Source organism: Papio anubis, chromosome 13 (genome assembly GCF_008728515.1).
Source record: "Papio anubis isolate 15944 chromosome 13, Panubis1.0, whole genome shotgun sequence".
Classification (NCBI taxonomy): domain Eukaryota; kingdom Metazoa; phylum Chordata; class Mammalia; order Primates; family Cercopithecidae; genus Papio; species Papio anubis.
The window spans coordinates 3,946,596-4,017,229 of record NC_044988.1 but is presented as its reverse complement, the minus strand read 5'-3'; the positions used below and the strand labels follow the sequence as shown (position 1 = coordinate 4,017,229).

Below are 70,634 nucleotides of genomic sequence, written 5' to 3'. Positions count from 1 at the left end.
GTCCATCTCCTGCCCAGAGAACATTTGTATTTTTAATAGGGACCTCCAAGGAAGAAACCAAAGGCATGACAGATGGTGACATTTCAGGCCCTACATGAAATGAGGTGAGGTGGGAGAGGCACGTTAAACCACTAGAGACAAAAGTAGCTTTGGAACACACAGATAAGGACAAGCCTTGGCTAGTGTCAAGATTCAAGAAAAAACTGCCCCAGAGCCCCAGCTCCCAGCATAATGAGGTTCACATCCATGGCATGGCAAGAGCTCCTGTGAAATCAGCTAAGAGTCTTAGTTGACCGCAAGCTGAAATGAGGACTTCACAGCTAAACAGAGATACAGTCTCAGGCTGCATAAAGAAAACTAGGTGTTCTCAGAAGCTGAGAGGGGTGGCACTTACACTGTAGCTGGAGAGAACTGCTATCCTCCTCCATCTCAAGAAATGTCCTGTTTCTTGCTCTACATTTTGTAAAGGACATTAACAAACCATCACTGGGCATTGGCAGTATTCAGTAAACAGCTCTTATGCCAGGGAGGGAGGGAGGTGGTTCAGAGATGGGACCAGAACCAGCAGGAAACAGAGTCATCTCAAGAGGTCAGAGCCGGGGTCACCCACCTGCGGACGAGCTGCTACAGGGCCCCTCTGGTCTGTAGTCCAGATCTGTGCTCCTTCAGCCTGGAGACTCCAAGGATGGGCCAAGGTCCACAGCGTCGTCGAGCTCTACTTTAAGGTATCAGGAGCCCAGGTTACAGAGAGGATACTGAGGCCAAGAGGATGTGGGAGCCATAGAATTGGGTGCACAGTGATGGTATCTTAGTGACAAGTGACAGAAACCAAATGCAAACCAAAAATAAAGAGAAGCGCATTCGCTCAATTAAGTGGCGAGGCAGCAAGGGACGTGGCAGCAGAAAGCCCTGCCCACAGCTCGCAGCGTGAGAGGTGCAGCCAGGGCACAGGCTGCCGGCTCCAGGCCGGAGGGTCCACCAGCAGGCGGCTCTCATTCCAGGAAGAGACTGGCAAGAAGGAGGCGCCAGAGCTCCTGGGGAAGCTGCAGCTGGGTCTCCCTCTCCTGGGCCAGTTCTGCCTCTGGTCCTGGCCCATGGAGGATGTTTGCATGAAAGAAGGCAGGCGAAAAGGGAGGAAGGGAGGAAGGGAGGAGGGAAGGGAGGGAGGGAGGGAGGGGAGAGGGAAGGGAGGAGGAGGGAAGGAAGCTGGGAAGGAAGGAGGGAGGAAGAAGGAAGGAAGAAGGAAGGAAGGAAGGAAGGAAGGAAGGAAGGAAGGAAGGAAGGAAGGAACCCACCCCCTGCACCCAGGCCCGGATCCGATCCCCCACAACAAGATCTCCCCAACCCCACCGTGCCTCACCACAGGCCCTACCACGCTACAAGATGCCCTCCCACACCCTACCCCAGCCCTGCCATAGGCCCCACCTCATTCCAGGCCCCTCCAGGGCCCCACCCCATCAGAAGCCCCACCCCAGGCTGTCCTGCCTCACTCAGCACTCAACACTCAGCTTTGTATCTCCTGCTGTGACCTCCTCCATCCCCAACAGGGCCCTTGGCATTCCTGTGCCCTAGGTCCCACCATGACCCCCACCACTCTCACTTCCCAGCTGAGTGAACTTGGACGAGGCCTCAGTTTCCTCCTCTGCAGGATGCGGTGCCTGCCTGCACTTGGAGATCAGCCTTCCCAGCTGCTTTGTGGAGTGCCTGCCACGCGGGGTGGGACCACAGACCAGAGACACAGGGGTGCACCCAGGGGACTATTCCTGGCCACCACCCTACAACACAACCCCAGAGACCAGCACTTCGCATTTTGTAGGGGATTTTCCTACTGACTCCCCACTGGGTGTCCCCATGGCATGGCTTTTGGTGTTTTTCCTCCTGTTCCAGGACTAGCCCCCTAATTTCACACAGGCACCTGCCCACCTTCTGCGTCTGTATGGTTCCGATGGATCAGACCCCATCCTAGCGCAGCGGTCCTGATGCATTGGTCTGCCTAGCACCACAATAGGCCACGAATGCACAAGACCAAGTTCACCCAGTCAGAGTTCACTCAGAGCCTTAGCTGGGGTCAGTGGGGAAGAGGTCACGTCCCTAACCACTGAAAGGACACAGGCTTCCCTGGGTGCCCATGCCAGCTCTGACTTTGCAAGGGGAGAGACCATCTGAGAATGAAGCTGGCAGAGAGGCGCACACTGGAGCCACTGGATCCAGCTGTGCCTGAAGGCAGACCTACCCTGGACTTGTCAGCTACATACTTCATCCTTGGACTTGGATTTCTGATGCCTGCAGTGAGATGAGAAAATCGAGTCTCAAAGGGCTTGGGATCTATACTGGGACAAAGGTGAGCAGACATTGGCCTCAGGTCACATGACACCAATGTCAGGTCCAATCATTACATGACGGTGGCCCACACCCAAAGGTGCTGCAGGATGTGTATTTGTGTGTGCAGGTGTGTGAGTGCTTGCGCATGTGCATGTGAGAACATATGTGTGTGGACTAGTGTGTGTGCGTGTGTGTGCATGTGAGTGTGGCACACGCGGATGGGATGTAGTGTGGGTGTGTGCATGTGTGTGTGAGTGTGTGAGCAAGTGTGGGCATGTGAGTGTGTATACATGTGATGATGTAGTGTGGGTGTGTGCATGTGTGTGTGAGTGTGTGAGCAAGTGTGGGCATGTGAGTGTGTGTACATATGAGAATGTACTGTGGGTGCATGCATGTGTGTGAGAGAGTGTGTATGTGCGTATGTATGTGCTGTGATTGCCCTGAGCCCCCAGCAAACAGACAAAAGCTCACTGAAGGCAGAGGGTAGAAGCCAGAGGGCTGGCACACCCGCAAGGCTTCCTGCTGAGTTCCCCGGGAGCTGGGGACATGTTGTATCTGGTGGCAGTTCTGGGAGAAGTTCTGGGATGTGCTACTAAGCACCAGAAGCCTCTGCTCCCTGGACCATCCACCTGAGGCCCAGTCCTATCCTGGTGCATTGCCCAGCTCCGTGGAAAGGACAGTGGAGGGAGGCACTGGCCTGGAGTCAGTACACCATCTACTCCCTAACCTGTCCCATCACCCCCACTCCCGCCTCTGACTTGCCAAAGGAGCCAACAGCTTTAACCAGGCGTGAAAATCAAAACCTGTGAGGGTTGGATTCCCAGGAAGAGGCTTCAACTAGCAGCAACCTGAGCCCTGGGAAGCCTGAGCCTGGGTCTCTTGCAGGGGGAGTTCCATGGCTGAGAGCCGACCACGACTCCTCTGCCACCCTCCTCCCCTCAGTGACAGTTGGTGGTGAGACAGGTGACACCTTGTGCTCCAGGGCCTGGGCTTCCGGCCACCACCTCACCTTCACTTCCAGAAGCCTCTCTGTGGACTCCACCCCGCATCCCCATGCAGTCTGTACCCCAGGCCCTCCTCACGGAGATCAAGTCCTCTCCTCTCAGCACGTCCTCACCACCTTTCTCATGCCCCAATCAGACCTGTGCTCCCTCATCGCCTAGGGTGCTCAACTCCAAATTCTTTTTGCCGAAACCACTCCAGGACAGGACTTTGGGGACCCCCACCCAATAGGTAGGTTTACTTATCTGGAAAAGATCTGCCCGTCCTGCTCCCACTCGATAATATCTGGAGGTGCAGCAAAAGTTTAGGCAGCCTCGTGCTCGGTGTGAAGCCCTATCTGATGGAGGACTCGGTGAGCTCGGGGCTCTGATGCAGACGCCCTCACAGCCGGGGTGGCCTCTAGGATCACCACTCTGTGCTTCAGTTTCACCACCTGGAAAAGGGATGCTAACAATCATTCTTACCACCCAGGGCTGCTCTGTGGACACTGAGCTAACTTGCATGGACCCCAAAGGGGCCTGGCTCCCACCGAAACGTTACTGTCTGCAGGGCTTGTGTCATGGATGCTGTCTCAGTAGGCCCTGGCCTGACTTTAGGCAGCTGTCCATCTTGGGTCATGTTGGTTCTGTTAAAACTGGATAATGCAACCCACAAAGTCCCTTATGAGGACCTGCGTGAAGGTGCCAGAGAGGGGCCGCAAGTCGCATTTCAGAGTTTAAGAGCAGCCATGCCTGGTTTCTTTCCCATGCCTCCAGATTTTAAAATGCGATATTTGTTATTGCCACCGTCCCAACCTGACCCCTGGGCTGTACACACCCCACCATGGAGACCCTGGTCCACAGACATCACCTTACCGCCTAGATTTGGGTGTGGCCTTCCCACCTGTGCCTCATGTGCCCCTTCTGTCCCCTCCCCAGCTCTCTGCCCAGCAAGGGCTGCCTCTACCTCCCAACTTGGCCAGTGGCCTTTGTGATGTCTCTGCTGCCCTCTCCCATCTGGCCAGTTGCTTTTTTTTGTTTTGTTTTGTTTTGTTTTGTTTTGTTTGAGACGGAGTTTTGCTCTTCTTGCCCAGGCTGGAGTGCAATGGCACAATCTTGGCTCACTGCGACCTCCGCCTCCCGGGTTCAAGTGATTCTCCTGCCTCAGCCTCCCAAGGAGCTGGGATTATAGGCATGCCCCACCACACCTGGCTAATTTTGTATTATTAGTAGAGACAGGGTTTCTCTATGTTGGTCAGGCTGGTCTCTAACTCCTGACCTCAAGTGATCCACCCGCCTCAGCCTCCCAAAGTGCTGGGATTATAGGTGTGAGCCACTGCGCCCGGCCAAGCTGTCTAATTTCAAGTCAGCCTTCAAATAGCACTTCCCCAACCCAAGTGGAAATTTCCCTTCCTACGGTGGGCACCCCTCCATCCCTTGGCACTCACCAGTCTCCCTTGAGTCTGTGCAGTGTCTGTGTCCCCCAAACCCCTCCAAGCAGAGCTGGGGTGTCTCTTACCAGCAGTTCTCAAACGGGGGCGAGTTTGGGTCCCCTTTACAACATCTGGAGACATTTTGGGTTGTTATGACTTAGGGGGTGCTACTGGCATCTGGGGAGTGGAGGCCAGGGATGCTGCTCAGCACCCTGCAGTGCACAGGACCACCCCCACCCGGGAGAACGATCCAGCCCCGACATCCATCTTGCCGAGGCCAAGACCCAGTCTGGGCCCAGCGTCCAGCCAAGGCTGGCACCCAGAAGTGCTGGTGGGGTTTGCTGAACGGAGCAACAGGCAGGGCCCCCCTGGGCTGCAGCACTCCCACCCCAATTACTTTTCGCTTCCCCTAATCCTGTTGTCAGAAGACAGCCAAGGAAAACACGCGCAAGTCCCCACTGACCGATGCACGCAGCCTTGAAGAATTAGGTTTCGCAGTAATTAAGCTCATCCGGTACATGTGCAGCAAGGCCTGGCCATGCCGCCTCTTGCCAGCCCCTGCCGCAGGACATGACAGGAACAGGGTGATGGGTGATGGGATGAGGGGATGCTGGGGGAACATATTCTGGGGTTCAGGAGCGAGGAAGGTGGCAGGTGATGGGATGCTGAGGGTGTCAGGATGGAAGTCTGAGGCTGACAAGGTGACAGCAGTACTGGAGACAGGGCAGCGCCTCCCACGTCCTTGTCTGGGGAGGGTCTTGGTGGATATCAGGTTGCCTGGGCCAGTCACGGCCCCCAGGCCCACAAGGAGGAGGAGGGCGGCTCAGGAGAGCAGAGGCCCAGCTGGGCTCATGGCTGCTGCTTGGCTGCTGCTCCCGCACCCCCAGCTGTCCTCTTCTAAGCCCCCTCCAGGCCAGACACTCCCCCTGCATGCAGGCCCCTCGTCTTCAGGAGCCTTGCCTTTCTGTCTCTTTTTGTCCTTTTCTCTTTCTCTTTCTTTTAGCCTCTCTCCCCTAGGCCCCTTTTTCTCTCTCTGCCTCCATCTCTCCTTCCCTGTCTCTCTCTATCTTCTCAGTCTCTGCTTCTCTGTCGTTGCATATCCGGGTCTCGCCCTCTTTCTGATCCCCAGCTCTGCTTCTCTGGACCTGTGTCCCCACCTCAGACTCCTTCAGCCCCCACTTTTCCCGGAACCACACCTTTCTCCACCTCTCCTTCCCAGCCACTGGAGTCTGAGGGTCTGGTAGACACCTCCGTGGCCTGGAGGCACATGGGTGGACAGGAGCTGTCCATGTGCAAGGACTCTGGGGAGCAGCGGACAGTGCTGGAGGAACTTCAGGTCTGGGTTCTGGCTGTGTCTGACTCTCCCCTCTCTGTGCCTCAGTTTCCTGCTGGGGAACTGGAGAGCTGGGGGCCTCTGTCCCCACACCCCTGCTGCTCTGCTCCACACGCAGAGGCCGGTGCTGTTTCTGCCAAGGCGCTCGGCTATCCTGGGCTCATAGTCCTCTGCGTTCCCAAATTGCATCAGCACCACCAGGACTCTGCCAGCAGGAAGGGGGTGGACCAGAGAGACTTGGCCAGGCCAAGCCATGACCGCATCATTTTGTCTTAACACATAGCCACACCCAGTGCATGGACCCTGCATCTGTCCCCTGGGAGAAGAGACTTCAGTAGAGAGATAGCAGTTCTCCACAGGCCTTAGGATGGCACTTGATTAATCTCTGTGTTTGAGAGACTTGAACTAGACTGGGACAACCACGATGGCCCCTATGTATTGCCCTGGCCTGTGCGGGAGCCTGGGGTAGAGATCGATGGTGCCTTATGCCTCCAGGTCCCCATCCTTGAGCCCCAAGCCGTGTGCCATACACCTGGTGGGTGCCAACAAGAGGCCTTTAGGAGCTTCTAATTCCCCCCTCCCAGTGCAGGGATTTCCCCCACATGCCACCCAGATGTGCCCACTCAGTCCCAGCAGCCTCTCAAGGAGCCCAACAAGGGCAGAGCCCAGGAGGGAGGATGGAGGGGCATGACCTGACTACTCCTGTCAGCTCAGGGACACACAGCAACCCCACCAGCCCTTCCTCTTCCCCCTCTAAGCCACCTTTTCGTCACCAGCACTGTGTCCCGCTGAGGTCTGGGGAGTGGAGGCCAGGGATGCTGCTCAGCACCCTGCAGTGCACAGGACCACCCCCACCCGGGAGAACTTCAGGTCTGGGTTCCGGCTGTGTCTGACTCTCAGTACAAGCTCTCACATCACTTTCCTCTGCCCTCACCACCTCCAGTGGCTCTCCACAGCAGTGGTCCTCCTGGATAGGACTCTGACCATATCCCCACTGAAGGGCAACATGGAGACCCCTGGGCACCCAAGCCCAGCATTGAGGTCGATGGTCAATCTCCAGTCCCACACTCTGACTGCTGTTGCTGCAACCTTAGAAATGCAGCAAACCAAGAGCCTGTACCTGATGTCTGGCCCGTGATCGCTGAGATGGGAAGCTGTGGTGGGCAGCGATGGGCTTGGGCATACTGACAGTGTCAGACCCACACACCAACCCCTGTGACCCAGAGCAATCTGAGCCCCAGCTTCCCCCTCTGCCCCTGGTGACCAAGTGACAGAGGGCCCCCGTGCACAGCAAGTGGCAGGGGGTGACAGGCAGAGGCCAGCCAACGGAACGCCACCTGTGCACCCGGGTTGTATCAGAGATCTGTAAATGAGCAGTAAGAAAGAACTACAAAGGTCAGTGTTAAAATTTCACTCGCCGTTGACCCGGATGGCATCTTTGCCAAATCAAATGCTGGAAGGACGTTGCCTCTGTTCCTGTGCTAGTCACAATGCAATGGCTTCAGATCCAGGGCACTTTTAACCTGAATCAGCATTATCAACATCTTCTCCATCATTTTCTTCCATTCAGACCATAGGTTTGTCAACGAAGGCTCTCAGGCCGAATCTAGTCTATGGCCTGCGAGGTAAGAATGGTGTTAACATTTGCAAAGAGCCTTAGCAGAAGAAGAAAGAAGATGGAGAAGGAGGAAGAGGGAGGCAAGGGGGTGAGAGCAGGTGCAACAGTCACCGTAAGCAGCCAGCAAAGCCTAAAATATGACCTCTTGTGGCAAAGTTTGCAGACCCTTCATCTAGACAACCTATCAAACAATAAATTGATCTTTGATTTGTAGCATTTACAGCTCTCCACGACATTTGTGGCCGGTTTCAAACTATTAACTTGCAGTCACTGAGCACAGTATTGGGAAGAGAGGCCGGGAGCCGCCGTCACGCCATACCTCCCCTGCAGGTACACACGCAGCAGGACTTGCAGAGCACGGATAACAGCAGCACAGCCACCCTTTGTTCTAAAACAGCTTCTAATTCATTTAATTGTACATTTATATAATTGACTTTTCATAACGACTGTGTTAACACCTGGCTCACACATCCCTGCAGCGCCACAGCCAGCCGGCAGCAGACTCCTCCGCTGATATGGACAGCTCTGGGTACAGGTGAGAGTCACAGGAGGCAGCTCTGTGGCACCAGCCACATTTCATCACTGGCTAGTGCTGCTCCAGCCTTTCTTAAGGCCTTGTTTAAATGTTCTGTCCTTTTCTAAACTGGGCCACACCTTGACAGAGAAGCTTGTATGTCTGCACTTGGAACATTAATAGGGGAGAGGCCTGGAGGGCCAGGAGGGTGGTGGCAGTAAGAACTGGTATGAGACCCCAGCATGGGAAAGGGCACTCAGCACAGGGCAGGCTTACAAACCAGGTGCTTCCGCTGCATGAGAATGTCCCTGAATGGCAAGCGCCGCAGCATCCAGGTATAACTGTTTAGCCCCTGTCACAGTGCTCAATAAAGATGCATTAAACAGACCGGGCGCAGTGGCTCACACCTGGAATCCCAGCACTTTGAGAGGCCAAGGTGGGCGAATCACTTGAGGTCAGGAGTTCAAGACGAGCCTGGCCACCATGATGCAACCCCAGCTCTACTAAAAATACAAAAATTTGCAGGATGTGGTGGCGCACACCTGCAATCCCAGCTACTCGGGAGGCTGAGGCACAAGAATCGCTTGAACTGGGAGGCAGAGGTTTCAGGGAGCCAAGATCACACCACTACATTCTGCCTGGGCAGCAGAGTGAGACTCTGTCTTAAAAAAAACAAACAAAAAGATATGTTAAACAAATTAATTTTCACATAAACACAGTTATGCTCCACCTGGAGCTCGGGTTCAAATCCTGGCCCCACCGCTTGAGCAACTGTTATAGACACCTGCTGGCACCTCTCCTTCAGGCACAGCCACCAATTTTCGTTGAGAATGCCCCAGCCTCAGTCTATGTGGTTTACAAGGGGCTATCCAGACCCTGGGATGCCCACGTCTGTTTCAGTGGGCCCAGCACCGCCCTGCCTGCCACTGTGACTGTTACAGCAGTGACCACAAGCTCCAGTCAGAGCTCCTCTTAGGCCTTTTCTTGGGCTCTTGGAAAAAGGCTTTCACTTAAGGCTGCTGACAGGCTAGGGGGGCTCCTACCAGGCCTGGGCCACCACAGGGGAGGGGGCAGTGCCCAACTGAAGCACCTGTTCCCTTCCTTGGAGCTGCCTGAGCTCCTGGGCTCTTCGGTTATGCAAGCCAAGAAGTCCCCCTTCTACGTTACAACCAGTTAGGGTTGGTTCCTGTCACTGGTAACCAACAGAGTCTGGGTTAACATGGCAGGTCATTTAATTTCAACTTCCCCATCTGTAAATCGGAGGCCACCCCAACTTCTCCAAGACTGGCCATGAGAACAAACCCTGCCATTCTGGATCTCTGACAAGAAAGTGGGCCCCAGAAATCCAGGGTCAGAGGCTAGGGAACCGGGCAGCCCAACAAAAGCCTAGCCAGATGCCGGGCAGGACGGCTGAGCAGGAGCAGGTGGTGGAGAGCCGCTGGAGCAGAGGGAGGAAGAGCGGCATAGAAGGAATCCAGATTGTGGCCCTCCATGTTCAGTTACTGACACGGAGTCTGGCCTGGGCCGTCTAGGAGACTGGAGAAGGGTCACCCGGGGCCACTCACCTCATGGTGGATTAGAGGGAGGGCAGGGTGAGTGGCAGCTGAGGACATGGGGCAGTCTCCAGGCAAGGCCGACACCTGGGCTGGTGGTCTAGCGCACTCATTCGGCACACTCCCAGCTGTGGCCCACCCTTTGTGCCTGCCCTCCATGCCCCACCATTTGCCCAAAAGCCTCCTAGGGCTCACACAGTCACAGCCGAGCCCCAGGCACTTCAGGCCTTTCCCCATGGCTGCCCCTTACTCCTGCGAGCATGCCTCCTGCAACCCTAGCTCTCCGGGCCTCCCTGCCAGGTGACCTCCTGCTTCACCTTCAAGGCCCAGATGTAGTGTCTCCTCCTCCATGAAGCCTTCCTTGACCTCCCACTGAAATCAGGCTCCACATCACAGAACTCGTCATGAATGTCCCATGGGTCCTTTCCCCAGGAAGGGCACAGGCTGCACCACACCAAAGCCAGCCCCCAGGCCTCACCCCCACCAGCAGAGGGTGGGCATTAAGAGGTCAAAAAGGCAGGGTCTGCTTTCTCTGACCGCCGCCTGAGAGCTCCTCTGAGGAAGGCGAACACACAGAGGCATTTCTTTCATTAAAAAGAAACGACAGAAGAAAGAACGAACAAACACCGGAAAAGAGGCGTTCTTGGAAGTAGCTTGCGTGCTGGACCCAGCTGGGCGGGCGGCTTTTCCCTCTTCTGATTTTCCTATCCCGCTCCATCTTGGTCAGATACCCAATACTTCCTTTTGGAGAACATATACATTTGTTTGACTTGGAATATTGAATTTGGAGGCCGTTCAGCAATTTCAAATTTCAGGAGTGGGGCAGTGGGGAGACACTGTAAATTAAAAAATTCTTTCCTCTTCGGTTTCTACCCAAGACTGTATATTTTTTGATGGCAAAATTAGGGATTAACTATAAACATCTGTTTGTTCGATACTGACATGGTTGTGAGAACAATTACCAAAACCATTGGTGTAGGGGGAGGGTTCGGACGCTGCAAGTCCGCAGTGGAAAGCTCTCGGTCTCCTACCAGGGCTCTGGAAGAGCCGGGCGGGGCAGAGGGGACAGGGACTAGGAGGGAGAGATTCAGGAGAAAGCAACAGGGACAGTCCCTCCGACCATCACCCCAGCGCTGGGCAAGTGTCTCTCTCTTCCCGCCCCAGCCCTGCCCTTTCTGCTCAGTCCTTGTCACCTGAAGCCTTACTCCTTCAGCAGCCTCCCACAGGTCCTTCCTGACCACCTGCTCCTCACCAGGCACTGTGCTAGACTCAGGATACAGCCGTAGACGAGACAAGATAAAAGCGTGACTGCTCACATGGCCACCACACTGTGTGTGAAGGAACAGCCACCAGGCCACTCAGGTCATGACTCTGTTCATGACAGTGATGACAGGCAGGTGCCCCAACAGAGACACAGGTACAGCCGTGTCCATGAACGACAGGCCCTGATGGGTCTGGGTTTGAGAAAGGCTCTAGAGAGAATGGTCTTCAAGCAGAGTGCGGAAGGATAAAGAGGAATTAACTGCTGGGCGCAGTGGCTCACACCTGTAATCCCAGCACTTTGGGAGGCCAAAGCAGGTGAATCACTTGAGTCCAGGAGTTCAAGACCAGCCTGGGCAACATGGTGAAAGCCCGTCTCTACTAAAAATACAAAAATTAGCCGGGCGTTAGGGTGTACAACTATAGTCCTAGCTACTCAAGGGGCTGAGGTAGGAGGATCACTTGAGCCCAGGAGGTTGAAGCTACAGTGAGCTGTGATCGTGCCACTGCACCGCAGCCTGGGCAACAGAGCAAGACCCTTTCTGGAAAAAAAAAAAAAGAGTAGTTAACTAAGCAAGGGAAGTGGGGAGAGCCTTCCAGGCAGATGGAGTGGCCTGTGCAAAGGCCCTGGGGCAGGAGAGTGTGTCTACTTGGGGCTGAGTACAGAGAGCCTGTGGTGTGGAGGATGTGGCTGAGGCTTAAAGCACCTGGGAGCCCTTGAAGGATTTTTTTGTTTTGTTTTGTTTTTTCTATTGCTTTAAGTTCTGGGGTACATGGTGCAGAATGCACAGGTTTGTTACATAGGTATACATGTGCCATGGTGGTTTGCTGCACCCATCAACTTGTTATCTTGGTTTTAAGCCCCGCATGCATTAGGTATTTGTCCTAATGCTCTCCCTCCCCTAGCCCCCAACCCCGACAGGCCCCGGTGTGTGATGTTCCCCTCCCTGTGTCCATGTGTTCTTGTTGTTCAACTCCCACTTAGGAGTGAGAACATGCAATGTCTGGTTTTCTCTTCCTGTGTTACTTTGCTGAGAATGATGGTTTCCAGCTTCATCCATGTCCCTGCAAAGGACATGAACTCATTCTTTTTTATGGCTGCATAGTATTCCATGGTGTATATGTGCCACATTTTCCTTATCCAGTTTATCATTGATGGGCATTTGGGTTGGTTCCAAGTCTTTGCTATTGTAAATAGTGCTAGAATAAACATGTGTGTGCATGTGTCTTTATAGTAGAATGATTTCTAATCCTTTGGGTATATACCCAATAATGGGATTGCTGGATCAAATACAATACCCTTGAAGGTTTTTAAGACTGATCAGTGCACAAGGTCAGATCTGTGCTTCAGGGAGATTCTGCCGATAGCAACTGAAGGAGAAAAGCAGAGCCATGGGGAGACCCACGGGGAGGTGGCAAGCTCCATAGACATGACAGGACTCAGAGAAGTCAGAGGGACAGACAATGATCTATTGAGACTCAGGGTGGTGATGCCATTTGGTACAGTAGGGAGCTGGGGAGCAGGAGCTCAGGGGAAGGTGTGGAGTCTGGCTTCAGACATGGTGAGTTTGAGGGACTCGTAAGACATCTGGGGGACCTCAAGGAAGAAACTGGCTCTAGGGGCTAAAATCATGGCAAGACCGGGATCAGGAGTCCACATTTGGGAATTACTGGCATGGGGGTGGTTTAGAGTGAGAGCAGCAGGGCAGAAGCCTGACCCCTAGGAACCCCTGGCCTGGAGGCTCAAGAAGGTCCTAAAAGGAAAACAGAGGACGTTGGACAAGTAGGGGTTGGGAATCTGGGAGCTGTATTTCAGGAGGAGAGGGAGGCCACATGTTGTGCATAGTCAAGAGGTGACAGCCGCCATCTAGATAACATACCAGGTGTGTTCACTTGTTAACTCCTCACTACAACCCTGGGGGGTAGTTGTACCACTGGCCTCGTCTTACAGGGAGGGAAACTGAAGCACATAAAGGTGAAAGAAACTGCCTTATGTTTGCGAGCTTGGAAGTAGCAGCAACAGGATCTGAACCAGGTGGTCTAGGGCCAGAGCCTGCGCTGACCACTGCTGCACACTGCCCCTGGGTACTGCAAGCTCTGGGTCTGCTGACATGAAGGTCACTGGTGGCTGGATCGGCCAGCTCAGGCTGCCATCATGAAGCACCTTGGACTGGAGGCTTAAATGACCACATTCGTTTCCTCACCATTCTGGAGGCTGGAAGTCAGGTCTGGGTGTCGGCAGAGTTGGTTTCTCCTGGGGCCTCTCCTTGGCTTGCAGGTGGCGTCTTCTCCTTGTGCCTTCACATGGTCATCCCTTTGTGTGGGCCTGTGCCCTCATCTCCTATTACCTGGACAGCAGTATTGAATCAGGGCCCACCCTAAGGGCTTCATTTTACCTGAATCATCTCTTTAAAGACCCCATCTCCAAATGTAGTCACGTTCTGAGGTACTGGGGGTTCAAGCTTGAACCTCCATTACATATGAATCTTGGGGACATAATTCAGCCCATCACAGTGACTTAGTGAGAGCAATGTTGGCGGAGAAAGCCAGATGTAGGGTGCAGAGGGTGTGAGAGTAAGAGGACCTGAGACAGCTGGGGAGGGCAACTCCTTAAGAAACTTAGCTGTGAGTGATGTGTGCTGGTTCTCTATGTCTGGGTAACAAATCATGCCAAACCGTAGTAGCTTAAAATAACAATTCATTTTTCTGGTGACTCCTACTTGGGTTTTGCTGGGGCTCTGGGGTGGCTGGGAGTGCTAAGATGGCCTTGTGCATATAGCTGGCCATTGGTCTGGGCCATTGGCTAGGAGTATCTTGGTTCTCAGCCCCAGGTTCCCTCCATGTGGCTGCTTGGGCTTCCTTACAGCATGGTTGCTAAGTGTCAAGACCCAGCACTCCCAAAGGACAAGTCCAGGGTGCTAGTGTGTATTAAGCTTCTGTTTGCATCATGTTTGCCCATGGACCATGCTACTCACATGGCCAAGCCCAGAGTCAGCGCGGGACGCATGGCTCATTGAGAGCCACCAAAGTCAGTATGCCACAGGGCCAAGACACAGCTGACCAGCGGAAGGACACTCTAAGGTTGCAGCAGGATGTATTTTACAAATGGTTGTGACTTGCTCATGTTTAAGAGCTGACCAGAGAGTGGTCAATAGAGAAGGGAGAGGCTGAAGATAAGGGCAGCAGAGTGATGATTTAAAACATGTAGAGCTATGCTTTACTGAGCATTTACTGCATGCCACGCTCAATTCTAAGAGCTGGCAACAGCCCAGCAATGCAGTTTCCATCTGCACCCTCATTTCACAGATAGGGCTCACTGCTCTGGGACTGAGCTGTATGCACAGAGAGAGTCAAGAGGTCTCCTGTTAAGCCTAATCTCAAAGTCCTCGTCCCTAAACGCACACGTCAATGCCGTGGAGGAGTGAAGTAATGCTCACTGGGTGTGATGGACTGGTTTGTGTACCCCAAAATTTGTATGTTGAAGTCCTAACCCCCAGGATCTCAGAGTATGACCTTATTTGGAAATAGAGCTATCCTGGAAGTAATTAGTTAAGATGATGTCATACTGATGTAGGGTGGGCACTAATCCAATGTGACTAGTGTCCTTAGAAAAAGGGGAAACTGCCGGGCGCGGTGGCTCATGCTTGTAATCCCAGCACTTTGGGAGGCCGAGGTGGGCAGATCACCTGAGGTCAGGAGTTTGAACAAGCCTGGCCAACATGATTAAACCCAGTCTCTACTAAAAATACAAAAAATTAGCTGGGCGTGGTAGCAGGCACCTGTAATCCCATCTACTCGGGAGGTTGAAGCAGGAGAATCACTTGAACCCAGGAGGCGGAGGTTGCAGTGAGCTGAGATCGTGCCACTGCACTCCAGCCTGGGCAGTAAGAGCAAAACTCTATCTTGAAAAAACAAAAAATAGAAAAAGAAAAAGGGGAAATTTAGACACAGAGACCTGCACACTGGAGATTCCTTCCTAAAGGTAAAGGCAGAGGCTGGGGGTGATGCTTCTACAAGCCAAGGAAAACCAGTGATTGCTGCAAACCACCAGAAGCTTGGGGGTGGCCTGGACAGGTTCTCCCTCACAGCCTATGAAGGAATCAATCCTGCCAACACCTTGATCTCAGATTTCTGACCTCCAGAGCTGTGCGACAATGCACTCCTGCAGTTTAAGCTGCCTGCTCTGTGGGACTTTGTTACAGCAGCCCAGGAAGCTAAAGCACTGGAGGAAGAAGCCAGGGAGGCTGGAGAGAGTGGACCCCAGAGCTCAGGGGAGGAACTGGCTTCAGACAGGAGGACGCTCCATCCTCCTCCCAAAGGAAGCAATTAGTGATTGCTGTGTGAGAAACCATCCCAGTGGCCGAGCGTGGGGGCTCACGCCTGTAATCCCAACACTTTGGGAGGCCAAGGCAGGTGGATTAACTGAGGTCAGGAGTTTCAGACTAGTCTGGCCAACATGGTGAAACCCCATCTCTAATAAAAATACAAAAATTAGCGGGGCATGATGACAGGCACCTGTGATCCCAGCTACTCCGGAGGCTGAGGCAGGAGAATTGCTTGAGCCTGGGAGACGGAGGTTGCAGTGAGCTGAGATCATGTCACTGCACTCCAGCCTGGCTGACACAGCAAGACTCTGTCTCAAAAAGAAAAGAAAAGAAAAGAAAAGAGGGACAGAGAAGGAAAGGAAAGGAAAGGAAAGGAAAGGAAAGGAAAGGAAAGGAAAGGAAAAGGAAAGGAAGGAAGGAAGGAAGGAAGGAAGAAGGAAGGAAGGAAGGAGGAAGGAATGGAGGAGGAGGAGGAGAGAGAGAGAAGGAAGGAAGGAAGGGCTGGAAGAAGGAAGGGAAGGAATGAGGGAGGAGGGAGGAGAGAGAGAGAAGGAAGGAAGGAAGGAAGGAAGGAAGGAAGGAAGGAAGGAAGGAAGGAAGGTAAAGGAAGGGAAGGAAGGAAAGAAAGAAAGAGAGAGAAAGAAAGAAGAAACCATCCGAGTGACTCATGCCTGTAATCCCAGCACTTTGGGAAGCTGAGGTGGTCTGATCACTTGAACCCAGGAGTTTGAAGCCAGTCTGGGCAACATAGCTGAACCTCCTCTCCAGAAAGAATACCAAAATTAGCCAGACATGGTGGTACACATATGTAGTCCCAGCTATTCAGGAGGCTGAAGTAGGAGCAGAGCCACTGCAATCCAGCCTGGGTGACAGAGCAAGACCCTGGCTCACACACACACACAAAAGTGGCTTAAAATCTCCGGTTTCTTATCTTTCACAAGTCTATGAATGCACTAGGCCTGTTCATGGCATTGTCTGGTGACTTGGACCTGGACTGGCTGGTCCCATCTGGCTCTGCTCCATGTGGTCTCTCAGCTGGCAGATTAGCCCAGTCTTGTCCCCATAGGCAAGGGCCAGGAGAGTCGGGGTTGCAAGGACCCCTGGGGCTGAGCTCAGAGCTGGCATGTCTTCAATTCCACCACATTCTACTGGCTGAGACAGGCTCAAGGGGGCCGGGGGCAAGGGCATGGACACAGGGATGCCTGAATGGGTGAAGAGTGGGATATTTTCATGATCAATCTATCACAGATGGTAGAGACTTGAAGGCTTGAAATCATCACCACAGAGGAAAGGGGGCAGGACTGACCAGGAACCTCAGAAGGATTTCCCAACAATACCCACTCCTCTGCAGAGGTGGGAGACCCTGAATTTGGCAACCACTTGAACTGAGCAGGTGTGCACTTGAGTCAGCGCCTATGGCTTCAGGGAGAGGTAGGCGCTGGAGGTCCTGATCTGTGTGGTATTTGGGACAAGACACACAGGCGGAAAAGCCACGGGAGCCCCTCAACCTTGTTCAAGCCCTGCCTTCACCACCCACTTGCCAAGCAAGTTACTTCCCTTCTTGGTGTCTCTGTTTCCTCATCTGTGAAATGGAAAAAAGAAGAATACAGTCCCCAATTAAAATCCAGAAGACCCTGAAAAATGCGAGCTGTTTTGGTAGGTTTGTGGAAACCTGGGTTGGCGCCATGCCCCGCCCTTGCAAGAGGCCATCTGTGGACTACTTACCCTCTTGAAATCATCTCCACAATCCGTTCATCATGTTTGATAACATGAGACACATACATAATGCACGGTTTACGTGCCTTCCAACATCTGAAACACTTAAAGCCTGAACCATCCAGCACCAAGGTTTCATACTAGGCAGTTGGGACAGGAACTGCTGGAAACGTGGATGAACTGACTTCGTAAAGGGCCCAACCCAGTGCCTGGTGCATGGTGAGTTTCCTGCTGTTACAGCTGAAGCAATCCACGGGGCGAAGAACCCAGCTAATATATCCCCCTCTCGGGCATGCTTCTTAGTATCTCAAGAGGCACAATGCCTGGCAAAGGCCAATGTTTGTCCAGTGAATGAATGAATGAATGATGTCTTAGCTTCCTGACTGCACCGCATTCTCTTTAAGGGCAGGGGCCGTGCATTGTTCCCCTCCTCTGTACCCATGGTACCTGCTATAGAAACCGGCCTGAAGCAAGCACTAATAGATTCGGGATGAACAGGGACCTCATCTTTGCACCACAGCATGAGCTCCTTGAGGCTAAATTGAGCCTCATGAATCCCATGGCTTGCGTGCAGAGCTCAGAGTTGCACAGGGCAAGTGTCTGGAGACTGAGTTAGGTAATGGATGAATGGAGCTCCTCACTGTTGAATCAAGTCAGTTCTAGGCTTATTTCCATTTGTTTCCAAAAGCACTAAGAGAATTTCAAAATTTCTTAGCCTCAGTACTATATAAACAGGAAAAATAAAAGTCTGTGGGTCTATACTTGTCAGCTGTGGCTGCCATAACAAAATGTCACACACTGAGAGCCTTAAACAACAGATATTTATTATCGCACAGTCCTGGAGGCTGGAATTCTGAGATCAAGGTGTCGGCAGGGTTGGTTTCTCCTGAGCCCTCTCTCCTTGGTTTGTAGACAGCGCCTTCTCCCTGTATCCTCACAGGGTCACCCCTCTGTGTGTGGCTGTGTCCTCATCTCCTCACAGGACTCAGTCATGTTGGGTTGGGCTCACTGATATGACCTCATTTTGCCTTAATTACCTTTGTAAAGACCCTGTCTCCAAATACAGTCACCTTCTGAGATTCCAGGGGTTAGAACTTCAACATAGGGTTGGGACAAGGCACAATTTGGCCCGTCACAAGGATTCATGCCATAGTTCTGACCACAGCAATTCTGCTGTCTTAAAATTAAGAGAGCACAGACATTCACGTTCCCCCAAAACAGAAAGTTCTTTCCAACTACAATGGCAGCTTGGCACAGGGAATCAAGGGCAGACTCTTGTCCACCCTCAGTTGTGTCCCTTCCCTGACCCAGGTCTCAGTTTTCACCTGTAAAATGGGGACATAGGAGCAGCTGACGGCTGACGCCCCACTTGGTTTCCAGCTTGGCGAAGGCAGGAGCCAGTGCCAACCAGCTACGGGAATAGTCAGGACATGGGGATGGGGCCCTGCCCTGTGGTCGAGCTGAGCCCCATGTGGGCTCAGTACCAGACTAGTGACTCCATCTTTTGGTCCTTTCAGCACCACAGGGAGCCCAGCTGGCCTGCACCCCTAAGCAGTCAGGAGGAGGCTTTCACCCAGAGGGACCCTGGCCGTGTGTCCTGCAGGGCAAGCGGGTGCTCCCATGGCCTAGGCAGCTCTGCAGTCCTCACGCCTTCCCTGGGACTCTAAAAGTAGTGTTTGAGCCCCAGGTGGAGGGGCAGAGAGAGTGGGAGTGGGGGGTGAGAGTGAAGGAAAGAAGAAAGCGGGGAGGAAGAGGAGAGAACCAATACCTGGGAGACCCAGCAGCAAATGCCGCTGGGGGAAGGTCCTTGGATGATTTTCACTTGACCATTTTGTTGCTGGGCCTCAGGAATCACCTCTTCGCCAGCTTCCTGCCCCTCTAGCGTGGGTTCAGCTACAGTGGGAGTCTCCCAAGCAGGCCTGATTGGTCAGCACTTGAGACCTCTCCAGGGGGAGCCCCAGGAAAGGGTAGAGAATGTGTCTGCCTGGTCCTGTCCCTCCTGTATTCCACCAGCCAAGGCCTCCAGGAAGCGACACCCCTGCATTTCAAGCCCTAGGAAGCCTGAACTTCCGGTTTGACAGTGAGGGGCCACCCAGCATAGCCTGGCACTGCACAAGCCAGGGTTAAGGGGATCACAAAGGGCGCATGGTGTTTTATCCCCGTAAACTCACACTAACCACTCTGCTCCTGGGTATCTGCCAAACACTCTTTCAGCCTGAGAGCAGCCCTGGTGTGGTAGCGGATGGAGGTGAGGATTGGGGTCAGCCTGGGGTCTGCCACTGGGGGAGTAGTTCGGGGACCTCCTGGGCACATCCCAGCAGCCATCAGGAGCAATGGGCGGGATCCCTCCCAGCAACACAGACGGACTGTGAAAAACCACAGTGCGGTGTTCAAAAAGCAAGACGCAGAAGGAGGCACGGTAACAGCACAATTTCAATGGTCTACGTTAAAAACTCTTCTTATTCATTCATTTCCTCGAACAAACATTTACAGAGTGCCTGTATTAGCCAGGCACTGTCTTGACCATCCAAACAATGATACACATTTCATAAGAACATAAAAGCAAAACCCCCTAAACACATCACAACAGTCATGTGCAGGAGGGGAATGCGGATAAAGGAGAGATACAGGGCCCAGGGCCAGCTGGCCAGTACTTTGCTTCAACGTATTGGCACCTGGGACCCCACAGCCCAAAGGCAAAACAACACATCCATGAGTGCCTCTGCCCATCTGCAGGCAGTTTTTAGGGGAAATGGAAGAGTCCCGTCGTGGGAGGAGAACGCAGTCTAGACCCAGTACTTGCAGTTCAGCAAGTGAAACACAGGCCAGGTTTCAGCCCCACTCGCCGCACAGCTGTCAGCCTTGGGCAGTGCTGGACCTGCAAAACTGTGCGTGGCTGTCCTGCGTGCAGCTCAGCAGTTAGCACACCCAGTGGTAACACACAAGGTAGTTGGATAGGGAGACAAAGGGAAGTAGAGAGATGATCGATTTTAAAAGTACAGGAGAGAGGTAAGAGTCTCTAAGCCTCAAACCTGTATGGAAGGACACACCCCAAATCCCTGTGGCTAGCGGTCTTGATGGGAGAGGAATTGGAGAGACTCACAGAGGGGGCTGGGATTCCAGGTAAATTTTACTTTAGTCTTTATTGAGTCAACAGACGCTTGACTTTTTAATTAAAAATAAAGCAAAGGATCCCTTTTGCCATTCTGGTTGAGTGTGCCATTGGGCAGGAACTGCTGGATGGCAGGAGGCACAACGTAGGGAAGAGGGCACAGATGGGCTCTAGATGCTGGGCTCTGTGCCCACCAGGAGGAGGAGAAAGCACCAGGGCATGGGAACCTGAGCCTCTCTGCATCGCCCACCACCCATCCATGGGCCTGAACTGCTTGGCCTGGCCTCAAGTCCCAAGAGTGGCGTGCAGGCCCCTGGGGCTCTGAGGTGGAGAGTGAATGGTCAGAGGTCATGGATACACTGTGTTTCATCCTCTGCCACTGCATTAGAAACCTGGCATACCTTCCAACACCTGCTGGTGCCCTTTTGAATAGAGACAGAGCAGCCCTCAGGATCTAAGGCTTCTGACTCTGCAAGATCATGGTTTAGCCAGAAGTTGATGACCCTTTTTCTTTTATTGTATTATTTTCTTAAACTTACTTTCGTAAGTAAGTTTACGTACGGCAAGACGATACTGGTTTTCCACTTACTGCAGTGATATAGGCTTTCTTTTTTAAAAAACACTTTATTTACATCTTATAAAACTAGACATACTCTGACTATATAATCCAGCAATTACACTCCTAGGTATTTACCCAAAGGAGTTGAAAAACGTATGTCCACATGAAAACCTGCACATGGACGCTGATGGCTGCTTTATCCATAATAATTGTCAAAACTGGGAAGCAACCAAGATGCCTATGGATAGGTGCATGGATAAACAAACTGTGGGACATCCAGACAACGGAATAGTCTCCATTGTTAAAAAGAAAGGGGCTGCAAGCGCTGAGAAGACAGGGAGGAAGTTCAAATGCAAATCACCAAGTGAAGAAGCCAGTCTGAAAAGGATACATGCTGTGTGACTCCAACTACAGGACATTCTGGAAAAGGCAAAACCACGGAGCAGTAAAAAGATCAGGGGTTGCCAGGGTTTGGGGGGAGGGAGGATGAATAGATCAAGCACAGGTGGTGCTGAGGGCAGTAAGTCTACTTTGTGGGATTCTATAGTGGTGGATACATGGCATCAGACATTTGTCCAAACACACAGAGTATACAGCACCGAGAGAGAACCCTAACGTCCGCTGGGGACCTTGGGTCTTGTTGTGCATTAATGTAGGTTCATGAGTCGTAGCCAATACCCCACTCTGGTGGGGGAAGCTGATTATGGGGGAGGCCGTGCATGCGGGGGGAGGGGCATAGGAGAACTTGCTGCACTTTCCTTCAGCTCTGCTGTGAACCTGAAACTGCTCTAAACAATAAAGTCTAGTTTTTAAAAATTAGAAAATTCAGAACTATGAAAAGAAGAAATTATGGTTATTACTTTAAAATAAATGGAGAGATCTACCAACAAAAAAAACAGTGAATGGGTTTAAGGAGAAACATGAAGCGATAGACAGTCAGTCAGTCAGTCAGTCAGCCAAACAGTCAGATAGTCAGTCAGTCATACAGATAGTCAGCCAGTCAGATAGTCAGTCAGTAAGTCAGATAGTAAGTCAGTCAGTCAGTCAGCCAGTCAGTCAGCCAGTCAGTCAATCAGTCAGTCAGTCTGTCAACCAGTCAGATAGTCAGTCAGCCAGTCAGCCAGTCACTCAAATAGTCAGCCAGTCAGCCAGCCAGTCAGATAGTCAGTCAACCAGTCAGTCAGCCAGTCAGCCAGCCAGCCAGTCAGTCACTCAAATAGTCAGTCAGCCAGTCAGATAGTCAACCAGTCAGTCACACAGAGGAGGCTTCTACTTCGTCCTCGGAAGAGCTTGGAGGGCTTCCTGGAGGAGGCAGTTTCTACACTGAATCTTGAAAGGGAAGCACGAGTTCACCAGGCCTAGAGGCCAGGCAGGCATTTCAGCAATGTGTCAATGACATGGTTGGCCAAGGTGGGGTAGGGGTACGCTGTGAGCGAAGCACCAGAGACTGAAGCAATCATGTTCCTTTGAGACCCAGTAGTGTGGCCACTTTCCACACAGTGTCTACTTCTAAGATGGACACTCAGAGCCAAAAATCACCCTCAGGAAAGAGTCACATCCAAGACTGCCAGTACAGCCCATGACAAGCCCAGGCTGACCCAGCCTGTCTTTATTCCAACTTGGAAATGGACCTCTTGTTCCCTCAGTTGAGCACCAGCTGAATGAACAGCTTTAATTGAGGTGGGGTACTCACAGGTAAGGTCTCCCAGGACCGAGAGTGCCTGAAGAACTGACTTGCACATGCATACCCAGTTCCAGACAAGTTTGCAGGGACAGGGCGTGGTGTGGACTTAGTGTCATGTGACTATGTTCTCACTGCAACCCCTGCAGTGATAGAGGGGTTTACGCCTAACACATAAAGACTCTTACAGTTAATAAGAAAACAGGTACCTAAGTAGAAAAATGGACAAAAGTCTTTCATTTCGAGACAGGGTCTCACTCTGTTCCCCAGGCTGGAGTGCAGTGACACAATCACAGCTCACTGCAGCCTTGACCTCCTGGTCTCAAGCAATCCTGCCCTCCCAGCGTCCTGAGCAGCTGGGACCACAGGTACATGCCACCACACCTGGCTAATTTTGTACTTTTTGTAGAGACAAAACACAGTAGAGACTATGTTGCCCAGGCTAGTCTCAAACTCCTCACCTCAAGTGGTCCTCCCACCTGGGCCTCCCAAAGTGCTGGGAGTGCAGGCGTGACCCACCGCACCCGGCTGAAAGTCTTGAATAATCATTTCACAAAAGAGGATATCCACATGGCACTACATATATGAAAAGGTGATAATGCAAATTCAAATCCCAGCGAGCTAGCACTACACACCCACCAGATAAGGTACAATGAAAGAGACTATGCCCAGTGTTGAGGAGGATGTAGAGCACCGAGGATTCTCCCGGGAGGAGGATAAGGTGGTGGTGTCACTTTGGAGAACTGTTTGAAAGATCCAGGAAAGCTGAACCTATGCATATGCTGTGACCCAGCAGTTCCACCCCTGGGCACAGACTCTACTGAAATGCATAGACAGATTGACCTAGAGATGTTACTCAATCCATCAGCACATCCATCACTCATTCCACAAGTACTTATCAAGCACCTCCTATGTGCCAATCACTGTCCTGAGAGCTCAGGACACACATGATAAAAGAGACTAAAGTGCTGGGAGATTGCATTCTGGAGGAAGAGAGATGCAAATAAGGCAAAATAAGGACAGCGGATGTGTGCCCAACAGGGATACAAGCTGCGGAGCACCCTGGAGCAGTGAGTGGGGAGAGGGGCTGGGCCAGACTAGGGGTTCTGGGCTGGGGCTATAATGGAGTGCTCAGTAAGGAGACAGTATCCGCATATCTGAGCGGCCTGTGAGAGGCCAGAGGGAGTGGACTGTAGGCAAGTCTGGAGAAGGAGAGTCCAGGCAGATGGAAGACGGTGAGCAAAGGCCCTGGGGCAGATGTTGGAGGAATAGCCAAGAGGTCAGTGTGGCTGTGGGTCTTAAGCAGAAGGGGAGGTGGAAGCAGTTAGAGAGGGGAGGGGGCCTTCAGGAGAGGCGAAAGAAAGGCAGGGTCTGGCTGGGCGCGGTGGCTCACTCCTGTAATTCCAGCACTTTGGGAGGCTGAGGCAGGCGGATCACGAAGTCAGGAGATCAAAACCATCCTGGCCGACATGGTGAAACTCCGTCTCTACTAAAAATACAAAAATTAGCCGGGTATGGTGGCACATGCCTATAGTCCCAGCTACTCAGGAGGCTGAGGCAGGAGAATCGCTTGAACCTGGGAAGCAGAGGTTGTAGTGAGCCAAGATCGCACCACTGCACTCCAGCCTGGTGACAGAGAAGGACTCAAAAAAAAGAAAGAAAGAAAGAAAGAAAGGCAGAGTCTATCTCCCTACAGACAGGAGCTGATGGAGGCAGGGCTAGCTTTCACCCCGCTATGTGTCCCCAGCACAAATCAGGCACTTCACAGCTTCTCAAAAATGCAGCAAATCAAGCCATTCTCATGGGGACAGGATCTGGGCTGCCTGGTCTTCCACTGTGTCCATCAAGTGTCTAGACCATGACTTGACAACATTTCTTATCTGACCAGCCCCTTTCCTGGGGCCTTGGCAGTGACTGCCACCTGGGCAGGCAGGCATCTCATGCCACCATGTGCAGGAGAGCTGCAGCACACACATCTAGGCCCCAGAGGCTGCAGCACCACAGATGGGAGGTGTATCAAGGCCACTAGGTGAGGGCACTAACAGCACCCCAAAGGCAGAGCTGCCCTCCATGCTGTGGACCACTCTGCAGCCCCACAAAAATCCCTGGCCTTAGCAGAGAGCCTCCTGGTCATATTACAAGCAGCCTAAATAAGACACCTTTAATAAAAAGGAAACACACAACCCCATTTATATAGCGTGTAAAATAGATTAAAATAATTTTAAACACATGAGTAACTCACAGAGGCTGTTTTAAAAAAAATCACAAGCAGCACTTTGTGGTGAAGACTTCCAGGAACAGGGGCTTGTCCTGCAGACAAGGACCCCAAAAGACAGGGGCCAGGCCATGGATTTTGAGAGGTGAAGCCAGCTAGACTTCCTGAGTCAAGTGGGGACTTGGAGAACTTTTCTGTCTTACAAGAGGATTGCAAAATGCACCAATCAGCCCTGTAAAAATGCACCAATCAGCACTCTGTAGCTAGCAAGAGGATTGTAAAATGCACCAATCAGCAGGATCCTTAAAGTAGCCAATTGCCGGGAGGATTGAAAAAAGGGCACTCTGATAGGACAGAAACGGAACATGGACAGGGACAAATAAGGGAATAAAAGCCGGCCACTCCTCAAATCAGCAGCGGCAACCTGCTCTGGTCTTCTTCCGAGCTGTGGAAGCTTTGTTCTTTTGCGCTTCACAATAAACTTTGTACCACTGCTCTTTGGGTCCATGCCATATTTCAGAGCTATAACACTCACTGTGAAGGTCTGTGGCTTCATTCTTGAAGTCCACAAGACCATGAACCCACCGGAAGGAACCAGCTCCAGACACAATGGGACTCCTACGATGTAGCCCTGAAGGCTGGCCTTTCCAGAATGGGACACTGAGCCTGGCTTATACCCAGGTACTACGTGGCAGAGCAAGGTGCTAGCGCCATGAGCATCCAGCCTGAGTCCTCCCTTCCGTTTTTCATGCTCTCCACCAGCTCAGACACACGGGCAGAGATGGTGGCCCTGAGGTTTGGGGGTGGGCAAGGAAATGTGCTTTGGGTCTCACCCACTCACCCTTGGCTTCCGTCTCCTTATTTAGGAAACAACTCTAAGGGCTAGTGCTGCCCACTTGCTGCAGCTGTCTTTTGACGGCCCCTCCTGAATCACACACCTCCTGTGATGGGGAACTCACCCCCTGACAGACATCCCTGGCAGCTGACACTGGGAGGAAGCTTTTCTTTGCCGGCACCAGCTTCCCTAGGAGAAGAGCCCCGGAGGTTGTTTCCCAGAACTCCATGGGAGGACTGTCCCCGGCCTACCCTTGCTCCTCTCATGGGACCTGGGCCCTCTCCTGCAGCCCACCTTGGTCCTCCTACCGGGATGCACACCTTCTCCCTGGATCAAATGAGCTGCTCCTCTTCTCTGTGAGTTCCCAACCCTATTCCTTGCCCACCTCTAATCACAAACATCAAGTCCCAGCTGCCTGGAGGGCAGCCAGCAGGGAACTGCCAGCGGCTGGCACCACTTCCCACCTCTACTCCCCAGGGTCCTTCCCACCTGCCACAGCTCAGGCCTCTCATTAAAGCTCGTCCAGCTCAGCCAGCCACCAACTGAGTGCTCCTCAAGATGCACCTGAATCCCGCCTCTGCCACATCTGATCCTGCCCCATCATTTCTCATCTGGATGGTGGCAGTAATTCCCACGGCTCCCTGCCTAGACCCTCTTCCCACCTCCAGACACGGCAAGAGGAACCCCTCAAACCTCCGTCAGATCGCCTCTCTGAGGGAAAGCAAGGCTCAAGCCTGCCCCACAAACTCTTGCCACACTGGCTGGGCCCTTGTGCCTGCTGTGCCCTCCCCTCCCACTTCTCCCTTGCTCCCGTGTCACCAGCTCCATGGGGCCTGTCGGACTGTGCACCCACTCCTCTTCCTTGGTTTATTTTCACCAAAGCACTTCCATTTGGTGACCTATTACATCTTTACTTACTAATTTTGTTCACTGTCCCCACAACTGGAGGTGGCTCCCAAGGGTGGGGCTTTACCTGTCCTGCCCTCAGCTGTGTCCTACAATCACCAGGTGCCCAGTTGTGTGCACCGAATGTACTAACAAGTGAAGAAAGCAGTCATCAGCTCGGAGTCAATGATGCAGAACGGGAGGGAATGCATGCTCTCTGAGGGGATGAGCCAAGCCCAGAATCTTGTCCAAAGAAGGCACAATAACTTTTCAGTTGTGGTAAAATATGCACAACATAAAATTTACCATTGTAACTATTTTTAAGAGTTCAGTGGTTTTAAATACAGTCACATTGTTGTGCAACCATCATCATCATCATCCGTCTGCATAACTCTTTCCATCTTGTAAAACTGAAACTCTGTCCCCCTTCAACACGAGTTCCCCATTGCCCCTCCTCCAGCCCCAGAGTAGGCTCACTGTCCACTGGCTAGCAAATTGTCAGAGTCCAGTGAGAGAACACCCAGGCACCCAACAGGTTACATGAAGTGGGTTTGTTCCTTACAGATAGGCAGCAAGGGACAACGGAAGCCTGGGATCCCCTGTCTTGTTCATTCATGTGTGCCCCACTTGCACCCCAGCTGAAGGGTCCTGGAAAGCAGGTCTCGGACTGGGTTTTAGACCAGGGAGCGAAGAGGCTTGCTGGCTAAACCACTGAAGGACATCCTGCTTCTATGGTGGGAACTAGAACAGAGCCAGGGTTGCCCCAGCCGTCCCTCTCTATGGGTGTCATAGCCACAGCACATTCTACAGTTATTCTTGAGAACTACAAGTGAGTAAAGGGGGAGAAGCGAGATTGTCCAAAGCCACCTAAACCCTGGCACTCCCGTTCTACTTTCTGTCTCTATGACTTTGATGACTGTAGGGACTTCATATAACTGGAATCACACAGTATTTGTCCTTTGCTGACTGCCTTATTTCACGGAGCATAATGTCCGCAAGGTTCATCCACGTTGTAGCACGGGTCAGAACTTCCTTCCTTTTTAAGTGTGAATAACATTCCATTGTGTGTACAGAGCACATTTTGTTTCTCAGTTCATCTGCTCATAGACACTTGAGATGCTTCCACCCTTCGGCTATTGTGAATCATGCTGCTACGAACATGGGTATACAAATGAGGCACGAATAACTTCTTATTGTAAGATCAAATAAGGGAATGAGGAAATGAATACATGAATAATGAAAAAAATGATAGTAAAGAGTATCCACGCTTGCGCTTCTCCCACAGCCCCACTCACTCCCTGCCCGTGATACTGGTTTCTGCCACCAAGGCCTCCTCCTCCTCCTCTTTCTCCTGCCTTGCGCATCCCCCATCAGCAAGAGCACAGGAGCTCCATGTGGACTGGGCCTCCAAGAACCCGCTGGGCTGCCCAGCGGGGCCCCTTCACAAAGAAGCACACCGTCCCTTCTTTAGAAGGGGTCCTGCTTGCTTATGTTCACAGGATGTCCAAGGTCTCCTTGAAGATCAGGAAATCTAGGCAGCCATCCCAGCCTCTGAATAGCCACTGCTGGCATCACACAGACCGGGTATCAGGGAGTGTGCGGTCCTCCTTGCTTTCTCCTCCTTTCCTTCCCTCTTCCTTCCTCCTCCTCCTCCCCCTTACACACCAGGGAGGCTGCAGCATGATTAATGCAAAGCTGCTTGAAGCAGAACGTGGAAGATTCCAGAAGCTCTGAGCTGGGCAGGGTCCTACTCTTCAGCTGGTCTTAAACCTCGTTTTGCAGCTATCCTGTTGTTCAAATAAAAGCCTACCCAGAACCACAACAGTTTAGAGACATGAGGGGAGCTGCTTTCATGGTTTCCCCTCCCCACGGTGGCCCTCTATGGAGCTTGCCCATCCACTCATGTTACACAGGGCAAGACTGATGCCACACAGCTGACAAAGGGTGTGGTGTCCAGCAAATCAACCCAGGGGCAGCTGGAGCTTGACCTTGCAGGGGAACTCTGGGAGCCAGTGTGGACAGCACCCCTCAGCATCATCTACCTGGGGGTGAGGCAGGTCTCTATCCACAAACTCCCACCCACCCCTGGTTGAGGACCACTTTCAAGGGTGGAAGGGGTGAATTTCTTGGCACTTTCAGGCTGCTACAAGGGCAGGCTTTGGTGGCAGCAGAAGCCCTCAGCCAACTCAAAGCCAGAGCTTACAGCTGAAAGAGCTGGGCCATCATTCATTCATTCATTCATTCATTCATTCATTCATTCATTCTTTCATTCACTGCAGGGCCTGATGGGTTTTATTGCTGCTGAAGCATCAGTGTAGGAATGACATGGCCTGACCTATGAGACCGTGAGGAGTCCCAAGAGTGGAGCACCACTAGGGTCACACCCATGCTGCCAAAAGCCTGCCAATCAGCCTGCCCCTGCCTCAGTTTACCACCAGCAGGCAGGAGAGGAGAGGGTGTTGCATTCCACCAGCTGTGACAGGGAAGGCCAAGCTAACTATTGTCATGAGATATTCACACATGGGTCATAACCAGACAGTGAGAGTTTGGCCAGGACCTTCGAGTGTGTAAGTGTTGGGGCAGCAGGACATTCACTCATCCGGTCCACAGATCTTTGCTGTGCACTTGCCACATCCCAGTGCTATCCAGGACCCAGGGTGCAGGACAGGCAGGGTCTCTGCCCTTCCGGAGCAGACATGCCAGTGGGAGAGATGGGCAGCAGCCCATCAACTGGTAAGCTCCCGAGGACTGCCCTCATGTAAGTGCCATGAAGACAACAGAAGGGAATTATGCCAGACCCTCAGGGACCCCAGCACAAACTTGCCTCCAAAGCCCAGGCTCTCTTCTTGCCAACAGTCCATCATCGGCCCACAAGGAGGGAGGAGCAGCAAAGGCCTGCAGAGAGCCAGCCCTGTCCCCTTGACCAGAACAGGGATGCCCCCTGCAGTTCTGTGAGCTCCTCCATCCTAGTAGCTCCCATCAGCTCCAGGGACACCACTTGAACACCAAGTTATACCCTCACATTTGTTCCAAAAATATTTTGGGAGGAAATCCCACTCATTGCATGTCTAGGCACCCAATGAGGACATGAGATCGTGTTACCAGTTCCTATTTTAAAGAGGGGGAAACTGAGGCACAGAGAAGACAGATAACTTGCCGAAGGTCACACAGCTAACAAATGATGAAGCCCTGGGTGTTAACCACAGTGCTAGGCTGCCCCATGGCTCAGCTGTGCTTGTATTTGGGCCCTTCACTGATTGAACTCAAAACAGCTGTATTCTGGAATGAATTGCAACGCAGTTCAGCGAGCTAAGCCTTCTCCGGGAATCTTCTCAGGGCTGAAGGTACAGGACTAGCTCATCAAGTTACTTTGGGCTGAATTACATCCCAGCTCTGCTTGCCATTCACTCGGTGTGAGACTTTTTTCTAAGCCTCAGTTTTCTCATCTGAGAAACAGATTTCACAGTCTCTGTCTCAAAAGGTTTTCGGATTAAGCACACAGGGATTAGCCACGGCCATGCCCGACATCAGTGCTTCCAAAATGGTGGAGGTGGGGATGGAAAGGCCCCATCCTGGGCCTGGCACACATAGCTGGTCCCCAGTGCTAGCTGGCTTCTATCCCTGCCTCTGCTTGGAGAGGGCCTGGGCCCCCTTCAGGCTCCAGGGCTGGGGAACGATGCCACTTGGTGCTCCTGCCCCACATCCCCACGTGGAGCCCTGGACCATTCCCAAATCCTGCCTGCAGGACCAGCCCAAACCCCTCTAGACCTTCCCCCTGCCCACACTCAGCCACCAGCCACCAGCCACCATTCAGACAGGAGGAGGGACTTCTACAGATATCCCTGGGGGGAAAAAAAGAACCACTCAGCCAGCATCCTCTGAGCCAGTCTGAGGCTGGGGAGCGGGATGGTATCTGAGCATTTGCAGAGTAAGTTCCTTAAAGTGCAGGGGCATGCTGGGTGGAGAGGAGCAGTGAGAGACCTTGCCCCAAAGATAGATCCCAGGTAGATACACTAGGCATTGTGAGTGGTGGTGAGTGCCAGAGAGCACTGCAGGGTGAGTCAGGGTCTGAGCAGTCCTCTTCTGCGAAACGCCCCTTGGGAGCCCAGGACGGAAGAAGCAGACAGTCCCTGGCAGCCGGGAGCACAGGGAAGAGCATTGCAGACTGAGGAACAGCATGTGCGAGTGCCCTGGGGAAGGAGGGAGGTTGGCTCATTGGAAAAGCAGAAACACAAAGAGGAAGTTTTCTGTCACTTTCCATTGTCTCCACTACCAGGCAGGGAACTCGCTTGTTTCTGTGCTCAAGGTCACATGGCGGTCTGGGGGACAGCTGGGCTGCCTTCTTTCAGTAACTCTTTCCTCACCCTAACTTTTCCACCTTCCTCTCCTATCTGCACTTTCCCTTTCCTTTGTCCAGCCTGTCTCTCCATTTCTCCACCCCGACTCTCTCACACACACTTCCCTGTTTCTCCTTTTCTCTCTCTTAAGACACTGCCGCTGTCGTCCACCTCTGTCTCTGCTTTCTGCATTTCTTACCCCGTGTTGTGGTCTCTCCTCCCTCGGGGTTGAGTCCCTCTGCGTGTTCTCCCCTGCCTCGGCCTCCACCTGCCCCTTGCACCGGCGGCGCCGCCTGCCGTGCGCAGCGCGAGCCTCGCTAATGCGTTTCGCATGGCGCGTCAGTCAAACGCCCTTCTAATGTCCTTAAAGCACGCAGAAAATTGCATCCTTATGAAAAAGGAGAAAAAAAGCAAATTGCCTGGTGGAGGCGGAGCCGCCGCGGGGGCTGGGGCGGCTGCGCGTGCGGGCAGAGTTGCGTTCGGCAGGGCGGACTGGGGGCAGCCGTCAGGGGATCTCCCCGGCCAGGGCGCAGGAGCAGGACGCTGCCTCTTCCCAGCGCTTTCAAGTGGTGCCTGGGCCCACATCCTTGCCTGCTCTCTTCCACTCTTCCACCTCTCCTTGCTCGTTCTCCTTGCTCCTGGCCTCCCACTGCACCGCCTCCCTCCGCACCACCTCCCTCTGCCAGGCTCATAACCGCCTTCCGACCATTGCACTTGGTTTCCCTCATCCCCAGGCGCTTTTCACAGCACGGCCCCTTCCTCCTGGTCACTCAGGTCTCCACTGAAGGGTCACTTCCTGAGACCAATCTTCCCAGACCATCCTGGCTAAAGCCCCCACCCCACTCATCTTCTATCACCTGCTGCATTTTCCACTTGACAACGATCACTCTCTGAAATCATCTTGTGTATTTAATTGTGGCTTCTTCACCGTCTGTCCACCCCTCCCTAGCACCGTGTCTGGCACGCAGAGGTCATGTTGAACAAACTGGTGAACAAATGAGTGAGACTTATTCCAGGCCGGCAGGGGCTTTGGAGACCCTAAGGCATGTGGGGCACCCCAAGCTGGACCTTGAGGCTGCTGAGTGAGGGGCAGTGGAGACTCGCCAAGCTGAAATCAGATCCAATTCGTTGCTAACGGTTTTGTGTTAGTTGCCTAACATCTGTGAGGTTTCTCTTCCGGAAAATGGGAGCAGGAGCACCTACCTTACTGGGGTGTCACTGGATGGACAAGGTAATTCAGAAGAAACTGGCAGGGCAGATTCTGTCCCTAGCGCTAGGAATTGTCTGCCACACTCAATAAGTGCTTGTTAAAGGAATGAAGGGCTGACATAAGAGCTTGATACCTATCAGCGAGTTCATGCTGCCTCTGATGTCAGATGCACGATTATTTCCCGAAGCATTGAGAAAGAAAAGCTGTTTAAATATTGCGAATGGAGCCATAGCCCATTGCTCTCATATCACCTGGAATTTTTATTTTATACCTACTCAAAGATCTCTTTTAGGCTTATTAGGACATAGATTAAAAAAAAAAAAAAACAGATCACTATTGAGTTTACATCAAAACGGCAACTATCAGCTGCAATCCATCCGCACTGTGAAGTATTCCTGTGCCTTGCTTTGAAGGTCACCCCCACCTCCCCAAGCTGCTCCTCCCCTGTGAATTTCTGTGCCTTGCTGAAGGAGTCACCCCCCCTCCCCAAGCTGCTCCTCCCCTGTGAATTCCTTGGCCTACCTGAAGGACTCCCCTCCGTGGTCTTCCCATCCAGAGTTGGTGCCTGAGAGGCCAGAGGCCACCACTGTCCACTGGAATGGCTGGATAACCTCGGCAAACCTGTGGGAGTGTGTGGGGGGTTACATGGGGCATCCATGACACCCACAGCCTCTGGTACCCACACCCCCATCCCAACTGCCAACTGTCATGGAAACCGGACTTTAGAGATGGGAAGATGCTGTGTTAAAGTTGAGACCTACGAACTCTACCGTGTAAGAGCTAAGACAAATTGAACTTCTGAAGTCACACCAGTGAGGGTCCCCCTTTCAAAGTCAGAGAGATCCCAAGAGGGAAGGCCCTGCCCTGGAGAGGCCTCTGACAGTCCTGGTGCAGGAAGTTGTGAGTGGCCAGGGTACCAGAACAGGGGTAAAGAGCTGAGCCAGACTGAGTCAGCAACTGCTGGCCCTGTGGCTGCAGTTACCTTCCTGCCCTGCCCAGCCGAGCGAGGAGTCCCAGCTCTCTTACCTCCCTATAGTGGGGCTGGGGAGGTGGCATTGGAGAAGTTTTCCTTCAGCTCCGAGATCTGGCCCCCGGCTGAGCTGGAAGGGAGGGTGGGGGCGGTAGGTGGGACCACTGGGGAACCCAGCCTGGACAGAGGGTGCAGAGGTTCCCAGCATCAGCTAGTCTCCTCCGTGGACACAGGAACCCAAAGTGGGCTCAGGGGATGTCCTTTGCGTTCTTTCTCCGGTACTGTCATTTCTAGGGCAGAGGCTCCCTGACCTGTAGGCAAATCAGGCGGGGGAGCAACAGAAAACAGAGGAGGTGCCAGGTTTCTGCTCGGACCCTGGAGCTCCAGGAAGATGGGGAGAGACAGCCAAGTGGAGGTGCTCACTCCAGGTTGAGAGGACCACATTTTGGCCACCCCTAGCCGGCCCTGCTCGGTTTTCCTGTAGCACAGTAAGACAGTGCCCTCCGGTTCCAGGGGACAAAAACTTCAGATTCCGCTGTTGTCGACTTGGGCCAGGACCCGCGCTTCTTTATTTTTTATTTTTTTTTATTTTTTTCTTTCTTAGTCCCCACAAGTGACCCTCTAGGGGAATCCAGAACAGGGAAGGGAGCAAGCCAGAGGAATTTTTTTTTTTTTTTTTTTTTTTTAGGTGAAGAGTCGGGGGAGGGATGGGGCGTCCCGCTCGCGACTGCGCTTGCGACTGTCCTCGCGGTGCGGGGGCTCTGCGTGGAGCCGGCGGTGAGCTGGAATATCCAAGCCGGCTGCAACTGGCCTCCCGTTTCCTACACGCTTCCTGCGTGCCGGGCCCAGCTGGGCGCCGCCCAGATCTTCTCTCTCCCAGGACTCCAGCTCCCCTTCTACTGACCAGGAGAACGTCTTGGTCCGAGCCAGGATCATACCAGTCGAGAAGCGACCCCCTCCCCCATCCCGGGCCGGGGCCCTTCTGCCAATCCTCCCCCCAAAGACTCCCTCATTCCCCAAGCCACCTTGAATAAAGCACAATGAGCGCAAACTTCGCGCCTCTGGGCGAACGCTGCCTCCAGTCTAATCCCAGCCTTCTCTCCGCCCCCAGCCCTTCGCGTCCCCAGGGTCCAGGCGGTTGCAGGCGCTCCCCACTCCCGCAGGGCCACAGCTCTCGCGAGACTCCTGAGCCCTCTCCTTCCCCTGGCTGCGGCCCCCGGGCTCCGGGAAGCTCAGCCACCGCCTAGGCCCGCGCCATATCTGGGTTTTGTTTCCCAGGAACTTGGAGATGAGAAGAGACTTGTGCATGGAGGGGAAGAGGAATGGGATTCAAAGGACCCTTTCTTCAAGCCCCGGGCCTGAAATGAGGGATGCGACTGCTGCCTGCAGACAGAGAGACAACCTCAGCGCTCGGTGGCTGGGGCGCAGTGGCACGCAGGGCGGGCGCCAGGTAGCTCCAGTCCGGCACGCGCAACCCGACAGACCGCGTCACCTTGGAAGACAGGATGCAGTCCTTTACCTAGAGTGGCAGCTTTGCGGGCTTGGTCAGCACGGGGTCTCTGGGCCGGCGGGCAATCATCTGCCTCTGCGCCTTAGCTCCTTGGAGCGGGCCTGGAGCTTCCTTCGGGTCTCAAGGGTTCCACCAAGCAAGGAAGCCCTGAGCTGCCCAAACACAATGGCGTGCAGCCGGCTACTCTTCCCCGGTCTCGGGAACTCGGTCTGTCTCTGCTTTCCCTGTCCCGCCAAGGAGCACAGAAGTGAAGGCAGTGACAAAAACTCCACCCCTCCCGCACTGCAGGGCCTGGAATCTGGTCTCCCTCATTTGAGGCCCAACTTCCCCACTGACCCACAGGTGACCTCCGACCGGAGTTCCCGCATCAAGTTCCCCTTTGTGCCTGGAGGGGGCTGTTCCCGCTGAAATATTGGGGCCCTTGTGCTCTGACTCCGGATTGGCCGGACCCCCTCCCCCACCTGTCAGAGCCCTGGTCCTACAAAGACCACTAGGTCCAGAACAGCAAGGCACCTTGGGAAAAAAAGACTCACAGGGCAGCTAATCTGCCGAAGGTTGCCCTCCTCGGATTTAGTAAAACCGGAGAGCCCAGGAGGAACTGTGACTGATGCTGGTCAGATCCCCCTCCTTGCCCCTCTTGACTGGTGTAGGTACATTCTACCTTCTTCCACAACTCTGTATGATAGAGACATAGCTGGAAACCAGGTCCCTCAGGCCTCCCTTTCCACGGAAGTCAGACCTTCACTTCCTGTCCTTTCAAATGGAGAAGATTAAATGCAGTCAGGTAAGTCACTTGGCTGCTGGGACCAGTGCAGGCAGGGTGGCTAGGTTGAAAGACCTGGGAGTAACCCCAAGGCTGGAAGGGATTAGGGGCCACAGTCACACACTGATGGTTCATTCATTCCAGGCAGTCAGGGTTGGTTAGGTGTTCTGGCTTCTCAGGAAAAGCAGGCGAGTAGTCTGGTAGCTGTTTGCAAGGCTGAATTAAGAACCCAGAGTGAGCAAGAGCTGGTTTCCCACACCTGGCAGGACTAGGGTGAGGAAAGTGGCTGCAGCCCTCAGAAAGTGCTTGCTCTCTCCTTCTCCTCTCCCCACACTGCCCCCCCACCAAACCCCTCATTCCTTCAGGCCTTGAGGTTCCAGGAGGGGAAGTCAGAGCTCCTGACTTCCTCTGAAGAGCCTATCAAGCCAAGATCTGAAAGGCAAGGTGTTGCCACAATAGGTGGGGGCCAGAAGAGGTCACTTTCACATTCTGAAACACAAAACTTGCAGCTGAGTTGTTTGTTCCTGAATCTCTTTTTTTCTTGTGCCTAAATCTCTTTTCCTTTTTGAGCCTGGAAGGACCTGGCTTCAGGAACTCTGAATGACCAAGTTTCATAGTCTTACTGAGCTTTAACCAGTAAAGTGGCCGTGGCTCCATCCCCACCTCTGGTCATCCTCCCCACCCCCAGCTTCAGGAAGCACGAGGACAGGAACCTACAGGCAGCCCTGAGCCCAGCCTGGACTGCAGGAAGACAACTGAGACCTCCATGAGAAGGGGGCACCTGAGGGCACACGCAGCCAAGCTGTGTCCCTGCAAGGGACCACCTTCCCTAGGCCGGTGTCAGCTGAGTCCTCTCTCTGCGTCAGCCAGGTGCCCTCACTGCCCGGAGCTGGAACTCAGGCGCCCAGGCGCTGCCGCCCCGAGTATCCTGCGGAAAACGTGAGAACTCTGGGGAGCCACTGCTGCCACAAGGACCCGCGGGCGGGCTACCGCGCTGGTGGCGGCTCTGTCCAAACCTCGCGTCCTCGACTTCCCATCAGCCTCATAATGGGTTGGTGAAGACCATCTCAAGAACTGCACAAACTGGTACTTCAAGTCCCAGGAAACCGAAACAACCACCGAGGCGGCTGTCTGTCCGGACCACTTCCGGAGCGAGCTCTGCGGCGGACCTCTGGCTCCTGCTCCTTTGGGCACCCGCGGTGCGGCCAGACCGCTCCTGCCAGCGACTCTCTGGCTGGCAAGGAAAAGGAGGTGGAGTTCAGACTGGCCCCTCACGCCCAGAGAGGAAGCGATTCCTGGGATCCTGCAGCCACCGAGCCGCCCGCCGTGCCTAGCCCGGGCTTGGTGGCCACCGGCACAGCTGCCTTCGACAGAGCCGGAGGAAAGGAAGTTTAAGAAGCAACTGCCGGCGTTCCGCTTATCTTGCCGCGCCCACCCGCACCCACTGCGGATTCAGAAGCTGCTCCACCGAGCCCGATTGTGTCATAAAATATTTTATTGGAAAAAAAAAGTCACCGTCTTCGCAAGAGGGGGTAGGGGCCCCAGCGACATCGGGAACCCGCCTCCAGGCCGAGCCGACCGGTTGCCCCGGGGGTCTCAGGCCGTGCCGGTCCCCGACGTCCAGAAGCGGGTGTGTGCCTGGAGGCTCCCCGGCCGGGAAGGCAGGCCCCAGACGGGGTGGGGGTGCAGGCGAGGAGCGGGGCGTGAATGCGCGTGGAGCGCTCTGCGCCACGGAGCTCAGGGCAGAGACTAGTAGCTTCCCCCGCGCTGGATGCGAGTCTCCCAGGTTAGAGCCCAGAAGCGCGCTTTAGGGTCTGTGTCCTTCCTCGTTTGGCCCCAGTTGTCCGCATTCAAGATCATAATAAAAAGATTTAGGAAGTAAACGTCTTGGACGCGGAAGGGCCGGCTCGCAGGTTTCCGCCGGGTGAGGGGGCTGCGGGCGGCGCGGGCATCCCGGGCCCGGCACCATATGCCGCCCTCAGTCCTCGCGGCTCCCGTCGCTGGGCTCGCCCGGCACCTCCGCTGGTTTCTCCGCATCCTTGGCGCGCTCCTGCTCAGTGAGCTGCTCACTCGTTGGAATTGAGTTCTTCTTGGGCCGCCCCTTGGGCTTGGTGGGAGACTCCAGGCCGCCGCCCTGCAGCACCTGCACGGGGGACCGCCAGCACCTGGGTGAGCCAGGACGTAGACTGGGGATCCCCGAGGAGACTTGCACCCAGGTGGGACTAGGGAGTTCAGGAAACCATATGAGGAAATGGTGGGGAAATGTCCCGGGAAAGGGCGGCTATTTGTCCAAATGCCGCTGGGGAGCGGCCTGGCCTGGAGAGCATAAGACTGCCAGGAGGCCTGAAGGTGCCGCGAGAGAGGAAGAAATGTCGGCTTAGCCAGGCACCCAAGGGGCAGAAAGAGCTGAGAGAGTCCCGGTGGGTACCAGGCACCGAGGGAATGGGGAGGTTGGGCAGAGTCTCTGCGGGGAGAAGGAGGAGAGTAGCTCTGCATGGCACCGGGGCATGGCCCAGGAAGCCGAGGGGCGGGAAGCCACCAGGCACACTCACTATTTTCTTCCACTTCATCCTCCGATTCTGGTACCACGTCTTCACCTGCAACTGGCTCAGGCCCAGGGATTCAGCAAGATCTATTCTGGAAAGAGCAGGGCGCACCCTCAGCAAGGCAAGTGATCACACTCCCACAGCCCGCTGGCCCCAGCCTTGCCCCGTCCTACCTGTCCGGCGTGGAAAGGTACTTCTGCTTCTCAAAGCGTTTCTCCAGGCCCATCAGCTGCAGCTCGGTGAACACAGTGCGGCTCCGACGCCCCTTCTTGGCCTTGGTGCCTGGCTCCCCAGGGCCTGCCGCCTCCAGCTTCCCGCGGAGCTGCAACTCGAGTGGCAGGTGTGGCGCACCCGCGGCGCCGGGCAGCCCAGGCCCCGCCGCCAGCAGCGCAGAGCTCAGCCCTGAACAGCCCAGCGGCGCCAGTGGGAACTTGAACACCGCCGCCTGCTCGGCCTTCAGCACGGCTGCGAAGAGAATGGGGAGCCGGGTGAGCTAGGACCGCGCTCCTCTACCCCAGGGACTGCCGCACCATGTGCCGACGCGGGTACTCGCGCTTGGCCGGTGCCACCCAGCGCAAAATCTCCATGCCCTGCCCCTCGGCGCCGGTGGCGCAGATGGAGACCCTCCTTAACGCTGCTGTTCCCCAGATCTGGGAGGGAGTATCTCTTCGACCCCGTCCGTGCTCTGTCCTGGAGTTCCCCAAGCCTCAGCGACTCTGAGATCTCGGGGTTCTTGATGAACATGTTTGCAGCTGCGGGAAACTCGGAGTGGTCTTGTCTTTCGGGGAAAGAAGAAACCAAAAATAAAACGGCAGCCGGTCCTAAGAAGATGGGCGTTTGCTCCAACCAAATCAGCACTGCTGCTTAGAAAAAGAATATGCACAGAGCAGGCACATTTGCTCTTCCGTGCGTGGCACAACAGCCATACGGTGGCTAGGAGTCATCTGGGCTGGAGTTGGGTGCTTCTCGGAAATTCCAAAGTACCCTGAGAACCTGGAAATTACTGTTGGCGTTTTCTATTTTCAGACGCTTCCCCATGAAGATGTTTCCATTTTCTTCAGTCCTAAAACGACTGTGTGCCCGCTTCAAACGAATTAGTAACAACAGAGCAGACGGAGATGAAAGGTAGCCAAATGGCGGAGTCCCAGATGGACTTAGAAGAAGCGCGCTGGCCCTGCCGTTTCCAGGCTAGGGAGCACCGACTGGGAGGTGGGGTGTCAGGGAACGCGACTTGAAGGGCTGGGGTCCCGGCTACAGCGCAGAAGCCTCCCTTCCCCGACAGGCCTGTCACTGAGGTGCGAGTCCTAGCCCGGCTGGAGCCGGAAAGGGTAGGGCAAGGCGCAGGTAAATGTGGGGCAGAGGACCCGCAGGGAAAAGGTAGGAGATGGAAGGCAGACCGACCCCAGTGAGAGAAGCCGAGGGAGGCCAACCCGCAGACGGCTGGAAAGCGAGACAGGAAAGACAAGACGAGGGTGGAGTGCGATGGAGAGGGCACCATCAGGGCAGGGCAGGCCCCGCCAAATTGAGAGAAAGGGCAGAAGCTGAAAAGGTCTGAGCAGGCCGTTCAAGCCCTGCAGAGGCCCAGCCGACCTGAAAGCAGAAGGGACAGCCAGGCAGCTGCTCACAGTCAGGCCTCTGACCCCGAGGCAAGGCCCAAGCAGGTCCGCACTGCGGCCAAGGCCGCGTTCCTCGCCCGCTGGAGCTCCCGGGGGCTCCGGGCCGCCTTGGGCCCGCGTCAGCACCCAGCTATCGGGAGCGCAGGCCTCCTCCCCAGAGGTCCGACTTCCCTGTCTTGGGCAGCCGCGGCCACTCCCGGCCAGCCCTCTGCGGCGAAGCCCAGGCGCCCGTGGCCTGAGGTCGCTTCCACCCACAAGAGTCCGTAGCCTGGTCGTGCGCCTGCAACCGGGATGCTCACTCGGGGTCCCCAGGCTGGAGGCCGAAGGGAAGCAGTGAAGGAAAGAGCGAACACCCTCCCGGGGCGGCCCGCGGGCACGAGGCCTGGTTTCTCTGAGGCCTGGCGTTTGCACCCTCCGCCTCCCGCCTGGAGGGCTCGGAGAGACAGTCCCAGAACTTGCGCTCCCAGAGCAGCTTCCCGGGGCTGCTTCGAGGCCGGAGGCGGCTCGGGGCGCCCCCGCGGTTCAGCTCGCTGTCTCCCGCCAAGCCCTGCCCGCGACCCCGCAGCCGCCACACGTACCCAGGTGGCTGTGGAAAGGCCGCGCCGCCAGCAGCGCCTGCACGCCGAACTTCAGCAGCTCGCCCGCCGCGGCCGCGGCGGCTGCGGGCGCGGCGCCCTTGGGTCCCGGTGGCTCCGTGAGGATCTCCTCAATCATGAAGCTGCGATAGCGGTGCGGCCGGTGGTCCGCGCAGCCCTCGGGCGGGCCGAAGCGCGCGGCGCCCGGCTCCCCCGGCCGCTGCATCGCGGCGCCCACGGCTGCGCCCGCTGTTTGGCGGCGGCGGCGGCTTGGCTCCGGCGCGGGGCCCGCGCGGGACTCTAGGCCGGCCCGCAGCTCGGGGCGGCGCGCGCGGGCATTTTCAGCTCCTTGCCCCTCCCCAGCCGGCCAGAGGCGGAGGCGCAGGAGCGGAGCGGGGCGCCGCGGGGGCTCAGCCAGTGGGGACCCAGGACTGCACCCGCCGCGCCGCTGCCTGCCGGAGCCAGCCCCGCTGCCCGCCCGCCCGCCCTTGCCACCGCCCCAGCTGGGAGGCTGAGCCGGAGGGAGGGAACCTGGGAGGAGGGAGGCGGAAGGGAGGCCAGAAGGGAGGGGGCCGCGTGAGAAAGGGCCGGCGACCAGGGACCGGGGACCCAGCGGGCGCACGCCCTGGAAGAGGGGCCGGGAGAGTTCGGGAGGCAAGACCCCCAGAGACGAGAGTCGGAGGGATCAACGACACAGGTGAGAGAGGGGGCAGAGGGAGACGGCGTGGGCCAAACAAGAGTCGAGAGAGTGTGATGTGAGGGTACCAGGGACGCCACCGAGATGTGCACAGAGACCAAAAGAGGCGTGAGAGCCAGCGGGCTGTGACGTGACGGAGGGCACAGAGGCAGGCGGGGCGGAGGGAGGGGGCGGTAAAGAAAGGGGACAGCTAGAAAACGAGCGGCTTGATCCGCTTTTAGGTAGCCCCGGAAAGGTCGGGAGGAGGAGGGGCAAAGGCCGCGCTCCTCAGCTGGGAAGGAGGTGGTCCGAGCAGCCTCCAGTCCCGGGCTCAAGACCGCCAACCCGGCAAGGGTGAGGCAGCGTGCAGGGATGCAAGGGGCAGAGCGGTAGGGGCATTTGTGCACCCCGCCCACCTCTGCCTCAGTTTACCATGTACGGCCTCATTTCTCTCCGAGCTGCCGTGAGAGAAAAGTCTTCTCCAGCCGAGATTTGCTTGATTTGCAAATTCAAGTGATCCATGGACACATCCGTCTTGACAGCCCCCAGGAGGCTGTGGGCTGGTTACATCCCCCTAGTTAGAAAAGAAAAAGGATTCGAGGAGAAGGGAAGGATGCAGCTTTGTCTTCACCCAGCTTTGGAGTATCAAGAAACCGTTACTGGGCGGAGTGGGGCGAGGGGGCCACAGGCTGCTCTGAGAGTGTAAAGACCAAACCCTGGTGGGACCTGGCTCCATTGCGGAGCCTCAAAGCTTCCAACATGATGGAGGAAGTTGGCAGTGCCTTCTCTAGATCTTTCTTTCCATCATTAGAGAGTATAAACCCAAGCCGTGGAGTGAACGACCCCAAAGCTACTCTACACTGAACTCCTCTCTTTGGTCCTGCCACTACTGGTGAAACCACTGACCCTTTCTGGGCCTCAGTTTCCTTACCTGTCCTGAGGAGATGCTGACACCTGGCTCCAGGGAGACTGTGAGAACTCAGTGAGGGGGTCCTGCACGCCGAGGGTCCTGCACCCTGGGAGCCCTTAGGTCTGTTTGGAGAGAAAACAGTTCCTCCAGGCAAGAGGGGAGAAGTGTCCCCAGGAGGTAGGGGGAGGAGTACCTGCCCTTCTCCTCCTTCTCAGGAATCACTGGTCCTACCTCCCAGCCCCATCCGCCATTGCCAGTCGCACTGTGAGTGTCCTGGGCCACCCCGACTTCCTCTATGAGCTCCATGCAGGGCCTCAGTCTTCACCCTAGGTAACTAGAGCTTACCACACCTGTGGCCATGCCCCCCACCCAAGTTGAAGTCCTTTCTCCAGCGCCAGCTGCTGGTGGGGAGGCCTTCAGGCTGGCCCTCAGTCCCTGGCCCCTGCCCCAGACTCGGGGTGGGGGTGGGGGGCAGGTGGGGAGGACTAGGAAGTGGCCCAGATCCTTTGTCTGTAGGGCTTGGAGTGAGGACAAAGACTACCTTCTCTGGTAAGATCCCAATCCCAAGAGCCCACTGTCTCTCCTTCCCAGTTGTTGCATGACTTTCTGAACTCAGTTACCACTGGGACTGAAAGAAGGTGGCCTCAATGGCCGCCAGTTGCTTCAGACTCCCTCAATGAGTGGTGCTGTGAGCCTACATGGTTCTTTGGAAAGGGTGGAGAGGGCACCACTAAAAGCAACAGTATCCCACACTGAGCAGGCCACCTCGTGAGAGACCAAGAGACCAGGAAGCTGGCCCTGTCACTGTTGGCCAAGCAGCCACCGACATCCTACTTGGCAAATAGAAAAAAGCCAGTGTCTCCTGGGAGGCCGGGGCAGCTATTCGGCTCCCCTCACCCATGGGTAGACTCAGAGAACCCTCCCTAGATGAGTGCAGTGGTATCACTCAATTCAACCATCTCCTTTCTCAGATGGGAAACTGAGGCCTAGCGAGAGGCAGGGCCTGGTGCAGGGACTACAGTGAGTAGGGCTGGTTTACTATTGCTCCTTGTACAGAGCCATATCAAGCCCTTTTTCCCGACTTCCTCCCTCACCTCCCCCATCTTAGCAGGGCCCCTGCCCCCTCCTCACCCCCTGGCTTCTACATCTCCCTAAGGGCATAGCCTAGTGGCGGTTTCTCCCTGAGTAGGCCCAGCTAGCCTCTGTCCCATCCCCTGTTATTTGGGCCCTAACAGAAGCCACCCAAATTTGAACCATCTCTGCCCCATGCTCAAGACCTGAGGGTCTCACATCCTCAAAATGGTCCCCAGATTCCAGATTCAAGGATCACACTGTTCATCAGCTGTCACTAAACTTATTTTACTACAAGCCATCCTCCTGGGATAGTTCCTTGGTCAGTTTGTGGGGGAGGGGTCATTTTCAGGATGGAGGCCTCATGTCTAGATTTGGGGAGTCAGAAGACTAGTGCAGCCCAGCCCTCACCCCATTCCACAGGTGTACACCCCTAGCTCCTTGGACACTGACCAGGACCATTTCCTGCAGCCCCAGGCCAGCCTTGCAGCATGAGCAGAGGGCAGCTTTGGGAATGAGGCCCTGAGGGCTGGAAGGAGAATGCCCAGCGCCTAGGGAGCTTTGGGAGACCGCAGCTGGCTCCAGGGGCTGACAGAGCCAGGGTCCTGCCCCCGGTCGCCCAAAACACCTCCCTCGCAGGTCTGTCTCTGGCCCCCCTGGCTCCTGCTAGACGCAGCCTCCCCGTCACCCGACCCCAGGGCAAACCAGCAGATAAACCCTTTTTCGGCGAAAATTACACAAAACCGGCGGCGGCGGGGCCTCCTCTGCTCAGGCACTGCCGCGTTGGCGGCCGAAAAAAGAGGCTCCCAGAGAACGGGAACCCCCTCCCTGTCTAGGACACCGAGGCCAAGAGAGGGGAAGCCTCCTCCCCAGTGGGGTGCAGTCTGGGATCGCAGTCCCCACCCCAGGGGCGCAGCTGCCAGCCCGACGCCTGGGACATCCCCCCTCCCGAGGCCTCTAGCCGCCGCCGCGAAAATCCCGGAAACCGTCCCGCTCGCGGCGGGCGCAGTGGAAAAGGTGACCTCAGCGCCCCGGGCCAGCCGCCCTCCCTAGCAGCCGGGCGGCGAGGGGCTCCGGGCGGCAGGGGGTCCTCGGCGCCGCCCAGTCGTTGGATGAGGGCCCTCGGAGCGCAGAACCGGCCTCCTCCCCACCCATGTTCTGCCCCTCACACCCTACAGCCCCTTTGGAGGTTGCGGGACTGGGAGGGGACCACCTCATTCCCACAACCGAATCCCCTAAGCATTCAGGTGTAGGTTGCAGAACCGCCTCCTCTCCACCCACACACTACTTCTACTCCAGCGCCTCCCAGACCGGACTGAAATGGCTCCGCGCGCGAAGGGGTCCGGGAGCCGTTCGTTGTACGTGGGGGAAGCTGAGTCTGGAAGAAGCACTCGGGGCGGGCTCAGCGGCCAACGGCCAGGGGATCGTGCATTGCTTGGAGAACGCTGGGCTCTCCTCCATCTGCCTCGGCCGTGGGCAGTTTGTTTCCGCTCCCACTTGCAGCGGGTCTGCATCTTAATTGGCAAAACGAAGTTGGGGCCGCGGTGGAGCGGGGGCTTCTTCCAGAACGGTCAGCTCACCTCCGGCTGCAGTCGTCCCAGCAGCCGCCTGCGGGGGGTCCCACGCCCTCTTACTGGTTGACGTCCAGCCCCTAGGGGTCCAGGTGGCCCCGGGCCACCTCATCTCGCGGCCTTCTGCTCCCGGCGCAGCCTTGCGCGCCCCGCCGCCCAGCACACTGTCCGTCCCTGGGGACGCGTCACTAGCGCTGGGAATAGAGCTCGTTTCCTCTTTTCTTTTCTTTTTTCTTTTCTTCTTCTTCTTCTTTTTTTTTTTTTTTTTTACCTTTGGTTCTGATTGTCTAGGCTGTTGGTGCCGTGTTGGTGGTGCTATTGGGACTGGGGCACCGGCCTTGGCCGCAGGTGTGCTGTGCCCGACAGAGGCCGCCTGGACCTCGCTCGGAACGCACCGTCTGGATGGGCTGCAGCGTTCGCCTTGCTTTTGCCCCGAGCAGAGACTGGCAATATCTTTCCTAGCTTCAAAACAGAAAATCTTGGAATTATAAAATTACCCCGTCCCCATGCTTACAGGTTTATCTCCTGGAGACCAACTCGCTTTCTCTTTGGAGAAGCCAGTCTCTGTGATGCTTTCTTCCATGAAAATTTCGAACTCAAATGTGGGCATTCGTTTTGAGTCATTTCAAAGCCCTAGAAGCTCGGGGTCAAATTGTGTTTGGGGTGACAGCGCCTTTAGACACATCCCCCTCTCTTTCCAAGCTCCACCTCTTGGAGCAATTTACAAATTTGTTCCTTTGGAATTCGCTACTTTATTTTTGTTTTGTAAGTTTTGTTGTTGATTTTTTTAAAATGTCTAATTTTCTATGGAAGTATGAGTTTAAATACATCCAACAGCCCAGCATAGTGGCAAGCGCCTGTAGTCCCAGCTTCCGGGCAGGTTGAGGTAGGAGGATTCCTTGAGCCCAACAGTTCGAAGCTGCAGTGAACTATGATTGCCCCACTGCACCAGCCTGGGCGACAGATCCAGACCCCGTCTCTTAACAAAAATAATAAATAAAAATAAAAGATAGATCCTTAGATAGGTAATAAAAAACTCGCTCCAGCGACCCGGAGATGACCCGGTTCTTGGTCTAGGAACCCGAGGTGATGCTCCTGGACATGCAGAGCTGCCAGCCCGCCGCTACCCTCCCAGCGTCCAGGGCCTGGAGGGTCCCGCCTCCATTTCACACCCACCGCTCTCCAGCCCCAGCGGCTCCCGCAGAGACCTTGCTTCGGAGTCCAGTTACACGAACCAGCGGCGCCTGAGGCCACACCCAGAGTCAGGAAGTAGCCGTCTGGGTGCCGGGGCTCGGTGAGGCCGGCCGCGAAGACCAGAGCTGCTGGGCGCCGGCTGCAAGGCCGGGTGGGGGCGGTGCTTGGGACCCGCACGGGTGCTCTCCCGCCGGCGAGTGTGGACCCTGGGCCCAGGTCTGACCCCCACGCGCGTGCAGCTTCGACCCTTCGAGGAGCATCAGGGTCGGTGCGGACCGACTACGCAGGCCCTCCCTGCCCCATCCGGGCTGGTGCCAGGCTGCAGCTCGAGACCTGGTTTCCACCCCAGGCTCCCACAGAGCCCATGAAGCGCTGGTCACAGTCCCTGGAAGCCGCGGACCAGGCTCCTCTAGGAGCCTTCCCGACGTGCAGAGCCTGAGACCCCAGACAGCGGCCGACTCGCGCGGGCCAGAACGCGGCGAGGCGCCCGCAGAAACGGCTCGGCTTTTCTTTCTTTTCCCCTTTTCTTTTCTTTCATTATTTGCATTTTTTCCTCTTTCTTCCCTTCTTCCACCCATTTCCCCCTCCTCTTTCTTTTGTTTTTTAAGTCCTCCCCCCACCCCGTTTCTTTCTTTTATTGCTCGCTCATTCTCTCTCTTGTCTCCTCTTCTGCTCCTGCTCCCCGCCCCTTTCTGTTCCTTTTCATCAGAAGGACTGCCAACTCACAGTCCCGTCCTCCTAATAAAAGAAGAGGCCTTCGTGCTCGCGGTGCCCACCAGGTGCCAGACGCTCTGAAGCTCTAGCTAGTATGTTTAACAGGCACAGAGCTCTTGGAGGGTTCTACAGCCTGTGGAGGGGGTGCGGGATTCTTCCAGCTTGGGCAGCCTGGGGAGCTAGGCCTGGGATTGGGGAAGGGGTCTGGGCCCTGGCCCCTTAACCAGGTGAGATGGACCACAGCATCTCCTCCAGAATGTCTCCTGGTGGCAGGGAGGCCAGGCCAGATCACATTGCCCACGTTCCAGCAGGGACTTACACTTGCATCTGTCCTTCCTGACACAGGACTCTACTGTAGCTACCAGTCCTGGCTTCACCTGCCACCTCCCCACTCCACCACCCTGCTAGGACTGGAAGGGAGGGGGCTGGGCACTGCCTCCTCCAGCAGCACCTCCCACTGGGTGCTGCTTGGGAAGGGATGGAACAGGGGACATGGTGCTTCTTTTACAGACAAGAGTTCTGGGATCTAGGGGGGAAAAGGAGGCTACAGCCATACTACCCCTCAGATGCCAGGCAGGATCAGCCTCTGGTACCCTGGCTTCAAGACAGCCCTCCTGCCTCCTGCTGGTGTGAACTGACTGAAGATGACACACAGAGAGGATGGGGACAGGAGCTGGTGCCACCTCCACAGGCACTGGGCTTCCCTGGGCCCCTCTCCCTTGTCACACCTGTACTTTCTGCCTTGTCCCTGCCCCTGGGTGCCAGGAATGGGCTTACAAGCCTGGTTCCCACATGGTCAAGTCCCACACATTTGCAGATAGGCAGAGCACACAGGGGACCTCGAGATGGTTTGCAGACATCTTCCTACTACTGCCCTTGAGCAAGCCCATTTCCTGTCCAAGCCTCAGTTTTCCCATATGAAAAAACAGGAGGGGGTTTTTAGGTGAATCTTTCTCCTTGCCAGTGTTAACAACTTAGGTCATGGATTGAAAAACTTTTTCTATAAAGGGCCAGATAAGCAAATGTTTCAGGCTTTGCAGGCCACATGGCCCTGTTTCGTGACTCAGCCCAGTCTTTGTAGTGTGAAAGTAGCCCTAGATAATGCATAAATGAGAGGGTATGGCTGTGTTCCAACCAACTTTATTTATAGATATGAAAATCTGAATTATATCTAATTTTCATGTCGCAAAATATGATTTTTTTTTCAACCACTTAAATATGTAAAAACCATTCTCAGTTTGCTGGCCAAGCAACAACAGGCAGTGGGCCACAGTTTACCAATTCTTGTGTAGTTTCAATTATTCTGATTGCACAAATATTGCACTTCCGTATCAGACATGTTGCCTTATGTTAACATGTTTTCTTCTAATTTCTTTTTTCCAGGAAAGGATCTGTTAGTTTACCAGTATTTGGGCCTTAGGAACACAGAATCACCTGGCTCATTTCCTACTCCCATTTCTGAGTTCTCAACAATTTAAGTGTTTCCCTTATTAATACCATACCCAGACACTGGATTGCACAACGTACAATCACCCTCTCACTTAATCCTTGCAACAGTCTTTGGAATAGAGATAGTTTACCCTGCCTTCCAGCTCCTTGCACACCCCTGGAGACAGGGCGCTCACTCCCTTCAGTGGCTGCCTAACAGACTGCTGAGAGCCTAGTGACCTAGGCTTGCAGCCCCTTAAGGATGAAGGCCACCCCCGGGGAGAGTGCCTCTTCCCAGCCAGCCATTCCCAATCCCTGGCAATTCCATCTAAATCCTCTCCAGCTGTTGAAATGTAGATGGACAAGGGGCCGTGGCTCTGACTTTCTGGGAGTTTCCCAAGCCTTGAGCTTTTGCAGCTGCCAAGTGACAAATCTTGCAGGGACTAGGCAAAGGGAAAGAATATGACAGAAAAATAGAGATTATAAATGTGTTGCTTGCTGGAAGTGTTTCCAGGAAATCTTGCTCACAGGGAGGCCTTATCGCCCCGCCCCCGCAACTTCCTTGGTTCTTGCGCCCTCTGCTGGTCATATTGAGTCTTAACCATGCTCACTCGGAACCGTTCCTCTTGTGAAGGAAAACAAGACTGCATGATCGCACTTGTATGTGGAATCTAAAAAAGCTGACATCACAGAAATAGAGTGAAATGGTGGCTATTAGGGCTGGGATATGGGGGAAAAATGAGAAGATGCTGGTCAAAGGGTACAAACTTTCAGTGATAAGATAAATTCTGAGGATCTACGTACAGCATGGTGACTATAGTTAACAATGATGTATTGTGTGCTTGAAATGTGCTGAAAGGGTCGGTCTTCAGTGTTCTCACCAAAATGGTAACTATGTGACGCGATAGATATGTTAATTAGCTTGATTGTGGTGATCATCACAGTATATACATATACCAAAACATCACATTGTACACCTCGAATACATACTTTTTTTTTTTTTTTTTTTGAGACAGGTATGACTGTCGCCCAGGCTGGAGCCCAGTGGTGCCATCTCAGCTCACTGCAACCTCCACCTCCTGGGCTCAAGCAATCCTCCCACATCTTGGGCTCAAGCAATCCTCCCACCTCAACCTCCATAGTAGCTGGGACTGCAGGCACACACCACCATGCCCAGCTAATTTTTGTATTTTGGATAGACATAGGGTTTCACCATGTTGCCCAGGCTGGTCTCCAACTCCTGCGCTCAAGCAATCTGCCTGCCTTGGCCTCCCAAAGTGCTGGAATTACAGGCATGTGACACCATGCCCAGCATATATACAATTTTTATTTGCCCATTATACCTCAATAAAGCTGAGGGATTTTTTTTTTTAAAAAAAAGGAAAAATAATCTAGTACTTACTTTCCTTCTCTACGTGTCAAACACCTTGCTGGATGCTGAAGATACAAAGAAAAAGATATCTTAGCTGCCCACGGGAAGTGCAGTTTAACCATGCAAAGATGTACAAATGTGCTCACAGCCAATGGCAAAGGCACAGCGCAGAAGGCGGTGGACACAACGGGAGGGAGCACGCCACGGAGCAGAGGCGTGCGGGAGGCCCTGAGCCCCAGGGGTGGGGACCTTCCAGACACACACAGTGAGCTCGTGCTGGTGTTCCGATCAGCAGGCCACACAGCACAGGTTGGATTTTAAATGTTTGGATACTTTTAGAGCCAGCTGCATCTGACCTTCAGGGACTTAAGAGGCTGAGCTCTGTGCCCTGTAATGAAGCCCAGGGGGATGCTCTCTGGGCCTTCTACTGAAAAGGGGAGTCTCTCAGTACGTTGTGGGTTCCACTGTGCACTCCCAAACCTGGAAGAGCCCTAGTCAGTCTTCTAGGGAGCACACCGTCTGTGCAAGGCCTTGTGCCTCCTGTTACATGATCTCATTTAAACTCAGTCTTCCCACTCTAGGAGACTGGCAATTTTACCCTTAATTTACTAGCAAGGAAACTGAGGCACAGAGGGGTGACCTCATTTGTCTGAGAGGTGGAGCTGCAGTGCTCCCTCCACAGTATCACAATGACCTTTTTGGGGACCCCAAAAAGTCACCTTCTGACTTAACCCCTACTATCCCTCGCTGATTGCCACTGAGACAGACCTATGGCTCTAGCTGCCACAGGTCACCCAAGCTGGGTGACCACGGGCACACCAAGCTCACTGTGTCCAGATCTGGACATATTGTTATCTGAGTGGAGAAGAGGGACTGGAGCAGCTATCCCCTGCTGACACAGCTCACTGACCAGGGGGGTTCCCTGGGAGGCAGCCCTGTTCCTACCCAAGCACAAACAGCAGGCAAGGCATCTCCACTCAAAGGGCAGGGCCCTGTGGACTCAATTCTGGTCAGGACACCCATGGTACTGGGCTCCTTCCATAGGTTGGCCCTGTGCTGGTCCCAACCTTATCCCATTGTAGCTCAGTCTAGGAGAGCAGGACTGCCATTTACAGACTACGTAACTCCCGGGGTGTCACCGACTGTGCTGAGAATAGCACTTCTTGATTGTGCAGTGTGCGACCCACACAACTGTGCCCAACAGTCCTGCCAATTATTTGTTTGCTTCTCTTCTCATCAAACCAAATGGATAGAAAAGGTTGTTATCATTGTTTTGAGTTCTGCCTGCTCCTTCCCCAGATGATAAGCAACATATTGAAACAAGGGAAGAAAACATATCCTATCTGCATACTTCCTGTTAAAAATCCACCTTAATTTATAAATCTGCTGGCTTTCCGTTTTACGTTTCTGTTACAGATTAGAGCAAAATTAATCCATCAAAGTGTTTGTGCCCTACATAATCCATCCCTTTGAATATAGGGGATCTATCAGTGTGATAGGATAGCATCGCCCTGATGGTGCTACCTGATATAGCAAAAAGGATTTTGAGGTCCCTAACTGATTGACTTTGAACTGATCCAAAGGGAGATTGTCCTGGGCCTGACTAATTGAGACAACCTCTTTAAGAGGGACTGGGGCCAGGCACAGTGGCTCACGTCTATAATCCCAGCAGTTTGGGAGGCTGAGGCAGGCAGATCACCTTAGGTCAGGAGTTCGAGACCAGCCTGGTCAACATGGAGAAACCCCATATCTACTAAAAATATAAAAATTAGTCGGGCATGGTGGCCCATGCCTGTAATCCCAGCTACTCGGGAGGCTGAGGCAGGAGAATCACTTGAACCCAAGAGGCGGAGGTTGCAGTGAGCTGAGATCACACCACCACACTCCAGCCAGGGCAACAGAGCAAGACTCTGTCTCAGAAAAAAAAAAAAAAAAAAAGCAACTGAGGTCTTCCCTGAAGTCAGAGAAGTTCTGCCAGCCTTGAAGAAGCCAGTTGCATGTTGCGAGCGGCCGACAGAGGGCCCGCATGGCCAGGACCCAGAGCAAGCAGGTAAACTCAGCCAACAGCCTGAGTAAGCTCAGAAGCAGGTCTTCCTTGGCAGAGCTCCAGGTGAGACCGCAGCCTGGCTGGCACCTTATTGCTGACTTATGAGACCCTGAGCAGATCCTGACCCATGGAGGAGATAATAATATGAGATAATAACAGTGTTTGGTTTTCAGCCGCTGAGTTGGCAGAGCTTTGCTGTGCTGCAGTAGCACCCAAGTTCAGCCAGGGAGGTGTGTGTGTTGGGGGGAACCTCATGTCTGCCACAGGAGAGAGACCACAGGAGGGCAGACATCCTGTTTGAATCTTCGTCTTCTACCATCACCCAGAGGCAAACCTCAGAGTCCAGGCCAGTGACCCTGCCTGCAGAGGGACTGTGATGTCCCTCATCCCTACAGTGACTGCTGGTGCCCGAGGAAGCCCCTTCGGCAAGAGGCTGTCCACAGCATGGACAGGAGAACAGGGGGCCACATTCTGGCCAGCCCTGGTGTTGTGATGGCCTGCAGCTGCCACCTTGCTGTGATTCAGAAAGAGCAGATCCTTGGCTCACACCTATAATCCTAGCACTCTGGGAGGTCAAGGCAGGTGGATCACCTGAGGTCAGGAGTTTGAGACCAGCCTGGCCAACATGGTGAAACCCTGTCTCTACTAAAAATACAAAAATTAGCTGGGCCTGGTGGCAGGTGCCTTATTCCCAGCTACTTGGGAGGCTGAGGCAGGAGAATCGCTTGAACCTTGGAGGCAGAGGTTGCAGTGAGCCAAGACTGTGCCACTGCACTCCAGCCTGGGCAACAAGAGTAAGACTCCATCTCAAAAAATAAAAATAAAGAAAGGAGCAGATCCGAGGAAGACCCTGCACAGAGAGGGAAGGCCCCTCTGACCCAGGCAAGTCCCAGGGCAGAGGTGGCAGCCATCCTCTGCTGAGGTGGCGGAGCTGCCAGCGGTGGACGCAGACCAGGCAGCACATCTGGTTCCTTTTTCTCTTACCCCTGGTTTAATTGTCCTGGGCTCCAATATCCGGGACAGGGTGGCATGCAGAATTTGACTACATTCTCAGACCCTAGTTCTGGTGGCTAGGGTCACCCTGCTCTGCGCCCACTACAGCCTCCACCCCACCCAGCCCCACTCTCAGGTCACAGGTGCTGCCCATAGGAGGCTGCCCCTCCCTCTCCATGCTCTGCAGGAGTAGTGCCTCCCAGCCTGCTGGACCCAGTGTGGGCTCTCAGGAGGCTCCTGGCACCAGCACCGGCCGCGGCCGATGCCTGACACAGCCTGTGAGATGCCATGTTCTGCCAGCCAGGCCTGGGCTGGAGCACCCTGACCACTCCTCTACCCCTTCCTGTCCTCCTCTCACTTCTCCCAGGTTAGGGGTAAGTGGGGATGTGTGCAGGTGAGGCAGACCCAGGCCTACCCCAAGGGCTTTGAGCCACACGGGCTGTCTCAGCTGATGTGAGCATGGCACTAATCAACAGCACACCCCAGCAGGAGTCACTCACTCCCCAGGTACTTTCTGTCTTTCCAATCATGCTAAGTCCTGAGTCTGAGTTTGGTGCCAGCGTGGTCTCACTGTGCTCACAGGCCCATCACTGCCAGACAGCCGTGCCTGGGAGAGTGAAGGCACAGCACTGTGCGATGGGATTCAGACCCCAGTTAAGTGTGTCCACAATTGCTAGGTGATGCTGGGCTTTTATATTTATTTATTTATTTACTTACTTACTTATTTACTTACTTATTTTTGTTTGTTTGTTTGCTTGCTTTTTCTGAGACAGAGTTTTGCTCTTGTTGCCCAGGCTGGAGTGCAGTGGAGTGATCTTGGCTCACTGCAACCTCTGCCTCCCAGGCTCAAGCGATTCTCCTGCTTCAGTCCCCTGAGCAGCTGGGATTACAAGCACCTGCCATCACTCCTGGCTAATTTTTTGTAGAGACAGAGTTGCTAGTAGAGATGGGGTTTCACCGTGTTAGCCAGGCTGGTCTCGAACTCCTGACCTCAGGTGATCTACCTGCCTGGTTCTCTCAAAGTGCTGGGATTACAGGCGTGAGCCACTGCACCCAGCTTTTAAAACTAAGATCCAGATCACTTTAAAACACATTTATTCAGTAAGAACATATTGTCATGTAAAGAGAACAATCGGATAAAGGAAGCACTAGTTATGCATGAGGAAACAGCAAGAACATGAAGATGAAGGTGCGAGCAAGGCGGCACAGGGTTCAGTTCAAACCTTGTCCTGCTCAGTGTTGGAAGCACATTCCTTCTGTGTGCCTCAGTTTCTCCCACTGAGAAATGGGGATACCACTAGCACTTGCGTCCTGGAGTTCTCATGATGCAAGGACCAGCTGATGCACATTCCTATAGCCCCAGATCAGCCCAGGCCCCCAGCATGACTCATGCTGGTGAGTCATCTGTTAAATAAACTGGACAAATGAGGCAGGGGAGCCCTGCACCAGCACAGTGAATCCAGGCTGGCTACCACTGCCACCAGCTCGCCCTCCCTCCACCAAGTACTAGGGGCCCTGCCAGAGGCGGCCTGACAGTCATCCTTCAGGGGATTATGTGGCCAGTGTTGGCCGGGGCTGCCCCAGCACTGACCGAGACCCACAGCCTCAGCTTCCTTGACGCTTGCTTTTCTTGTCCCTCCGATGGAGGACTCGGCTTCTATAGGAAGAAGTGATTGGCACTGGCAAGGCTTTCCTCAGTCAGTGGAGTGAGAACGAATGAAGTGAATGAATGAAGCACTCAGGAAAGCTCTGATGCTGCCATGCATGCTACCTTGATGCCCTCGATCTGAGCTAGGACAGTGTCTGCTGCATGTCCTGCAAGCCACAGAGAGAGCCCTGGGCCTCCAGCAGAGGTCCACATAATCCATCCTGTCTGAAAATGACCCCTGGGCAGAGGCCTCACCAAGAGATGGGGACAGCAGCTGCGGGGGCCACATGCCAAGGACGCCATCCACAGTTGGAGCACATTCAGCGTCCACTTGCTTCCCTGACCAGCAGCAAAGTGAACCAGAGTCTCTTTGGCGGGAACCAGATGGCCATGGCCACCGGGTGCGGCCTAACGTCTGAGGTGGGGGTGGGTGCGAGATGGAGGCTCCCGAGGCCTGCGCCTCCCGGAGCGTCCATGCAGCCCGGTGAGGGGTGAAGTGTGGCTGGGGCTGGGAGAGGAGGCTGGTTGTTGTTTGTGTCAGTGTGCAATGCCTGGAGTGCTGCGAGCCCTCTCCTTGTCTGGAGATGACAGCCTAATCCCCTTTCCAAGTGGGGCCACCGCCCTCTCCAGTGCTGGGCCACCCATGTGAGGCCAGAGCATGCCTGGAGGTTGGGTGGGGGCTTTGTGCCGCATAAACCCTCCAGTGACATGGACATCTGGCCAGAATGTCCTTCCTGAAGGCCTTGGTCACTGGTTCCCATAAAGCTGCCATCTCGGGACGTCGGGGCAGGATAGACTTGGACTCCGTTTCTGTGTGGCCCTGTCGCGCACACTTGCTCATCTGCTGTACTCGCCTCTCCTGCACAGGGATCCCCAGAGACACTCGGGCTCAGACCCCTCTCCCCATGGCCCCCCCCACATCTTCCCCCTCCAGCCCTGCCTGTGACTGGTGAGTCCCTTCGCTCCTTCCTCTGGCTGAGGAGGCTCTGCCTGCCCCTCCCGGCCGCCCTCTGCGTCCTCAGAGCTCTAAGCTCCCTCCGGTGAAACGCCCATGGATCTGTGGGAAGAGCCTCCGGCACTGGCACTGTCCAGGACGGTTAGAGGTAGAATGCTTCCTCGAAGGGCGGCTGAGGACACCAAGGGCCCCTGGCATCCTGGGCACAGGGCCTGGCTATGGCAGGTGCTAAGTAAATAAAGAGGTTGATTTGCAGCCAGCTCATAGTCCATCGCCTCCAGAGCCCTCCCTAGAGGAGACTCTGTAAGGGCCCCTCTCTTCTGAGAAGCCTCTCCTTCCCCACAGGGCTCCTTTGTCCCTGGCCCCTCCTTCCATCTCCACCCCTGACTGCCCAGGCCCTGCTCATGGCTTCCAGAGCTTCCCCTTCTCATTCGCCTAAACTCCCTGGTCCTTGCCTCTGTCTAGAGCCTGCTCTCAGCACTCATCATTGGATGGGCAACAGCGGGCACAACTTTCTCACTTTCTGATGGGGAAACTGAGACCAGAGCAGGGAGGGACTCACTCCAGCCACACAAATAGTGGCAGAATTGGGATGACATGTCAGTCAAGACAGACTGCTGTGATGAAAACCTCCAATGCCTGGAGGCTTGCAGGGCCGGGGTTTATTCTGTGTCCTGCAGCCGGCCCCTGACATCAGTGGGGAGCTAGGCTCAGCCTCTCCGTCCGCCAGCCCCTGGCCCACAGAGTGGTCCCTTCCTCTATTCAACAGGTGTTTGGTGCAGCTTACTTACTGTCAGTCAGACCTTATGACTTAGCTTGCTGTGGCACTTTGTCCAGCCAGCTCTTCTGGGGAAGAACAGAACTCTTCAGGGGAAAGAGAAGCTTGTTTATTTTTGTATTTAAAAAAAATCCCTGCCACTAGTTTCTGTTCCTTGGGAACAGAAAGGGCCACCAATCTCCACCTCCACCCAGTACTGATACATGTCTAGGAAGATGGAAAAGTTCTGATATTTTAAATGCTGAAGCGGGGGAATCCAGAACAGGGCCATCAGTGCCTGGTTAGTTTCCTGTGGTTGCTGGAAAAAAAAAAAAAAAAAAGAAGCACCACAGCTGGGTGACTTAGAGCAGGGGACATTCACTCTCTACAGTTCTGGAGGCCAGAAGTCCAAAACCAAGGTGTTGGCAGGCGACGCTCTCTCTAAAGGCTGTAGGGGAGGAGCCTTCCTTGTGTCTTTTAGCTTCCAGTGAAGGCCAGCAATCCTTGGCTTGTGGCCACATAATTCCAGGCACTGCCTCTATCATCCCATGACCTTCCCCATGTGTCTATGTACGCAGACACATACATACATGTGTCTGTGGTCTCCTTATAAGACCACCAGTCATTGTGTTAGGGTCTGTCCTTATTCAGCCGGACCTCACCTTAACTACCTACATCTGCAAAGATCGTATTTCCAAAAACAGCTACATTCATAGGTTCCAGGAGGTTAGGACTTCAACGTATCTTTTTGGAGGATATGATTCATCCCACAACACTGCCTATATGGCATCTTTGTACAAATTAGATAAAGACTTCCCCTCCTACAGATAGGCACAGCTGCAGCCAGCAGAGCACAGCTGGGTTGGAACCCCCAACTAGCACCCTTGTGCAGTGAACAACCCACACAACTGCAAGCAGCCACCCTATCCAGGAACCTGTCCATTTATAAGCTTAACATTCATCCCAGGTAGAGTCCAGGCCAGAATTTCAGCTTGAACCTGGGCCGGCACATGTCACAGAGCCCAGGGAAATGGCACCTCAGCAGCGCCTCAAAAGTAAGGCTGAGGCAAGGGGGCCTTAGTGCACCAAAGAGAGGATGGGATAGAGGTCCACGCAGACTGTCAGATCTGCCAGCTGCTACTCTGGGTGCAATCGTCCATGTTAGCCAGAATGATCTTCCTTGGCACCAGGGTCTGACCCTGGCTCTGCCCAGTGCCCCGCCCCCGTGCCTCTGGACCTGAGTGGTAAAAATGCAGAGGCCCACACGGTCCTGAGTCATGAGGAAAATCTCGCTCTGCATTTGGTTCTTAGAAGGAAACACATGTTGGAAAGCTTTATCGCCCCAAAAAGAAAACTCAACAGTCCTCATGCCGACAGGGGTAACTTTAGATGATTTGGGACCCATAACCCATGGATGCCTGGGGAGAAGCCACCTGGGCCAGAAACCATCAGGCCTGGGCCATTGGGAGCCCCAGGTGCAGCCCTGGGTGCAATAGCTGGTGCCCGGCACACAGTGTTCCCTTGGTGGGCTCAGGCTCCTTGTGTGTGAATGGTGCCCAGCGATGCCTGCCTCCACTGCCACGGCGAGCTCAGTCCCCATGGCCCTGTGTTGTCATTGCCACAGATACATGTTACTGGTCTCCTCCCACACAAGGAAAATTCAGGGCCATACAAGCCCTAGAGCCCCGAATGCCACTTTGCAGCTTTGTGGCATTAGCAAAATTGCTTCACGGCAGAGCCTCGGTTGCCCTGTCTGTGACAGGAAGGCTGGATTCAAGGGTTCTCAAGGCCCCTGCCAGCCCTGGCATTTTTGGGTGAGTCACCAGTAGCACCAGCCACATTCCCTGTAAGCTCAGGGTGCTCTGACAGCCCTGGGAAGGCACCAGTAGAGGTCCCCTGGGTTCCTTTTAACTGGGAATCTTATCATCCTAGGATTGATGTCCTCTAGCAAAGACCTGACTCCAGGCCCAGAATCACCACTTTGTTCCTCAGCCTGTTACCATATTTCCTGGGCAGTGTCTTTCCCCTCCTGTGTCTGATCCTACACGCCCTGCTTAGTCAGCAGTTTGTTTCTAATGGCTAGAGTATTGCTATGTGCTTTAACAAACCCGATAGCAGTTTATGTTTCATTTATGTGCTTGTCTGATGTGGATGCTGCTGATCTGTGCAGGGTTTTCACCATGCAGTGACTCAGGGATCCAGGCTGGTTCTATCTTGCAGTGAGTACCTCCATCCTCTGGGGCCTCAGAGTCCTCTGTGTCTAGGTGGTAGGAGGCTGTGATGAGCTGAATATTTGAAGTGTCGTCTTCTCTTATTCTATGCAACAACAATGAACCATTTCTCCATCAGATTGTGATGTATGATGAAAAGTGAATTTTATACAACAACCAACAATGATCAACTCAGTGATTGGACCCAGAAGAAGCTGCAAAGCACTTCCCGAAGCCAAACTTGCACCAAAAAACAGTCATGGTCACTGGTGGTCTGCTGCTGGTCTGATCTACTACAGCTTTCTGAATCTCTGCAAAACCACTAAATCTGAGAAGTGTGCTCAGCAAATCAATAAAATGCACCAAAAACTGCAATGCCTGCAGCTGGCATTGGTCAACAGAAAGGCCCCAATTCTTCACGACAATGCCTGACCACACGTTACACAACCAATGCTGCAAAAGTTGAATGAATTGGGCTAGGACGTTTTGCCTCATCTGCCATACTCACCTGACCTCTCGCCAACCGACTACCAGTTCTTCAAACATCTCAACAACTTTTTTCAGGGAAAATGCTTCCACAACTAGCAGGATGCAGAAAATACTTTCCAAGAGTTTGTTGAATCCTGAAGCACGGATTTTTACACTACAAGAATAAACAAACTTACTTCTCTTTGGCAAAAAAATGTGTTGATTCTAATGGTTCCTATTTTGATTAATAAAGATGTGTTTGAGACTAGTTTTAATGATTTAATATTCATAGTCTAAAGCCGCAAATTGTGCACCAACCTAATATTTATTTTTAAGTGCCTCCCAGGGGCAGAAAGGAGATTGCTGGACTTAGGGTACAGGGCATAGATTTTGACTCAATTCAAGGAAGAGCTTTTGACAAGCAAACCTAAGAGAACAGGGGCATTAGGAGGCAGTGAGCCCCTGGCACTGGAGGCTTGCAGGTTGAGCTCACAGCTCCTATTGCTGTGGGAGGAGGGAGCAGTGCGGATCAGTGATGCAAATGTGAGTGTGCACACGAGGCACGAGGGGAGGGGACTGCAACACAGGTGGCTGAGTGTCAAGGGTGGGACTGAGAATCTGCATTTTTCATTGCATTGGCCATGCATGCAGACGCATTCTCAATGCATCTGCATTGGCCCAGGGACCAAACTTTGAGAATCCCTGGTGTAAATAATCTTGAGATAAACGTATTCCTCAGTGACCATGTACCGCTCAGGAAATTCAGTCTGAAACTGGGCTGCTTAATCTTTCAGCATTCCATATTTTCTATGGTGACACCAACTCTATGGTGGTATTTTCTTCTATGGTGCAACTCTGCTTAGTGAAAATGAATAGGCTAGTCTGAATTACTTGCATCCTTCACTGGTATCTAGACAGACGTGAGCAGCTCACATCCATGTCCCTAATATTACTGCAGATCTGACCCAGCTCTGCAGGCTTTGATGTGTCAGGCGGATGGCACCATCTCCTCCAGCCAAGTGTGCTCCTGGCAGGTTTTTGCTCACTTTCACATTGAGAAAAATGTCCACAGATGTGATCATCCACAGGCATGAAAACAGCTTTCTGAGGCATTTCTGGGGCAGGAGGAGTTATCTGGCCGTCATGCACTAGCACATATTTTGAACACTGGACATGTTGGCTATTGACTGAATTCAGCAGACACTGCATCAACCTTTCTAAAGACATCCAGTGCAGGGCTAACTACAGAAGAATGGGCAACTGCTCCATGGCTAATGGAGCCCACAGGGAAGGAGGATGCCAAGTCCTGTTCTGGCTGTGCCCTTGCACGCTCGTTTCCTATTGCTGGTAACAGTTAAGTCACTTAGTGATTTAACACAAATGTATTATCTTACAGTTCTGAAGGTCAGCAGTACAAAATCCGTCTCTCTGGGCTGCAGTCAAGGTGTCAGCAGGGCTGGTTCCTTCTGGAGGCTGCAGGGAGCATCCATTCCCAGCCTTTTCCAGCTTCTGGAAGAGACCACCTGCATTCCTCTGCTCATGGCCCTGCACTGCACCAATTTTTGCTCCATAATCACATCTGCCTCCAAATTATAGGGAACCTTGTGATTACAAAGGGCCCACATGGATAATTCAGGATAATCTCCTGTCTTAAAATTCTAACTCAACCACATCTGCAAAGTACCTTTTGCCATATAAAGTAGCCTATTCACAGGTTCTAAAAATGTGAACGTAGATTACCTTGGGGGGCCATTATTCTGCATACCAGGCCCTGGAAGAATGCTGACTTGGCCAGCCTGCAGGCCACAGAGCAGGTGACACCAAAGATGAGTGCTGAAAGCCAGGTGAGGATGCTGGATGAAAAGGCACCGTAGGTCCCAGGAACCCAGCTGGCCCTAGGACCAGCATCGAGAAGGGGTTTCGGCATCAGGAGCTGGGCTGGGGTCTCATGCCTCTTCCTGTTTTTATCCTTCAAGCAACTCTGTGAGTATCTCTTTTCAGAAGAGAAACATGCAGATCCAAGATGGTAAGTCACCTAGAACTGAATCCAGACCCACACAATTCAAAAACTTGTGTTATTTTTACAGTGCTACAGTGAAAAACGGCACTGTGGTAAGAATTTGGGGAGCAAGTAGGCTTAGGCTTGGGAATGGGTTATACACATATGAGAAGAAAGAGGGAAAGAAAAGGAAGCTGATGGTGTTGAGGGCCACCCTTAGCCTAGTGCTACACAGGGTGTCTTCAGTCCTCATGAAAATCTGATCAGTAAGTATCATCACAGCTGTTGGTAGAGATGAGAAGGCAGAAGCTCAGAGACATTGAGAGACTAGCTCACCCCTGGAAAGCAATGAATAGGGCCCAGGTTTGGGTCCACTCAGCTGGCTGAAGCCAGGCTTTAAAAAGTTCTTGTTCCATGTCAAGGATTTGGGACTTCATCCTGTGGCATGTGATGAAGAGCCATTCCTGCCCTGATGCTCAGGTGTGCACAGCACTCACATAAGAAGGGAATTCTGGTGGTGGTAGAGCCAGTCTGTGTGTGGGATAGGAAGGCTGGAGGGCCCCATGGGAGGCTGCAGAAACTGTTTGCACAGGAGTTGACATGCAGCTTCCAAGGAGTAATAATGGGACAGGAAGAAGCGTCTGCCACCAAGTGGAACAGGCGAGGTGGGCATCAGGCACCAAGGAGGGCTCCAGGGCTCTCACCTTAATGGCCGTGAGAGGGTACATGCAAGAGACAGCTTTGTTTCATATTAAGAGCAATGCCTGCTCCTGGTTTTAATTTTTTTTTCAAGAGGGCAGAGGAGAAAAAGGTAAAAAGTAGAAACTGCTCATTCTTCTCCAATTCCAGTTAAACTCACCAGATGCAGCCCTAATTAACATAGTTTCATTTGTGTTCTTTCAGAAATTTCTCTGAAACATAGAGATCTAGAAGGAAGACAGTAAGGTTAACTGGAATCCATTGAATCCGAGGTCCCATCAAACATCAAGGCATGGAGAGGTGAGGGTGCAGAAGCATGGCAGACAACTCAGAAGAGGGCTTTAAAGTTTAGTAGAGGGATCTGGGCTGAAGACGTTCATGACGCATCCTCAGAAAATCCAACTTCTGGGGTCTGAATATACCAGGAACTGTCATTACAATGATTTGTACCAGATATTATATTCTAACCACTGTTCCTAAGTGTGGTATCAGAGGTGAACAAGGCCTTTTCCAATAAGGTATTTGCATGTATCATGGTAGGAAATTTCTTCTGCCTGAAATCTTCTTAGTTCAGGGATTCTGAACTAAGGATTCAGATTTTCATCTGCTTTATTGAAGGGTGTGTATACTATAGTTATTTAGGCACAGGTCTCTTCCTTGTTTAAGATCTTGATGTTCAAAAATTTAAAGTTAGCCTTGAATACAGGGAAGATTTTGGTTGCATGTATTTCATTATGGGGTATACCTTTGCCCTCTCTGGTGCAAAAAATATTACTAAAAGAAAATTGATAAATTCCTGGCAACATACAACCTCCCAAGATTAAATCAGGAAGAAACTGAAACCCTGAACAGACCAGTGATGAGTTCCAAGATGGAATCAGCAATAAAAGACCTTCCAACAAAAAGAGCCCTGCACCAGGTGAATTCACAGCCAAATTCTACTACATGTACAAAGAAGTACTGGTACCAATCTGACCGAAATTATTCCAAAAAATCAAGAAGGAGGGTAATATGGTTTGGATCTATATCCCTACCCAAATTTCATGTTTCAATGTAATCCCCAGTGCTGGTGGTAGAGCCCGGTGGGAAGTGATTGGATCATGGGGGCAGTTTCTCATGGTTTAACATCATCCCCCCTTGGTGCTGTGGTCACAAGAGTGAGTGAGTTCTCATGATATGTGGTTGTTTAAAAGTATGTGGCACCTCCCCTTTCTCTCTCTTCCTCCTGCTCTGGCCATGTGAAGTGCTTCATTCCCTCTTTGCCTTCTGCCATGATTGGAAGCTTTTCGAGGCCTCCCCAGAAGCAGAAGCCACTATACTTCCTGTACAAACTGTGAACCATGATCCAATTAAACCTCTTTTCTTTATAAATTACCCAGTCTCAGGTATTTCTTTACAGCAGTGTGAGAACACATGAATACAGAGGGATTCCTCCCTAACTCATTCTATGAAACTGGCATCATCTTGATATTAAGAGTTGGCAAAGACACAATAAAAAAAGCAACAGTCCAATATCCCTGATGAACATAGGCACAAAAATCCTCAACAAAATACTAGAAAACTGAATCCAGTAGCATAACAAAAAGTTAATTCACCATGACCAAGTAGGCTTTATTCCTGGGATGCAAGGTTAGTTCAACATACACAGATCAATAAATGTGATTCACCACATAAATAGAATTAAAAACAAAAACCACATGATCATCTCAATAGATGAAGAAAAAGCTTTCAATAAATCCCAGTATCCCTTCATGATAAAACCCTCAATAAACCAGGCATTGAAGGAACATACCTCAAGATAACAAGAGCCATCTATGACAAACCCACAGCCAACATCATACTAAATGGGCTAAAGCTGGAAGCATTCCCCTTAAGAACTGGAACAAGACAAGAACACCCAATCTCACCACCCCTATTCGATATAGTACTAGAGGTCCTAGCTAGAGAAATCAAGCAAAAGAAAGAAATAAGCGGTACCCAAATAGGAAAAGAAGTCAAATTATGTCTCTTTGCTGGTGAAATAATACTATGCCTAGAAAACTCTAAAGACTCCATCAAAATGCTCCAAGACCTAATAAATAACTTTAGTAAAGTTTCAGGATACAAAATCAATGTACAAAAATCAGCAGCATTTCAGTACCCCAATACGTTCAAGCTGAGAGTCAAATCAAGAATGCAATTGCATTTACACTAGCCACAAAAAATACAATATCTAGTGATATGGTTTGGCTGTGTGCCCACCCAAATCTCAACTTGAACTGTATCTCCCAGAATTCCCACGTGTTGTGGGAGGAACCCAGGGGGAGGTAATTTAATCATGGGGGCTGGTCTTTCCCGTGTTATTCTCATGACAGTATATAAGTCTCATGAGATCTAATGGGTTTATCAGGGATTTCCACTTTTGCTTCTGGCTCATTTTTATCTTGCCACTGCCATGTAAGAAGTGCCTTTCACCTCCCACCATGATTCTGAGGCCTCCCCAGCCATGTGGAACTCTAAATCCAATTAAACCTCTTTTTGTTCCCAGTTTTGGGGGTGTCTTTATCCGCAACATGAAAATGAACTAATATATCTAGGAATATATCTCACCAAGGAGGTGAAAGACCTATACAAGTAGAACTACAAAACGCTGCTAAAAGAAATCATAGGTGACACAAACAAATGAAAGAACACTCCATGCTCATGGATTGGGAGAATCAATATCACTAAAATGTCCATATAGCTGAAGCAATCTACAGATTCAGTGTTATTCCTATCAAACTACCAATGTCATTTTTTTCATTTTTTCACAGAATTATAAAAAAACTACTCTAAAATTCATATGGTACTAAAACAGAGCCTGAATAGCCAAAGCAATCCTAAGTCAAAAGAATGAAGTGAGAGGCATCATATTATGCAACTTCAAAGTATACTACAAGGCTACAGTAACCAAAACAGTATGGTACTGGTACAAAAAATCAGATACATAAACCAGCAGAACAGAATAGGAAACCCAGAAATGAAGTTGAACCCTTATAACCAACTGATCTTTGACAAAGTTGACAAAAATAAGCAATGAAGAAAGGACTCCCTATTCAATAAGTGGTGCTGGAATAACTGACTAACCATATGCAGAAGAATAAAAATAGACCCCCTATGTGCCACCATACACAAAAATTAATTCAAGATGGATAAAATGCCTAAATGTAATACATAAAAATATTAAAATCCTATAAGAAAACCTAGGAAATACGCTTCTAGACATTGACCTTGGGAAATAATTTATGACTAAGTTCTCAAAAGCATTTGCAACAGAAACAAAAATAGATAAATGGGACCTAATTAAATGAAAGAACCTCTGCATGGCAAAAGAAACTATCAATTTAGTAAACTGACAACCTATAGCATGAGAGAAAATATTCACAAACTATGCATCTGATAACAGTCTCATATCAAGAATCTATAAGGAATATATACAAACAAGCAAAAAACAATAGCCCCATTAAAAAGTAAGCAAAGGACACAGATATTTCTCAGAAGAAGACATACAAGCAGCCAACAAACATAAGAAAAGAAAATGCTCAACATCACTAATCATCAGATAAATGCAAATCAAAACCATAGTGAGATATTATCTCACACCAGTCAGAATGGATATTATTAAAAAGTCCAAAGATATTATGTTGACGAGGCTATGGAGAAAAGGGAATGCATATACACTGTTGAGGAAAATGTAAATTAGTTCAGCTACTGTGGAAAGCAGTTTGAAGATCACTCAAAAAAACTAAAAATAAAACTCTTATCTGACTTAGCAGTCCCATTACTGGGTATATACCCAAAGTAAAATAAATCATTCTACCAAAAAGACATATGTACTCATATGTTCATTGTAGCACTATTTATAATAATAACAAGGGCATGGAATTAACCTAGGTTGCCCATCAATGGCAGATTGGATAAAGAAAATGTGATACATATACAAGATAGAATACTACACAGCCATAAGAAGGAATGAAATCATGCAGCAACATGGATGCAGCTGAAGGCCACTATCCTAAGCAAATTAATGCAGAAACAGAAAACCAAATACTGCATGTTCTCACTTATAAGTAGGAGCTAAATATTGGGTACATATGGACATAAAGATGGGAACAATAGACACAGGATTATAAGAAAGGGGAAGGTGGGGAGGGAGCAAGGATTGAAAAACTAGCTATTGGGTTCTATGTTCACTAACTGGGTGATGAATTCAATCATACCCCAAACCTCAGCCTCACACAATATACCCTGTAACAAATTTGCACATGTACCCCCTGAATCTGAAATAAAAGTTGAAATTTTGAAAATATATATGACTAAAAAGATATTAAGACTGAGCTTTATTTCCTGCAATGGTGGACTAGCTTGTTTCAAATTAACACCAAGAACAACTAGAAAAGCTGGACAAAATATAAATAAATACCTTTTTGACAGCATTGCAGAGAGATAGTAAGCCCAGAGAGGAGAGTTTGATAACTGATATATTTTCTCCTCAAGACATTTGCCAGTAACAAATGCTGTTGCAGCTGAGAGACCTAGAAGCTGAGCAAGATTGTAGGTGGTGGCATTGGCCTAGGGGACAATAATTGTCATACAAAGTCAGCCAAAGAGAAAAGGCCCTGTCAAACACCTCAGGCTCTCAGGTAAGCAAACAGGAAGAATATCAGCTCTTACAAGGACCAAAGCCAGCTTTAAATCAGCTCGGCCTTTTGTTTGATTAAGGTGATCTGCCTCTCATTAACTTCTTGCCAGAAGCAAAGACAAATCCTCTCTGTATGAGACAGAATCCAACATCTCAAATTCCCTCGATGATTTTTAAACTACAGTCTGACACTCAATCAAAGGTAGGCTAGCATACAAAAAGACAAGAGCTGACCAAAATTGATAGAAAAAAATAAGACCAAAGACAGATGCATAGAAGGGCCAGATATTGGAATTATCAGACATGTACTTTAAAATAATTATGTTTCATATATCATATCATCAATACATCAAATAAGAAACTGGTTAATTTTTTTAGAGAACTGGTAACTATTAAAAATAATCAAATGAAAATTCTAGAATTGAAAACTATAATAACTCAAATTAAGAACTCAATGGATGTCTCCACTTCTGTCCATAACGGAGTAAATGCTATGGGAATTGCTGTCAGGCTATTAAAAAAAAGAAAAAAACAGAAAACCAGATAAAATATCCAAAACAAAAGTTTTCAGAAACTGCCAACACAAGTGCCAGCATACACTACCCCGAGGCACAGTGTCAGTGTAAAGACACAAGAAACGTGAAAAAGCAAGGAAATATGACACCCCCCAAAAACCACAATAATTCTCCAGCAATAGATCTTAAACAAAAAGAAATTCTTGAAATCCCAGATAAAGAATTCAAAATATTGATTTTAAAGAAACTCAATTAGATGCAAGAGAAAATTGAAAAACCAATACAAAGAATCCAGAACATCAAATTATTATATGAACAAGATATCTATTTACCAAGGAGATTGATTTTTTTAAAAACACCAGATATTCTGGAATTGGAGAATTCATTGCAGGAAATACAAAATACATTTGAAAGCTTCAACATAGATTAGGTTAAATAGAAGAAAGAATTTCAGAACTTAAAGAAAGTCTCTTGAAATAATCCATTCAGAGAAAAATAAAGAAAAAAGAATAAAAGAGAAAAACAAAGTCTTCAAAATATTTTGTACAATATAAAGCAATAGAATTTATGAATTACTGGTATCTCCAAAGGCAAATGTTAGATATAGTGAACTCCAAGTTTCTCTTCAAAGAATCAGTATATCAGTATATTCGACTGTCTTATTCTTTGATTCTCCATTTTAAAGTTTAACTTCTTGGTTCTCTTTGCCCCCTGCCTCCAATTTCAGTAAACAACTTTCCCACCAGTTCTAATCAGTTCACATCTGTTCCCCTGCTCACCTGCTTTGACCTGAGTCACCCCAGTCACCTGCTCCATCCTGAGTCACCCCGGTCACCTCCTCTGACCTGAATCATCCTGAGTCACCTGTTCTGTAACTGCCCTTCCTGCCAAATTACCCACCCCGCCACTCTGGCTCCTATCCCTGCTCTCTTTAAAATAGCCAATTGGAATTAGCTTAGACTGTGCGGTCCAACCCTAGCCAATAGGGGAATGACACAGCAGTAGGGGCTACCTGTGTCAGGAATAAGAACCCCTTCTCCTCCCTTGTCCAGGTGTGCTCTTGCCATTACTCCATCCGCGAGTTGCACCCTTCTATAGAAGTAAAAATTGCCTTGCTGAGAAGATGAAATTTATGTTCAAGTGTTATTTCTTTGCAGCACTGAGGAACAAGCATTTTGTTTCTAACACAAAGAGAAATCAAAAGGTTTAGAAAACATATTTAACAAAATAGTAGATTAAAACTTCCCAAATATGGCAAGAGATTTAGATATTCAGATATGTGAGGCTCAGTAACCCCCAAATAAATACAACACGAAAATGTCTTCACCAGGGCACATTATAATCAGACAGTCTAAAACAAAGTGAAAGAGTGAATTCTAAAAACAGCAAGAGAAAAGCATCTAGTCATTATAAAGGAAAGCCCATCAAACTAACAGCAGACTTCTCAGCAGAAACCTTACAGGCCAGAAGAAAATGAGATAATATATTCTAAGTCCTAAAGAAAAAAAAAAATCAGTTAAGAATACTACATCCAGCAAGATTAACCTTCATGAATGAAGAAGAAATAAAGTCTTTCCCAGACAAGCAAATGCTGAGCGAATCCATCACCAATAGACTGGACCTTCAAGAAATGCTCAAGGGAGCCCTAAACATGGAAGTGAAAAGATAATACTTACCATGATTAAAACACATGAAAGTATAAAACTGACTGGTAAAGCAATCACACAAAGGAGGAAGAGAAAATAATCAAATGGCACCATTACAGAATTCCCCCAAACCGCAATGACAAACAGTAAGAGAAAAAGAAAAAAACAAAAATTTGGAAAACAATTAGCAACATGACAGAAACAAAACCTCACATAGCAACAATAACCTTGAATGTAAATGAATTAAAGACTCCACATAAAAGACAGACTGGATGAATGGATTTTAAAAAGTGGCTCAACTATATGGTGCTTACAAGAAACTCAAAACTCACCTTATCTGTAAAGACACATATAGGTTGAAAGTAAAGGAGAAAAGATATTCCATGCAAACAGAAACCAAAAATGAGCAGCAGTAGCTATACTTACAACAGATAAAACAGCCCTTAAGTCAAAGGCAGCAAAAAAAAAAAAAAAAAAAAAGGCAACATTCTGTAATGATAAAGAAATCAATTCAGCTAGGCACAGTGGCTCACGCCTGTAATCCCAGCATTTTGCAAGGCTGAGGTGGGTGGATCACCTGAGGTCAGGAGTTTAAGACTAGCCTGGCCAACATGGTGAAACCCTATCTCTACTAAAATACAAAAATTAGCCAGGTGTGGTGATGCACACCTGTAATCCTCAGGAGGTTGAGGCACAAGAATCACTTGAACCTGAGAAGCAGAGGCTGAAGTGAGCTGAGATCATCAAGACTCTGTCTCAAAAAAAAAAAAAAAAAAAAAAAAAAAAAAAAAAAAAAATCAATTCAGCAAGAGGATATAACAATTCTAAATCTATATGTACCCAACACTGGAACACTAGATTCATAAAACAAATATTACTAGACTTAAAGAGAGAGAGATAGACTATAATACAGAAATAGTAGTGGACTTCAACACCCCAGCAGACAGATTACCTATGCAAGGAATCAACAAAAAACCATTGGACTAAACCTGAACTTTAGACTAAATGAACCTAACAAATTTACAGAACATTCTAAGCCAACAACTGCAGAGTATACATTCTTTTCATCAGCACATGGAACATTCTCCAAGATAGACCATAGGTTAGGCCACAAAAAAGTCTCAATAAATTTTTAAAAATCAAAATCATATCAAGTATCTTCTCAGACCACAGTAGAATAAAACTAGAAATCAATACCAAGAGGAACTTTGGAAACTACAAATACATAAAAATTATATATAAAAAACATGCTTCTGAATGACCACGAGGTTAATGAAGAAATTAAGATTAAAATCAAAACATTTCTTGAAACAAATGAAAATGGAAACACAATATACCAAAACCTTTGAGATACAGCAAAACAGTGCTAGGAGGGAAATTTATAGCATTAAATGCCTACATCAAAAAAGTAGAAAGATTACAAATTAACAATCTAATGATGCACCTCAAAGAACTAGAAAAGGAAGAACAAACCAAACCCTAAATTAGCAGAAGGAAAGAAAGAACAAAGCATAACTAAATGAAATAGAGACTAAAGAAAATACAAAGGATCAATGAAGCAAAAAGTCGGTTCTTTGAAAAGATAAACATAATTGATAAACCACTAGCTAAACAAGCCAAGAGAGAAGACTCAAACAAACAAGATCAGAAATGACAAAAAGAGATATTATAACTGGTAACACAAAAATATAAAAAAGATCATCAGATGACAACACTAACACCTTTATCATGCAAGCCTTGGAACCCCAGCCTGGCCTGCATGAGTATGCTCAGAGTTGCAAAGCAGTTCCACTCCTCTCAGCTTTGGGTCAACACCTATCCCTACTACACCCCTGGTCAGCAGGAATAAGTTAGAGCAGATTTTGTCCTTTTTCCATCTTCTTTACCCAACACCTTAATGGAGGGATTGAAACCTCCATTGCAAAATTGTAACCGAGGCAGTGAAAGAGATCTGACCTAACCAACTCCATCTTGCTTCCAACCTCTAAGTCATCCTTGTTTATTCCTGGGCATAGGCTGAACTAACTTTAGGAGGAATTGAGTTTATAGTTTAAAACAAAGATAATAACAGGCCTTTCCCAAGGCAAATCCCCTTTTTGCCTGGGGATTAGACTGCCTTTGCAGGACTAACAAATTAGCCACAAAATTAGAAATTATGGTTTAGGAGTCATGCAGCTGGAGGTTACAAGATTCTGACCTTCCCTAGACTGCTCCTAAGATCAGTGCTTAAAATATTTTGCAGACTCTGCAGTTAATGGATCAACTGGCACCACCCAGATCAATAAACTGGCTCATCTGATCTTGTGGCCCCCACCCAGGAACTGACTCTGCACAAGAAGAGTCAACTCTCTATGATTTCATCTCTGACCTGACCAATCAGCACTTCCAGTTCATTGACCTTCCCCACCCGCTAAGTTGTCCTTAAAAACTGATCCCCAAATGCTCAGGGAGACTGATTTGAGATTTGAGTAATAATAAGACTCTGGTCTCCTGAAAAAAAAAAAAATCATCAGAGACTATTACAAACAACTATATGCTTACAAACTAGAGGAAATAAATAAATTCCTGGAAACATATAAACTCTCAAGACTGAACCAGAAAGAGATAGAAAACCTAGAAAACCTGAAAAGACCAATAACAAGTAGTGAAATTAAATCAGTAATAAAAAGTCTTTCAATAAAGAAAAGTACAGGACCAGATGGATTCACAGCCAAGTTCTACCAAATGTACAAAGAAGAACTAATGTCAATCTCCTGAAATTATTTCAAAAGAATCCAGGAGGAGGGAATTCTCCATAACTCATTTGATGAGGGCAGTATCACCTTGATACTAAAACCAAACAAGGACACAACAAAAAAGAACACTACAGAACTACAGACCAATATCCTTGATGAACACAGATGCAAAAGTCCTCAACAAATTATTAGCAAACTGAATTCAACACCACATCAAAAAGATAATACACCCTGATCAAGTGGGTTGTATACCAGGGATGCAAGGATGGTTCAACATATGCAAAACCAATAATTGTGATACATTGCATAAACAGAATAAAGACAAAAGCCATATGATCATTTCAATAGATACAGGAAAAAAATTGGTAAAATTCAACATCCCTTCATGATAAAAATCTTTAACAAGTTAGAAGAAACATATCTCAAAATAATAAAGGACATATATAAACCCCAAGCTAACAACATACTGAGTGGGGAAAAGTTGAAAGCATTTCTTCT

At 51.6% G+C, this 70,634-nt stretch overlaps 1 protein-coding gene and 1 long non-coding RNA gene across 6 annotated transcripts in view; both read right to left on the bottom strand.

Moving 5' to 3' along the window:
• The window catches only part of LOC116269983, a 20,579-nt gene extending 18,208 nt beyond the window's left edge, over positions 1 to 2,371 (bottom strand). For 3 of the 5 annotated variants that reach the window (XR_004177783.1, XR_004177784.1, XR_004177781.1), the window contains exons 1-2: positions 611 to 1,147; positions 1 to 90 (exon numbers count right to left, since the gene is read on the bottom strand). The exon at positions 1 to 90 is cut by the window's left edge and continues 8 nt beyond it. This is a non-coding gene — a long non-coding RNA (uncharacterized LOC116269983). Of the gene's footprint in view, positions 91 to 394; positions 454 to 610; positions 1,148 to 2,233 lie in introns of those variants that run through there. The other 2 variants (XR_004177782.1, XR_004177785.1) reach the window with 2 other exon arrangements.
• A 34,237-nt stretch (positions 2,372 to 36,608) lies between these two features.
• On the bottom strand, positions 36,609 to 40,309 carry BARX1 (BARX homeobox 1). The gene is made up of 4 exons (XM_003911998.4): positions 39,872 to 40,309; positions 37,851 to 38,142; positions 37,684 to 37,768; positions 36,609 to 37,274 (listed from the first exon to the last, which is right to left on the bottom strand). The coding sequence occupies exons 1-4, from the start codon at positions 40,092 to 40,094 to the stop codon at positions 37,110 to 37,112; spliced, it is 765 nt and encodes a 254-aa protein (XP_003912047.1). The 5' UTR covers positions 40,095 to 40,309; the 3' UTR covers positions 36,609 to 37,109.
• Between the last annotated feature and the right edge of the window lie 30,325 nt (positions 40,310 to 70,634).

Bases quoted from the DNA above. Each gene is read 5' to 3' on its own strand.
- BARX1 (XM_003911998.4), bottom strand. From the start codon at position 40,094: ATGCAGCGGCCGGGGGAGCCGGGCGCCGCGCGCTTCGGCCCGCCCGAG. The intron at 37,769-37,850 runs GTAGGACGGGGC...TGCTCTTTCCAG, and splicing joins TACCTTTCCACGCCGGACAG to AATAGATCTTGCTGAATCCC. The intron at 37,275-37,683 runs GTGAGTGTGCCT...TCCCCCGTGCAG, and splicing joins GGATGAAGTGGAAGAAAATA to GTGCTGCAGGGCGGCGGCCT.